Here is a 72,089-nt window from a genome sequence, read left to right as displayed (position 1 = left end):
TGAGTACTTGCTTTGGACGGGTTTCCTGAAGTGTTGTGGGACCTGTCGAGCCTGGGGTCGAGCGCGGTGTTGAGGTCGCCCCCCCACACCACAGTCGACGCGTCGGTCGTGGCTAGATGGGACATTATCCAGTTAAAGTTATCGTGTCCATCTGTGTTTGGAGCGTAAGAGTTGACCACCACCACTTCCTTTCCAGCGATTATTCCTTTCACCAGTAGGGCCCTTCCTTCGGTGTCCTTCTTTGACTCGATGAGGCTGAAATTGGTCCTCTTATCGATCAGGATCGCCACGCCTCTGGCGAACGATGAGTAGGACGAGAAGTACCGGTGGCATCCCCATGATCTGGCCCAGCGCTGTTCCGACGAGGGTAGTAGATGAGTCTCCTGGAGTATCGCTATGTTGATTTTGTGTCTCCGCAGATATTGAAGGATTCTCCTCATTTTCGTAGGCTGGTTGCCGCCGCGTATATTCCAGGTGGCGATTCTCAACGTTGTCGCTGCCATCTGAACGGATCAGTGTAATCCTGTCGGGCCGGGGCCCGCGGAGTTAGCTGGAGTCGCTTTCGGAGAAGGAGCCAGGAAGACTTGGCGATTTGTAGGTACATAGTTCCTCGCGTGGCTGTCGTGGATCGGGGGTATGTGGGTTGAGGCGGTATTACTGAATTAACTTCCCTCCCATGCACGGGCAACCCCCAACAGGCCCGTGGTAAACAGTCCCATAGTAACGAAACAACTTGCATTGCTGTGCTCGGGGCGCAAGTGGCCCTCCAAGAGAGGGCTAGCTCCCTTCCCCGGATACAATAGTGGTCTGCGGTGGTCTCTCCTTGTCAGCCATGCAGACACTAGCCCTCCCATTAGGTACCTTGTAGGCAAAATTTATGGTGGATTTCTTCTCGGTCTCTCTCCCCTTTGAGGCCTTCCGTTGGAGGAGGCGGGTCTGCAGCCCGAGCGGTCCAGATAATCGCTCGTCTCTTCCGGAGAGTTGAAAAACTGGGTCGTCCCCTCATGTTGGATTCGGAGTTTGGCAGGGTAGAGCATGGCGTATTGTATCTGGTTCTCTTGAAGCCTGCGCTTTACTGCCGTGTACGATCTTCTTTGCGCTTGGACCGCCTGGGAGAAATCCGGGAAAAATTGGATTTTATCACCGTCGTACTGAAGATCGCCTTTCTCCCTGGCCGCCCGTAGGATGGCGTCCCGGTCTTTGTAGTTGAGCACTCTCGCTATGATTGGGCGAGGATTAGCCCCCGGGATCGGTCTGGTGTTGGGAATTCGGTGGGCTCTCTCCACAACAAACAGTTTGGACAGGATGTCTGTGCCGAAAAGGTCTACGCATAACTTCTCAATGTAGTCCTCCATCTTTGTGTTGAGTTGTTGTTCCCTAGCTCCAACGATCCTGATGTTGTTGCGTCGGGAGCGGCCCTCCAAGTCTTCATTCTTTGCGTTTACCGCTTTCATTTGCCCTTCTAGGGAGGCCACTCTGGAAGTCAGGGCCGCTGCTCCGTCGTCGAGGTCCGACACCCTCTGCTCGACTGTGTCAAGTCTATCGGCGTGTTTGTCTAACCGGTGCTGGAGCAGATCAACCTTAGAGGAGAGGGTGTCGAGTTTGCTCCCAAGACCGCCAATTCCGGCTTTCAGTTCTAGGAGAATTTCCCTGATGTCGAACCCGTGGGCCTCCTCCTCGTCTTGGATGGGAGATAGCGCTCTGCCATTTGAGGTGGTTGGTTTGGTCACGGAGCTGCCCTCAAAGTTTAGCTTCTTTTGAGCTCTGTCCATTTTCTTTGAGGCCGCCATTGGCGCTTGTGTAGCGGGGGTCCTACAGGGCACCGGAGGTAGGTCCGGGGTCCCGGTTGATCCGCGCCTCCGTTGCGCTATCTCGGATGGGGTTTCTCTCCTGATGTTTCCCTTTGTGATAGGGTATAGTGGAAGCGGGAGTGACGCCGGGTCCAAGCGCTATCTACTGCTGGTTCTCGGCTGGCCCGTACGTTGGGGGTTCACGCGGACCCCGGCTTGCGGTTTCCCGCGCCCCGCGCCTTCACACAGGCTGAAATTCACCCCGGGGAGTATGGACGGGGGCGCACGGGGGCGCGCGTACCTGATCTTCGGGGTTCGTTCAGGACGGCTCCTCCGAGATTCTGCCGGATGTCCCACCGCTTTCGGCCGCTCAGGCCGTCCCCCTCCGGGCCCGCTCTGTCTCCGACTGCCTCGCGTCTAGCCCGCGCCGGCGCTCCACTCGGACCGGGGAGGGGGAGGGTTTCTCGTCGCTGAGGAATCTGGACCCAGCATCCGAATTACGACGAAAGAAGTACTTCGTTTTGTTCAGAATCGCTTTGGCTACAAACTGGGGGTGGCTGCATACACAATGCCCAGCGCAGATGCCTCGATTCGTCAGGATTTCTGAGGGAGCTCCGTGGAGCTCACAGGGAGGCCGCCATCTTGGACGGCTCTCTAGCGCCCTCTCGGAATGATACGTTTATTGCCAAAACATTGTTGCAAGTGACATCCTGCCTGCAACATGCGTCTCCGTCTGCCGCCTGTTCAGAGAACGAAACAATGCTCACACACACATTGTTATTTGCACTGACCTTTCGCTTTCTTTCATGTGCTTTTTCACTCTTTCGTTCGCTGTTTCATTCTTTATTTTTGGGCGTACTCTTTCTTTGCTGTTTCTTTAGATCCTGCTCCCTTTTTCTTTCACTTTCTAAGTCTGCCTATGTTTTACTTAATCCCCCTATCTCTTTAACTTATTACTTTGCTCTTTTACACTTTATTCCAGACTTTCATTATATTTTTCCTTGTATCGTTTTCATTGTTTTGGCCGTTCTCTGGACTGTTCATTCGTTCTTCCACTCGTTTACTTTCTTTTGATAATTTACTCTTTTGTTTAGTCTTTTTTTACTCATTTACTTTGTCCTTTTCTTCTATCTTTTATGTGGTCGTTCTTTCCCTCGATTTCATTGTTTTGCTCTTTATTATGATTTTATTCTGGTGCTTGTCTTGTTTATTTTTTTATCTCACTCTTTTATCACTCATCATACAGGGAAAGAGCAGAACACTGAAGGGAAGATAAATAAAGCAAAATAAAGGCAGGTACGAAGGAGAACGAATGAAAGGAAGAGTGCAAGAAACCAAGAAGGAGTAAACGAGAAGGTAAAAGAAAGACCAAATACACAAAAGGAAGAGTGAAACAGGGATGAGTGAAAGACCATCACAGAAAGAAAGAACACATTTTTTTTATTTTTTTTATTATTCTTGAATTTTAATCAAAAAGATTTTTTTGATTTTTACAAGGGTCTTTTTCTTCTCATGGAATTAGTATTCAGAGTTTATCTCCCTCTGTCGCTAAGTGGGTGATTGATTTCAAGGCTAATTCTATTAGCTTCACCGTTGTTAATGTCCATCTTGTTGTCTCTCCTGAAATTAGCCTGTTCCACACTGTCTCTTCATCTATCGTTACTGCCCCTTGTAAGCATGATTGAAGATATTTATCTCTGTTTTGCTGTGTCTTAGGAGATCTTAACACTAGATGTTTCAGTGTTTCCACTTGCTCTTTATCTTTGCATAGGCGACAGCTATTATCTGTCTTCAGGGCCCGGATCGCCAGAATTCCGTGCGTCGTCAGCAGGTTTAGTCTGGCTTTCAGAAATGTTACTCGCATGTTTTTGTTTGGGAATTTCATGCAGTAGTTCAAGGGTTTCTTGACTTTATTAAAAGTCGGTGGGAGATGAAGTAGTAATTTGTTTGCTCTGGCTGTATCTATCGTCCTGATCCAGTCCATGAGTTCCATTTTTCTTTTTACTCGGTCTGGATTGGTTTTCAGGTCTTCTTCCGAGCACGATATTTCTCTGAGAGTTTCTTGGAGAGTTGACGCCCACTTGCTGAGTGCCTTACACTTGCCACTCTTGAGCTCCTCCGCGATGATGGAGTAAATTGGGAGGGTGTACGCATCGTAATTTTCCTGTATAGTCTTATCTTACTCTACTAGGGATGACAAAGAGACTAGACCCAGTTCTCGTCTAATCGCTGGCATGGAGGTCGACTTTGGTAGGCCTAAAACCGATTTCCAAGCATGTCCTTCCAGCTTCTGCCATATCTCTCTCGGTATATTAAGTGAGGTTTCCATGCCATAGATGGTAGACGGTACGACTTTAGCTTTATAGAAATGAATCTCCAGAAGGATGGAAAATGTCCCAAATTTTTTATCTATTAATCTGGTTTGCGCTGTTAATCTTTTCACCTTCACCCATAGCTGATCTTGCATTGCCTTGTCTGTGGATGAGCCCTCAATGTGCACCCCTAGATAATTGAACTGGTCAATGACTTCAAGTTTGGTTCCCTCAAGAAACCATTTTGGATGTCTTAATGTCTTCTTCGTTGTTTTGTCTAGGACCAATATTTTTGTTTTCGCTATATTGATTTCCAAATTGTTTTCTTTCATATATCTTGCCAGATTTGCTAATTTCCTTTGCAGGCCAATTTGGGATTGATCAATAATAATGGCGTCGTCTGCATAGAGAAGTCGCGAAATCGGTGCATTCCCAATTTTTGGTGGAAATGCTCTTATTTTTTCCTCGTGAATTTGGTAGTCCCTGAGGAAGGCGATGAAGAGAGCTGGTGCTAAGGGACAACCTTGTTTGACTCCTTGCTTTACTGCAATCTCCTCAGACATGACTCCCTGTTTGCTTAATTTCACCCTGATCTTAGTGTCGGCATGGAGGGCTTTTATAGGACCTAGAATTGACTCTGGGCAATTCCAGCTGTGTAGTTTAGACCACAGTTTCTCCCGGTCTATTTTATCAAAGGCTTTCGATAAATCTACAAATACGAAGTACGCTTTTGGTGCGCCTTCTCTAACTTTGGCCTTTAAGATGTTTAGCATCAAGATGTTTATTGCAGTGCCTCAGTTTTTTTGGAACCCTGTTTGGAAGGTGTCTGTGCAGGGCGCGTTTTTTGCCCAAGTTCTGAAGTGGTACAACAGCTGTGTAGCGAAACTTTTTCCCACAATTTCCAAAAGCGCCATGGGCCTATACATTTCTGGATCTTCTCTTCCACCTTTTGTATAAACCGAACCAATTATGGCCTTTAGCCACGTTTCCGGAACCATTCTTGTTTGACTACAGTGGGTGAAGATTTTACTGAGGACCCCCACCCATGCTTTTGGCTACTGTTTCAAGTCCATGTTTGTCAGACCATCCGGTCCAGGTGCTCTCGATGTTTTCAGGTTATTGATTGCAATTCCGATGTCATCTGCGTTGGACACATCAACCCATGTTGTTGTAGCGTCTAGTTCTTCTTCTGACGGTTTGGGTTTAGGGAGTGCAAATTGGGCCGCTAAGAAAGAAAGAACAAATGAAAAAGAACAAGTGGAATAAAGAGCAAACAGAAAAGGAAGGAGCAAGAGACGGTATAAGAGAGAGCAAACAGAAAAGGAAAGAGCAAGAGACAGTGTAAGAAATAGCAAACAAGCTAAAGAAAGTATGCAACTGAAAGAATTAAAAGCAAATGAAACAGTGAGAGATAAAAAGCAAAGGAGTCAAAGAAGGAGTGAAAAAAGAGAACACAAGATAAAGAGCTAAGGAAATATAAAAGAGAGATATTGATGGAAACATCAGTGTATATGTGAATATGTGAGCATTTTAGGGTTCTGATTTTCAGACAGGATGTTCCTTGAAACAATCTTGCCTTCAGAACAGTAAATGCCTCCTACGCCCCGAGGTAGGTTTCAGGATAATGTAGGCAAAAGCAAGTGCATTGGACACAATGTATCTCTCATTTAGTCCATTTGCAAGCCTTCATTTCGAGGACAACACAGTTTTTTTTAAACATTTGCTGTTCTCAAAGGCGACACAGACGATTATTGTTTTATTAAAATAATATATGCATACGGGTTCTCCCATCTGGACTTCATTGCACAGTTTTAAACATGAATGTCCAGGACATGTAGTGGGTTGCCGAGGAGTAATGTGGTCATGCCAATGTCCTGCCCTTCCCTGTCATGGTCTGAATCCACTAGCACAGAGGAGGGTCGCTGGATCCAGTCTCTGAGCCTGGCATCCTGCATGCTATTTGATTCAGTGCCTTTATCATGAGTCCAAGTAGGTCTTGGGGGTCCAAGAGGTTTGGGGCCATTTAAAGAGCACCACCCACATGTGCCAACGTACCTCTTTTTCCTACGAGGAGCTCTGTCGTTTTGTGAAAGAATACTGTGCAATAGGACTTTGTGATCAATGCTCCCAGGCAGTAAAATGACCATCACTCATTCAATAGTATTTTGACAGCTGTGCTCTTCAATCACTACTAGTGCACAGGCCCGTGTACATGGCCAAAGTGCAGGGTTTCATTAACACAGTAGGACCACTATATATCCTAAGCCAACAGGTCCCTCTAGCGGTGGCAACAGGCGAAGCTATGCAAATTATCATTGTCTCTATAAATATCCTAAGGCAACAGCTCCCTCTAGCGGTGACAACAGGCGGAGCTATGCGCATTGCCATGTCTCTATATATATCCTAAGGCAACAGCTCCCTCTACCCGTGACAACAGGCGAAGCTATGCAAATTACTATTGTCTTTATATAAATCCTAAGGCAACAGCTCCCTCTAGCGGTGACAACTCGCGGAACTATGCACATTGAGATTGTATATATAGCCTAAGGCAACAGCTCCCTCTAGCTGTGACAGGCGATGCTATGTGAATTGACATATTGTCTCTATATATATATCCTAGGGCAACAGCTCCCTGTAACAACGGGCAAAGTTATAAAAATTTGCATTGTTTCTATATATATCCTATTGGAACAGCTCCCAATAGAGGTTACAACAGGCAAAGCTTTTTGCATTGTCTCTATATATCCTAAGGCAACAGCTTCCTCTAGCGGTGACAACAGGCACAACTATGCAAATTGAGATTGTCTCTAGATATAGCCTAAGGCAACAGCTCCCTCTAGCTGTGACAGGCAAAGCTATGCGCATTGGCAATGTATTGACAATGTCTCTCTATATATCCTAAGACAACAGCTCCCTCTGGTGGTGACAACAGGTGAAGCTACTGCATCGGACAAACATACAGGGACACACATACATCTGGCCTTTTAATATATTGTTAGATTCCTCCAGCCACGATTTCTCATTGGCACCCACAGTTGTCATTTACTTTTTTCCTGTTCTCCTTCCATTTGGTTAATGAATTAGGGCGGGCAATAAGACAGAGTATTCTTGCTGTGTGAGTGTCCTCTCTTTCCAGTGTTCTTATCGCGACAGGCCCTGAGCTGTTCCAAAAGCACACTCTTGCCAAGATCATTCAGTACCTCATTAGAGTCAACCATTATTTTCAAGGCTTCTTGTACCTTTGCAGCTCAATGACTTACTGGGCAGGAAGGAGGGACTGTAGCCATGTGCGTGATTAACTGCCAGGAAGGAGGGACCACAGCCATGTGCGTGATTAACTGCCAGGAAGGAGGGACAGCAGCCATGTGCGTGATTAACTGGCCAGGAAGGAAGGACCGCAGCCATGTGCGTGATTAACCGGCCAGGAAGGAGGGACCGCAGCCATGTGCGTGATTAACTGGCCAGGAAGGAGGGACCGCAGCCATGTGCGTGATTAACTGGCCAGGAAGGAGGGACCGCAGCCAAGTGCGTGATTAACTGACAGGAAGGAGGGACCGCAGCCATGTGAGTGATTAACTGGCCAGGAAGGAGGGACTGCAGCCATGTGCGTGATTAACTACAATCTCTCCCAGAATCAGCTAAGTCAGTCCCAGTACTAGAAGTCTGCAGGGGCCTGCTACCGTAGGCCCAACAGATGTGTTGAACTACAACCCCCTTCGATCCTACCGAGCACAGTCAAAGGGGAGGGATTATGGGAGATGAAGTTCAAACACCTTGGAGGTTGCAGAGCCCTCATGTAGAGAATACTGCCATAAAGTCATGTGCATAACACGTGTTTCCTCTCACCCGAAAATCAATGGTAAAGACCAGGGACATATCAAAAACTATAAAGGCCAGGAGGGGTTCTAAGTGGCAGGCGCACAACCTGCTGAGCTATGGCCACCATAATGTGACTCCGGAGCACTTCTTCATTGGTGACTGAGCCACTTGTATCCCCCAGTCCGTTCCTGCTTGCAGCATAGGAAGACCAGACCAGAGTTATAACCTGCTCCCCCACCCAACCCCCACTTCCTCCGCCTGTGAGCTGTAGATGAAGACAGCACTTTGAAAAAGAAAGTGGATAGGCCTGGGCACTAAGGGCCCGATTGATGGAATGTTTTGCACGGTTCAAAGTGGCTTTGCACTGCTGAAAAGTGACCTTGCACTGCCGACACAAACCCTGCTTCATGGAACTGTGCAAAGTGTATTTTTGCAGTGCAGCATCAGTGCAAAGTCAGTTTGTGCTGCAAAAAGGACCACTTGCACTGACTGCGCTACACAAATACACTTTGCACAGTTCCATGAATCAGGGTTTGTGTCGGCAGTGCAAAGTCACTTCGAACCGTGCAAACATTCCGTGAATCGGCCCTTAGATAACACAGAACTATATTTGGGGGCGGCTTAAGAAGTGTCCGTCGCGGCCTAAGGATTGCAAGTCGGAAACCTTTAAAGAGGTGTGGCCTCTGTCCTTAGAAGAGAGCCCCAATCCATTTGTTTAGGCTTTGAATTTTGCATGAAACGGAATAATCCATTGAAAAAATCTGTTTTAAAATGTATTAATAAAAAGTAAAAAAAAGTATTCAAATAAATGCATTAAACGAAATCAAAATCCAATCAAAATAGGTCAGCGTATAGGTTTGCATGTTCCAAACCCTGTAATGTTGCTCAGAGGGTTACAGTGCCTGCTGAAGAGATACAGGGTTCACTCCAGACCAAGATGCTTGGTTTCGCAAGGCCATCTATACCACTAGGTCCTGGGCTTGTTCCCAGACCGAATAGCAGATATTTTGAGCTATTTTACATGATACAACAGAGGTGTTGTGAGGCCGGGGGGCTGAGGGTGCTATAGCCCCGGGTCTTTTGGTTGTAGCCCGGATAGAAGCTCAGGGGTTGCAACCAAAAGGCTAGCTAGGCCCCAATCCTGACATTAATGTAGCCACGGATCTATTCCAGACCTAGCAACACCCCTGCAATGCACCAATCGAACTCTCGCTCTCTTTCTCGCTCTCTCCCTTTCCATTTCTCTCCTCTCTGTCTCTCGGCACTCTCTTTGGGGCTCACTCTCACTCTTAAGTCTCTGTGCAGACAGGAGTTCAGTTGTCAGCTGAATGTTAGCAAATCACTGCAGCCGTTGGTGACCGCCGTGTGGCTGGAGAAAAAACACAGATATCTTGAAAGGAGGGCGGTGCTCTTTTGCAAAAGCAGCTATTAAAAAATCGAAACTATTTCATTGTGCTTACATTGTATAGTGTCTCTTATGAAAATTGTACCATATTAATTTCAAGTGATCCCTTTGAATATATTGTATTCAGAATGAGAACGTTACACTAGTCTTACCGAGAATACCAAATTATTTCCTGAAAGAAGGTTATATTGAAAGATGGACAGTCCAGTACACTCTTTTTATATTTGTTCAAAATACCCCAGCATTGGAGGGGGGGGACAAATAGAAGCAATAATGGTTCCTGGCTGCTTTGCATAAAATCAAGACACATTTTGAGAACAAAAGAATGACCATAGATCTTTATATTAGACAACTATATCTATGATTATAAAGGTTGCTTACTTGAATCACTAAGTACAAACTGCACACTGGGCTTGGTGAACATGTAATTTTTCACAACACTCACCCTAACAATAAAATGTATATAACCATACATTCGGAAAGCTGAAGGTTTGTTGTTTGAGGTTAAATTGATTGCGGAAAAACGGTCCCTCCATTGACATCCCGGGACTGTCTTGCTTCTTGTTTCCGGAAGGAAGTTTCGGGGCTCAGTGTGAGCATGCCCAGTACCCCAAAAACACCAAAGCACAGATGTCCTTCTACATATGAAAAAAGGCCATTTACAGTATTCTAAAAATGCTGATAGCGCCCCATGCATCATAAAACCAAGGCATGAGCGGGTCTGTCGGACTGTTTGGTTTATTGAGGAATAAAATCCTGGTGGGCCCAGAGATGGTGTTTGCGGCAGCGTCCCACATCTGCCGGCCCACCTGTCGCTCTGCTTTCATTGGTTTGGCTCCGGAGAGAGGAAGCCGCTGAAACGACTGTGCCCAGGTGCTCAAATTGGTTGCGGGCAATTACAACAACAAAAAATAGCCCAGTGTTATGTGTTTCACATTGCCAATTTCTAAACTAATTAAGAGGTAATTGGTTTGGAAGGCAGCTGCCGGCCTTCCTTTGCATTCTGCCACCATGCAGCCTTTGGCAACCGGGGGAGGAGTGGGGAATCTAGTAGAAGTGGTCAGTCTGCTTTGAAAACAACCGATACGTGTTGCAGAGCCAGTGGCAATCTGATGCTACTGAACTGGGTGTAGAGCCGGGGAGGAGTCAGTCGCCGGCGTGGCTGTGCCCCAGTTTCAGCCTAGCGAAATGCCCCCATTCCGCTGCAGCCAAATCCACCACATCGACGCACTGCATGCGGTACGATGTTGTTACATCACCAGTATATTTTTCGATGAGTTTTTTGCCAAAAACCTTTCAATGAAAAAACATAAAAAAATATAGGAGGGTGGGTAAGGGGATATAAGGGATGGGGGAATAAGGAGTAAACAAAAGGAGGAAGAACCCCCTGAAATATAAAAAAAGAAAATGTGTTGCCCCTGAGCTATCCTCCTCTCTGGAGGATAGCTCAGGGGCAACGTGCTCGCCTTGGAAGCAAGACGACATGGAGCACCACCAGTTCGTTCCCCGGGTACGCACGTAGAAACCTCTGGGTATTAAGCGCCTTATAAATATCATATCATATCATTTTTTGAGAAAAAACATTTGGCAACAATCTCATAAAAAAATAACTGCTGATGTAAGAACATAGCACTCTCCATGTAACCTACTATGGGGCTCATTTTAGAAGTCTCCGGAGCGTGAATGGAGGCGCAAAAGGCACGCATAAAAGTGCACACCTGTCTTAATATCTCCTTTCAGGCCGCACAGCCTTCCCATTATGATGGCAGAGGGTGGGGGCCGAACAGAAGTTACGTTTCCGACTTCCTTTTACTCTCCTCCTTCAAAAACAATTTGGTTTCACGCCAGTATGAGATTTTCATGGCGGTGCTAAAACCAATGATTTTCCTACTCAATCCGCCTGCTTTTTACACCAGCAAAAAGCAGGCGGATCACTGAGGAAATCCTGCGTTCATGGCGTGCAGCGTTCGCTCATTTTGCATCGCAGCGTGCAAAAGAGACGCGTAAAGGCACTTTTGCCGTCTCTTTATAATTCTCTCGTGCACTCTGCTGTGCATGCCGAAAAAGACCCGGCCGGGACCTGTTTGCATCTAAGTGCAAATGTAAGCGTTCCCCTCTGGGCAATTTATGCTCATCATATCATAATCACTCGTGTTGGCAATGAACTAAAAGAAACGCATTGCAGACGCGTTCCGTTTCCCCATTATAAGTATGGGCCTACACGTCCCAGCATGCAATGTGCCTTAGGATCAACTAAATGTTAACAAATCACATTGAATCGACCGCTGGGAAACTATATTTTCCCAAAGTAGGCGTGCAGCTCGCCCGAGAACGAACAAGGCTGAATAACCCAGATACCCGTTTCTCCCTTATTGGGTGCCATTAATGTGGTGTGGTTTCTTTCTAAGCACAGAGAGTAAGGATTACACAGCTGGATTACCCTTCCTAACAAAGGGTGAAACCTTAAGCATTTCAACATTTCCTAGAAGTGAAATGAGGAGAACAACCAAGGCCAAATGACCTGCTATATGGGATTGTGCCAAGTCACCAGGGTGAGGGCCAAAATACAAATCAGAATATCAATTTGCATATCAGTCTGGCCCCGCCCACAAGGACAGTCTAGAAACAAAAGAGAGGCAGATGGGGCTTCACTCAAGGTTTATTCAGGAGAAACCCCGGCACCCTGCAGGTAACTCCAGCAACCACCAACTGGCCAGAATGTGGAACCTTGAACGTAGATAAACAGTCCAGTGCTACGTCCAAGGTTCCGTTGCATCGCAACAGACAGCCCGCCAGCGAAATGCCAGCAAACCCTCTGAACAAGAGTACCAGCAGAAACGCCAGTCATGTGTACCTGCCCGCCGCTGGAGAGTTGCCGCCGAGGGGCAGTCGCACTGTGTCTGCAATGCCAAAAGGGACACAAAAGAAAATAGAAACACAGCCTTTTTGGAGGTTTGTAGGTCAAAGAAAAAACAACCAAAAGGTGCCAAAGACTTCCATAAATTGCAAAATGAATAACATCTGGCTTCCAGGATGATGGCATTTGTGTTTTCCCAGATTCCCTCCCACAATTCCCCCTGGCCTGAGATAGACCTGTCCAAATCCATCTCCTACCCTGTCCTACAGAGGGAAAAACAGAGGGAAGGAGAAATCCACAAGTCTTTTTACCGGACAATTAACTTGCCTTTTTCTGCTCCCAAAATGCTAAGTCTGGAAGTATTTTCACTCTAACACAACATTGTAGGTTTGCAGTTTCTGACTTCCTCACCCAAATATAAATATAAACCGCTGCATTCACCCATGAACGTCTAAACTCCTCCCTTGAGGCCGATTTATAGTAAAAGAGCCCCTCATCCAGACCTCGGCCCCCAAAGACTCTTTTTGACAAGTCACCCAGCAGGGGCCAGAACATAGGAAGAGTCTGGTATGAAAGAGATTTGGCCTATGTAAATGGAGGAGTAGGTTAAAAAACAGTACATCTTTTTTACCTTTCATGAAAGAGGGAAAATGAGGGTTACCAGATTAAAAAAACAAAAAAAACGGGCCAGGCAATAGACATAGATGTAGGACTACAGTAAACACAAACAGGACTCAGATAAAACTGTAGTCCTACTAGCATGTCCCTGGCCTGTTACAGGGGTGTGTTCTCAGACACACTCCTCTCATTGGAGGAGAGCGGCCAGGGAGGGGAAGGGGAAGGAAACGGGGGCATGAAAAGCATTCAAGCAAGCAGGAAAAGAAGCGCTGGGCCTGAATTCAGGATTTCATAATCAGTTCCTGGCAAAAACCGGAACCGTAGTCACCTGTCTATCCAATACCTGGAAGGGGTTTTAAAACCGCCAAAACTCTTGGGACACGGGGAAGAAGGGCAAAATACCAGGACGGTCCCGGCAAAACCAGGACGTCTGCTCACCCTAGGGAAAATCCATTACAAATCTGTCATCTGTATAATTTTAATCAGCTTTCAGAAAATCTATTAGCATGAAAACATTCATATGTAAAAAAAAGACTTAGAAAACTGTGACTATGTACCATATCCACAAATACAAAATTAAAAAAATAAATCAAATCAAAAAATATCGATGCATGTTCGCACCCCTGTAAAGCAGCACAGGGTGTTAAAGCGCGTGCAGCAGAGATTGCCGTGTACCCCACGATTTACTGCTTAACATGATGCCAGTGAGATCCACCGTGGTGTTACGGGGCCTGATGAAGAGATCTGGATGCAACATGTTAGTAGAGATCCCCCCCCCCAAAACAGAAGAACTATGGTCCCACTCACACTATTCCATTCAACCGCTCCTCATTTATTCTCCAATTTACTGTTAATGAAGAAATAAATAAGGAAAACATCTTTTCTTGGTGGGGAGGTGCATGTCAACCAAACCAAGGGTTTGAATCTAGCAATCTAGCATCATTGTGCAGTGGTAAATCAGGCGGGAGTGTTTCCAGTCGGCCTGATATATGGTTAAATGCTTCCAGTTCCATGAAGGTTCATCCTCCCCGGAAGAGAAGCAGTGAATTTGGCCATGTTCCGGAAAGGAGACGGGTAATCTCCACTGATCCGGGGCCTGGCAGTTCCCTGTCTTGAGGCTGACTTTAAATCCTTGCCAGATCCTGGCTCTGGGTGGACCCGGCCCACTTAAAGCCCCGAACCATGGTCAAATTCAAACTACATATTAGAACATGATGATAAATACTCCTGTAATTAAATTACCAACACAATGTAGAGAACATGCTCATACATTAATTGGTCAGGTGTGAAGTTATACATTTAGATATATATTAAAGACAGGAGCGATTACGTTTTCCTTAAAATAGATTTTCGATTAGTTGCTAATTTACCTATAGTCATTTTTAGAGAGAGGTACCAGGACACACACACGCATGACCAAAACTCTTTCAGTGCCTTTGCCCGGACAGCAGCAAGACACCTACAAATACAGACATGCACAGACCCATAATTAGCACCCTCGGCGGGTGCGACAACCGATCACATGATCCATGCCTGGGTTCAGAGCAACCCGAGTGCTTGATGCACCCGACCGCCTTTTCCCTATCTGCCCCCCGCCAACCACCCTCATCTGGGCCCAACCCTCCTGGCCCTCCTTGGCCACTACTTACCTGCGGCTGCCAGGGTGCTGGCACGTCGGCGGCTCTCTGTGCCTCACCTCATGCTGCTGCCTGCTATGGAAATGGAGAAGGGTCTCTGTACGGAGCCCCGCCCGCCATTTCCCTGGGGGCCATGTTGTGGTGAAGTGAGGAAGTGTTTGTAAGAAACAACGGGCCTTAGGCCATCGCTAAGGCCTATAACCTGTGCCCTGGCCCGTTACCAGCTGATGAAGTCCATCAAACGGATGATTATCTATCTATCTATCTATCTATCTATCTATCTATCTATCTATCTATCTATCTATCTATCTATCTATCTATCTATCTATACTATTGCCTAAATAAACACTCTGGGTCCGATTCATGGAATTATTTGCATGCAAAATCAGGGATTCATGGAATCGACTGCGCAAGACTTTTCCTGGACTTGTGTGGAGTTTGCACAGGCTTGGCATGTCTCTGCGAGCCATCGAGCGCCTTGCACCATACACCATGCAGAACGTGGGCATGGCTTGCGCAGAGGGCTGGGAAGGGGGAAGAACCCAGAAAATGAGGAAGAACATGCAAAAAAGTGGGCGTTCTGAGGGACGGCTCGCATGCAGTCCCTCGCACACCCACAATTGCACCAAACAACACATATTCACGGAACCACCCGCCCAACCTCTTGGTATAGTAATGGGCACGCAAATCCCTCGATCTCTATGCCACCCGAAGGCAAGCGTAAGTACACTTGCACGTAGGAATAGCAGTGCCAAAGTGGGTTTGCATGTCGGATATAGGGGTGCATGTACACAACCAGGGTTCCGATCTAACTTAGGGGTGCACGTACGCAGTGTAGCGGGGTGCACAAATGCTTTACGGGTCTTTGTACGCAGATTTTCAGAGTCTTCACAGAGTTACAATTTTTCATACGCATGTTGTCGTGGTACTGGCAACAGTTCCGGAGTACTCTGCGCAGGGTCCCAGAGATGCAGGCCTGCTTGGGGGGTCCCACACACTGTTTGAAGGGTGCATGTATTCACGTCCGGGAGAGCACGCAAAGGTAGCTTTTCAGCTGTTTATTCTTTGCATGGGGGCATGTCGGGGGCGTTCTGTGCGTGACTTGTGAATACGGTTACTTTGCGCACTGAATTACATGAATACGTGGGGCATGCATTTTTTATTCTGCATGCAGGCTTGTGCAGTGTCCTTCTCTGCGCGCGGCCCTTGCAGGATTTCTGCGCACATTTCCTAGAATCGTGCGCTGCCTCTTTATGTTGTGCCCCTGAGAGCTCCTGTCAAAAGAGGGGGTCCTGCAATGTATTATGTATTTTTATTGTGTATATATCTATACAGCGCAAACCTTATCATTGACATTATTTACTGAGAGCTTTAACAGCCTGAACATTAGATAAATCCGAAATAAAAGCACATGAGCGCAACAATCCACAATAATAACAAATATTAAAACTAGCAGTTAGAAGACCTCTAGGCACACTTCGTATTCCGGTTAATTCGGTAAAGAACTTGGGCGAACACATTTCTGCCTCCCCAAATAAGTGCCAGAGGTAGTGTTGGTCACTTTAAATTGAAAATACTAAAAAAGATGCTCCCCTTTATCCTTCACAACTTGAGGGGGCCTGCGGTTGCTTCTTCTGTTCTAGGAGTTATGGATTACTGCAACGCGACTTCGCTAGCTCAGCCTGAACATCCGTTTAGTAGGCTGCACATTCTGCAGAATTCAGCGGCCCGGTAGGTATGCACATGGCTCTGCTATGCTACAGCGACTTCATTGGCTCCCTGTTGAGAGTAGGGTTACGTTCGAAGCTCTGTTTGGTCCATCGAGCTCTATATGGACAGGGTGCTTCTTGAGAAGATTACTCTTTATAGGCCAGCTTGGGACCTTCGCTCTTATAACCTTCCTCTCCTATCGGTTCCTCGGTTCGGGAATGTGAGTGGTAGTGTTTTTTCAGTGGTGGGCCTCGCCCTATGGAATAAATACTCTTCCCTTACCTTTGAGGCTAACGAAACATCATACTAAGTTTCAGAAAGCTCTTAAGACTTTCATTTTTCCAGGGTAGCTGGACCTTTGCTATTAGTGTTTAATGCTAGTTTCTTTCTTCTTTGTCTTGTTCAGGGTCTTTCCAGAATATAGCACCAGGATACCCTTGGGTGATAGCACGCCTACCAATTACCCTTAACATATTGATATTGATATTTTATATGTATCGCGCTCGTACACAAGTGTTTCAGAGCGCGACAAGGCAAGGGAGGGGGAAAAGGGGAGAACAAAACAGCAATCTTACTAGGCCCAGTGACATTGAGAACCCGCAAGCGCATGGGAGAGGGGAGGGGAAAAGTGCATGGAAGGGGGGAGAAGTGGAAAGTGCGAAGCAAAGGAGAAACATGTAAATAATAATAAATAAAGAATAAAGGCAACAAACAGTGGTAGTGCAGCCAGCAATTTGCAAGTGCTAGGTTTAAGGCAGCAGACAGGGTAGGTCTGATAAGTGCAGGAAGAAAAGGGGGGGGACTTTATGGGTACAGATACAGACCCCAGTGCAAGGGGTGGCCCGGAGGCAGTGTGGGAGGGTGGCACGGTGAGCAGGTACCTGGGCCCGGAGGACAGAGGGTGGTCAGGTGCACAGTGCCAAGAGAGAACAGACCAGCAGGGGAGAGAAGGAGCAAAAGCAGAAGCAAAGAGGAAGGTCTTGAAGTGCTTCTGGAACCGGAGATGGTTCTCCTCATGTCTTAGAGTGGCAGGGAGGCTGTTCCAGAGGGAGACCTTATTTCGAGAAAAGATATGCTTTGGGTGATTTCCTGAATTGCAGTAAGGTATCTGCAGTACGAATACGAGCGAGCAAACTATTCCAAAAAATAGCGTCCACAACAGAAAAAAGCTCCTCATGAACTCTGTGGGGCCGATTCATGGAAATGCGTGCAGAAAACCAGCAAGGGCTGCGTGCCGAGAAGAACACTGTGTGAGCCTGCGCGCAGCAACAGAAATGCGCGTCCCGTATATTCATGGAATTTACTGCGCAAAGTAACCGTATTCGTAAATCGCGCCCAGAATTCCCTCATCATGCCCACACACAGAGCATAAACCATAAACATCCATAACACCTACCTTTGCACCCTCCCCCGGGCGTGAATACACGCACCCTTCAAACAGTGCATTGGGTCCCCTGCAAGTAAGCCTGCATCTCGTGGACCCGGCGTAAGGTCACCCGTAACTGTTGCCAGCACTCCGACAACATGCGAGTGAAAAAACATAACTCGGTTTGAACTCTGAAAATCTGCGTGCCAACCCCCGTAAACCGTTCCTGCACCCTGTTACACTGCATATGCGCACCGCTAAGTTAGAGCGGAACCCCGGTTGCATGCACGCAACCCTAAATCCGACATGCAAACCCACCTCCGTGTTGCGAATCTTAATTTTAAGTATACTTACGTCTGCCTTCGGGTGGCATAGTGATCGAGGGATTTACGTGCCCATTCCTATACCGAGAGGTTGCGTGGGTGTTTCCATGAATACGTGTCGTTTGGAGCAAATGTGATTGTGCGAGGGACTGCCTGCAGGCCGTCCCTCATAACACCCATTTTTTGCATGTTCTTCCCCATTTTCTGAGTTCCGCCTCCCCAGCCCTCTGTGCAAGCCATGCCCACGTTCTGCGTGGTGTCTCGCGCAAGGCGCTTGACGGCTTGCACAGACATTCCGGGCCTGTGCGACTCCACGCAAGTCCCAAGAAAGTACCGTGCAGTCGGTTCCATGAATCATCAAATGCAGATTTGCTCTCAGTTTGGCACGCAAGTCCCCTAAATCCCACGCAAATAATTCCATGAATCAGGGCCTGTGACTTCTTCAATTTAGGAGCTGTCAACACCCGGTTTGTCTAGATTTCATGAATTTCCATTTCTCCCTGGCAAATCGGGTTTCTTTGCATGGTATGCAGGATGGCCTAACTCTAGTGCCTTAAAAATGAGCCAGCCTAGCCTACACTGAATGCACGAATGTAGGGTAAGCTAATGCAAAGAATTCTAAATAAGTGCAACAGAATCAAATTGCTTTGCACCTACAATTAATTTGGCAGCGGAACTAAATGCTATTTTAAAGGTTTCAGATCAATGTGTGGAATCCAATCAATACGTCATTGTCACTGTGTGACAGAACCAACGCTTGCACAAGATTACAAAATAAGTTAGACTGTAAGAAATCTTTGATTCTGTGAAGCAGAGATAATTGATAATAAATGACTCGCGCTTTCTCGCTGACAGGACGAATCAATGCCAGCGGGGAGCAGAGAAGACAGCCCAGACATTTAGAAGAAGGGCTGGACATGATATTGTATTGCCAACGCGTAATAAAGAATAGAAGTTTGCAAAGATGGAGATTTTTTTTAGAACCAAACCCTAAAACGTAACTGTTTGGAATTTAAAAATTTTAGATGGACGTATTCCGTCCATTCTTCAACATCCGATCAAGATTGCCCCAACCGATCGATGTCATCTGCTGGCTGCACAGATAGATATCATTGCGTGTCGTCGGCATGCTGATGGCTGAAGAGGTGGTCCCCGAGACTCAATTCTCCAGTGGTTTCATGTAAAGGTCAAAAAGAATGCGATGAAATTGAACATTGAGGAACACCACATGACACAGGAAGGGGGAGGAAAGAGTGGTCCCCGTCTAGACTATTTCATCTCCATTTCAAAGGAAAGATTGAAATAACCCAATACTGCACCCCCTGCACACATGCTGCATGACAAGACTTTAAGAAGAACTGAGTGGTCCACATTATCACAGGCCGCATTGGGATCTAGAAGTACCAGAAAGCAGTCCCCACCCCAACAGGGATGCATAGGATGTCCCCCGGCACCAGCATAGTGTTATGGATGGCTCGGACACACCCGATTGATGCAATTGAAGAAGATTCAAGCGGGCAATATCTTAATAAAGTTGTAGTAATTACAGTTTTTCGAAAATTGTGACCAGAAAGCGTAAACTCTGAAGTGGATGCTAATTCTTTATATCCTTTGTATTTAAATTATTTTTCTTTAAAACAGGGTGATAACACCCATTTTCAATTGATTGGGAAAGATACCTTTTTCCAAGAGAAGAAACTGTAATCTGAAAGGTATTGCAAACGAGGAAAGCTGACAAACTTGGATTACTGTGAAATGATCTAAAATAAAATACCTACTGCAAAATGACCGATTTATTTTGGTCGTTTTAAAAAATAAATTGTTGGGGAAACCCCCATACACTCCACTTCCCCCTATCTTAACCTATACCCTTACCCAACCCCCAATCTATTTTTTTAGTAATAATTTACAAAAATCCCTAACAAATTCGACCAAAAAAATTAGGCCATTTTGCAGTGGACATTTTCTAGTTCGATCATTTCTGCAGATACCGACACATTTCGGAATGATTTTCCCACTCAAGATTACACTGTTTGTTGCTGATAAACATGCATTATTGTGCACACCCTCTTCCCATCATTCAATGATGCTTAGTATTTGAATGCACAGTGACAGGATGAGCTAGTTAGAAACTCTTCTGTCAAATCCAGGTGAACTGGAGAACTTCCAGACCTTTAAGACGGGTCAACAATACATTTGAGAGGAATGGGGATGCAGAGTTTACTCAAACATCAATAAACGAAACGACTCAGGAAGTTGGCAAAAAGATAACCTTCATAATATCAACTATCTAAAACAGGGAGTACAGCGAACGTCATCGGACGTATCATAGCAAGGTCTCAATGAACTTCATAAAAAAGCACACTTTTATACTAAAATCTCATCATAGGTGACGTACAACCTGCGTATTACTAACGTCATCCTATGTGGCAAACTACAAAAACCTACTGAAGAGAGTGATAGGCTCTAGGGAAACATCTAAGTATATAATCCATACTCATCTAATGGGTGTGAGAAAGGTGATAGGTTTCTTGACATCAGGTGGGGCAACTAAGCCCTTCCCTTAAAACAGGTCACTACGAACTAAATACATGATGTCCTATTGGCTACTTAACTATAGGACCCCCAATCATGCAATCCTCTATCATTGGTTGGCTTCTAACCTCTGTCAGCATCCTTCAGCCCACGCTAGCCGCACGCAGGTCAAGCGTCCAGGTTCTGGTGAGTTAGTCTTAAACATCTGCTTCCCACCAATTAGAACATCATCCATCATCACCTCAGTGGTCGGTTGTCAATTAGGGCCTTTGAACTTGTCCTTGGGAGTGTTCTTTTGTTCTGGAAGATACAGATACAGGGGAGTAGAGGAGCGCTATGCCCTCATGCGTAGGTGTGACCATCATGCTCATCCAACCTCTTCTCCTCACATGACTGAAGAGCACAAATTTGAGCTTTCAGTGTATTAAAAATGCTATTTTCCTAATAGACCTCTGACATCTTCTTTGTTCTCTCCAAGCTTCTGAACAGGAGATTCATTCCTTCACAAGAGTGTAACTAATTTCTGCTCTTCTCAGCTGAACACGCCCTTGGCTTCTTGGCTCGTTCAACCTCGCCTTTCTGAACTTCGCTTGTAATCCATTTGTGTTCTAACTCCGCCATGCTGAAAAAAGTGGCCTTTCTCCTTTAGCTCAGCTCTGCTTATAGTTCATAACGGGACCATCCATTCTTTACTCATTCCTATGTATCCATACATTGGCACTTGCCGCAATCTATTCACTAAATACTAGCCTCATAAAAACATTGTCTGCTTGTGTTTCTTTGCGTTTGTACACGTGTGAACTGGATTAATATCTTCATCGTTTCCGTAGCATAATCCTCTTCATCTTGAGCCCATGGTGTTGCTTATCTTTGATACTTTCTTAATGCCTTATAGAATATCCGCATTCTCTCATCTCTGCATCTCTTCTATGCACGTCCGAGCGACTTTCGCATGACGTCACCAATCTGCTTCATCAGTCAGGCGTCCTGCTTCTTCTAGAATCTCATTTAAACAGCCATCATACTGTCTTGAATGCAGGTATGGTTTTCTCAGCGAGAACCTAGCCTCCAGGATTTCCTTTGGCATCTGTCGTTTCAATTGTTCTACATATGTCACATATTCTGGTTTCCATGTATAGGCATTCTGGGTAAAGTGGTTGAGTTGGATGGTACTTTGCTCCTTCTCTACACAGCTACCTCGAGCTGCTTGCACGGGACTTCTCCAAGACTATCGAGGGGGTTGTCTTGTACTCTGGATTTTCCTCCTCTACTGTAGGATGGCAGAGTGCTTTATCAATGTTTCATTGTAAGCCTTTCAGGAGAGACCGTTCAGCTCCAAGGATGGCCAACTGCGTCCATCCGGGTTCAGAGCAGGGCGAAAACAATTGCTACCAGATCCTGACAATGACCGAGCCTGCCGCTACTCTACATGCTTTTCATGTCCACTATCATCTTGTCAATTCGCAATTCTTATCACCTTTTTGGACTCCAAAGGATAAAAAGCCCCACCTGACTCATGATTGACTCTGTCCCAGATCTCCAGAGGGGCAAGTTTCCACGGCACTTGCATTATCCACTCCAGAAGGACGAAAGGCGGACTCATTCCTATTGATAGTCAAGCCCATGGAGAGCAGGTTCAACACATGTTGTGGGTGGGCCTATTAACCTATTGTGATCTCTTACTGCAGAGTTTAATTGGTTCTCTTCTCTGGATGACATCCCCCTATGTTCCCTTGCTAACCCCCCCCCCCTTACCTAGTCCCTCCCACCCACTTCCTATTAGTTAGAGCTGTATCTGCACACACCGTGGCATAGAGGTTAACGGAACCCCATCCATGACTGATACACCATTGTGCATCTTCTAGAAAAAATCAGATATAGGGGAACACATGTTAGGGTGGGCTAACCTGGCCTAGAGGTTGGAGCGTAGACCTAGAGTAGACGCTGGGGCTGTCCCCCCTCAACTCTCCCTCAAAAAGCCAGGGCAAAGTATGATTCTGCCATGTTGTTACTCTTGTCTCACTCCACCCTCAAACAAGATTCATACAATTATTTGGATTCCATTTTATGGACCGGGGCAGTCCTGGCACAATGGCTTTCTACACAACAACCCCACTCCCACCCCGTGGTTGGAGGAAACAAGGTATTTTGAAATACAAATGACTTTTATTGAAAATGAACTGTTAGGTGATTTGCACGCGATTAGTGGAAGGGAACGCTCTCACTAAAACCAAGCTGATAATCGACTTTGAGCAAAATAGCACAGTCTGTTTGGCTTCCTCTTTCCAGTGAACAAATTAAACAATACAGCATTAAAAGCATCTATCATTCAAAATGAAGACTTGCCTCAAAATCAATAGAGGAATGAGTCTTCGCAATGGGTTCACACGTGCCTTCATTGCAACAGTACTTACCTCAGTTTGCATTTGAAAACATTGGAAGTGAATATGACGTTTTGATATTGGAATGTCACAAAATCACGGTTTTAGGAAAATGAAAACAGCAAGAACATCTGCAAGTCAGTTATTAATAGACGCAGGTGTCAATTTATGGGGGACACCTGTTTCTGTGTTGCACGAAATTGCATGCAGGTGGAAAGGGAGTTTTTAGAATGACAACTGTCTTAATCTGGGAAAAATGAAAGGGAGAATGCGACTCAGTCACAAATGTCTATGGTTCAAATTGCCTGTGTCTTGACTCCCTTTTCAGGCCCTCCTTGGACTATGCAAAGGACTCAGGGCCTGATTGGCAGAAGCGTTTAATAATGGCCCAATCCCATAGTAAAACTCTCTGTGAATCGGGCGTTCCGGCTTTTAACAGAGGGACAAACCTTACCCTGAAATCTGTGATGTCAAAAGATTAATCTAAGAGCTGAAGTTCACTTCCTTTTTCACTTTCTTGTTTGGACGCAGTGCAGCAGGGTTCTACTTCCGACTGGTCAGTGTGCAGCTCGCACAGCAAATATCCCCTCACTGCAGGAAACCTCAAGGCAATCCATTTTTTTTCCCAGCAACAAAACCCAGTTCGGAGTGAATTGTTTGTTTCAATGTAAACAACATTTTTAAAAACTCTTCTTAGAAAGACCGCTCGGAGACCGCACTGAGCAGTGTTTCTACATCGAACTGTCATGCCACTGGACACACACGAGTGCGCGCAGGGGCTGATAGGCGCGGCAGAGGGAAATTGTGGACGGCTCAGGTAAGTGTCTGTCTGTCTGATTCTGTCTCTGTATGTGGGAGGAGAGGCAATGCCTGTGGTGGGGAGTGGAGGGGGCGGGGAGTGGGTCAATGTGAGGGTGTTTGCATTTCTGTGCGAGTGCGTATGTGGGTAGGGGGTTGAGTGGGAATGCTTATGGTGAGGGAGGAAAGGGGGCTCATGGGATAAAATCCCCCTAATTATAAGAACCCCTGACAGCGCGGGAGAGGGTAAGAGTGGGGGGCGTGACCACCCCCGAATGTGATCATTCATAAATTTGAAGGCCACATAAAATCGGCCAAAATAAATCAGTCTTTTTTGTGTTGAGCCTACAAAATGCAGAATTATCACATGGAACCCCAAACACACCTGTTGGCAATCTCGCTGTGCTTCCATGCACCGAATTCGCTCTGCTTTTCTTCCAAAGCGGATGGTGCCCCCTCTTCATCTTTTGGGTTCCCTTTCCAAGTCTTAATGTTTTTTCACTCCTGTTGGTATTGGTCTGTTTCCTTCTATTTGTCTCCCTAACTCCTAGGGGTCAGACTGCATGTATGTAACCCCCCTTAAGCACATCAGTTGTTACACATTGTGATGTGAGGCACTTTCTGTTGCTTTCTTAGTTGGATTGGCTCCTCCAACTTTCGAACTTATTAAGAATTCGCCCCTGGGACATGATTTGCTAAAAGTGTGGGAAATGTTTGTAGTCGGTGTATTTCTCTCAGATTCACCCTGATCACATGCCCAGCTCGTGCCCTAGCAGTGACAACATCATCACCATGAAGTCAACGTATCATGCTTTCTAAACACTGCGCAATCTGAAAACACGTAACATGGGATGGGATTCAGTGCACATGACAAATATAACAATATTGTTTTTAGGTTTAAGACATGTTTCTATACATGCTGCCTCATCACGAGTTTGGTGGTAACCCTTAAATGCAGCGGTAACGCTATTACCGTCGCATTTAAGGGTCCGCCAAATCATGGGCTTGGCAGAATTACCCCCAGCTCTGAGCTGGGATCAAATCCGCCCTGATTTTTCCAATTTTCGGCGTTACTGCTGGCGGCAATACCACCGGCAGTAATAGTGCCGAACATTCCCCATTGGGCCCAATGGAAAATCGGAAATTCCCAGTGGGGAATGGGGACTTACCGTTGCGCCAAACCTGTCATCCGGCACTAATGGCACCGGAGGGTTTGGCGGTAGGGCTAATAGCCCCGGCGGTAATACCGCCGGGGCTAGCGCCCAACTCGTGATGAGGCCCATAGAGTACAATGGTGGCAAACTTTGTTCTGTTCGGCCATGTAGATCTTTCCTTGTTCTTGAGCTTAAAGTAAGTCCAGTTTCAAGAAATGAATTCAATAGGTTTCTGCAAAGGCACATATTTTTAGTTGTCCAACATTCAGTTGCAGTGTTTGTATAAGGATGAAGCTACTGGTGCAGACAACACTTGAATTGAGGTTCAATTAGATTCCAACGTCTCTTAGCACAAGACAAACTCTCAGCAGCTTCAATGTTGACATAGTTCAAAGTTCATTCAGCTATGTTGCAGCTGAAAACCCAATTTACCATTTTAGGACAGAAAGCAGAAGCTAGAATCAAAATGGTGGATGGTTCTAACATGGCGGCGAAGTCAACTCTATTCAAGTCTGTATAAGCGTGGTTTTAGTACAAATGCGAATGCGCTTACGCCAATGTTCATAATCAGATGGTATTATGCGAATATAGTTTGACAACGAGCTTGCCGGTCCAGATACAACGGTACTAGTAACTAAGCTTGCCGGTACCGTTGTATCCGGACTGGCAAATTACGAGTTGTGCTCGCGGGTGCCTTACATTCCACAAGGTCTGACCTGGTGGAATGAAAGGATCCCGCGAGCACAGCATGTCGAATGCACAGGCACCATTATAAATGGTTTCTGTGCATCCAGCTTCCCCATTCCCATTGAGCCCTATGGAGCTCAAATGGGAATGGGGAAGAATGTTTTCTGGCGGCCAGGAATGGTCAAATACTGGGTCCAGAAAGGCCGTAGTACCCAGTAAATGCCTATTTCTGGGCACCGGAAAAAAATGAATACCGGTGGCAGTCGTGCCTGCATTACAGGCACGGCTACCGCCAGCCTCGTAAGGAGGCCCAGAGCTATTTGGTTTTTCATATGTCAAAACCTGCTGGAATCGTCAGAGATTGTCCATATTTTTGAAAGTACACATTGCAAGGAACTGCATTATCATTGCAGAATCTGCCTATGAAAAGTGACATGTGCTCCTCAGTGCTAATGGTAAAACTATGAGGTGTCCTGTCCTGACCTTTCCTGCACCGCAGATTCCAGCTAACATGTACTTACAGCATGCAAGGTGAGGCCTGGTAGTTTGGAGAGAATGCAATCAGTTCACAGCGTGGAACAAATGAGTGCTATTACAATAGTTCTCATAATCTCCGGGTCAGAGGTGAAGTCTGCATCTGGAAAGGCAATAATGCTGCATCTAGAAGTCTGCATCTGGAGAGGCAATAATGCTGCATCTGGAAGTCTGCATCTGGAGAGGCAATAATGCTGCATCTGGAATTCTGCATCTGGAAAGGCAATATTGCTGCATCTGTAAGTCTGCATCTGGAAAGGCAATAAAGCTGCATCTGGAAGTCTGCATCTGGAGAGGCAATAATGCTGCATCTGGAAGTCTGCATCTGGAAAGGCAATAATGCTGCATCTGGAAGTCTGCATCTGGAGAGGCAATGATGCTGCGTATGGAAGTCTGCATCTGGAAAGGCAATAATGCTGCATCTGGAAGTCTGCATCTGGAGAGGCAATAATGCTGCATCTGGAAGTCTGCATCTGGAAAGGCAATAATGCTGCATCTGGAAGTCTGCATCTGGAGAGGCAATAATGCTGCATCTGGAAGTCTGCATCTGGAGAGGCAATAATGCTCACTTGAATGGTTCTCCAGTGGCAATTGGCTATATATACAGAAGGGACATCATTTCACCAAAATGCCAGGGGTAGCGGAAGTGACATCACACGACCCTTGACTACTGATAACATCAAAGGAAGTGATGTCATTTGACCCCACCCTAAAGTGATATCACGGGAATCGATGGAACATGGCCTTTCACCCCTTGACAAAACAGGAAGTGGTATCACATAGCATTGTTCAGAAGTACACTACGAAAAATATGTTTACGATATCACTATAATGTGATATGCATTTCATGCACGAATGGATGTGAACATTTTTTTATTAATTTTTTGTATTTTAGGTTTAGCAATGGAAAGCACAGGGGTAGTAAGGCGGACCTCAGGGGTCGAAGTTGCGACCCCTAGCGGCCCCTAAATGACGTCCCTGATATACAGGATCGGCGTTCTGAGACCGCGAAGAGACTGAATTATCACTTTCCATCTGCCAGCACTTTTTAGTGAGTTCTCTTTTCAATCACTTCTTGTTTTTTTTACGTAAGCGACAATGTGCTACTGCACTATTCACCTCAAAACTCCGAACCTGCACCCCTCCTTTTGTTATGTTCTTAACAAAAACAACATGACCTGCAGTTATAGGTCCTTTTTGTTCATCTTTTCAAACAGGGCCATCCATCCGATACAAAGCATGTTACACCCTGTGACATCAGCTCGTACTGATATGATATGGCATTTGATATGATATGGTATTTATGGGAGAGTCATCTGTGCAAAGCGGAGGACGGCCTCCAATTATCTGTGAACCACATAACCATTGTTACAGCAACAGAGGGCGAGTTGGCAAAAGCCTCGCACTCACATTGCAATTCAGATCTATGCAGGGGATCCCCTTGTAACCCTCACTTACATGATATTTCACTTTTCTCTAGATGCCCCAAAAGCCTTGATCCATTATGAAAATGTATGTTTAAGCCAACGGAATAGAAACGCGTTGATGCACAGAACCCCCGATGCCTTCCTCCCGATGAGCCACTTCACTTCAGTGGTGAAACACGTGTAGAGGAGTTCATCACAATTCCAGAGGAATTTATCACAGGAATTTATTATCACTTGTGAATAATCCAGCAGAGCAGTGTATCACTATTTGAAGAACTCAGGGAATGTATCACTCCATTTGAGGAACCCTTGCATGAAGCTCACAAATAAATCAGCAAGTCACCGAACACCTGATCTGTGCGTTGTCAATTTAAGAAATTTGCCGCACCCCTAACCAGAAAAACTCTAGCTGGCGCAGCAACCGTGCTCCACATTTTGTGTAAGATGCTCAGAAAAGTTTCATTCTTGAATCACTATCACATACAAGTTTCAAATATTAAAATTCTCTTTTCATTCTTATGGTGCCAAAAGGATATTTGCTTTTATGTGAATCAGCACGACTCTGTGCTCCTGCAGGTGCCCTTGAGGAGATCTTGCCCTTCAGTCCCTCCCACATCTCTCTGGCCACGCCCCCACATCACTCTGACCACGCCCCCACACCTCTCTGACCACTCCCCCTGCCACTCACGAAGTTGAGGGAGGTCCAGCAGTAAATTGTATCTATTCCCAGAATTGCAAACACACAGTCAGGAGTGAAACATGGGGAAATGCATTCAATAGAATAGAAAAACCCAGTAAATGTTCATTGATTCCATTCATTCATTCATTCAATCATTCATATAAGAACTGGGATTTAATTTTGCATCATGAGAAGTGTAGAAGACACGGGTAATATGAGTAACGTTGTTTACAATGCGACTAGTTGAATAACAAATCCAAGACTGCAATTCAATTACAAAAACCAACCTACTAAAATTCCCACAATTATCACCCTTTTCTGAACATTACTGACAGCACTGGCAGTAATGTTCATGGGATTCCAGGCACTAATGACTGAAACACTTGTGTATAGGCTTGTTATAAACGCCATATCATATCATATCACAGTGCCCACAATTAGGCGTACCCTTTGCTGAGACCGAGCCGTCCTGAACATTCCCAGTGGCCTCCCACCTGCTTTGCGATGACTTCTCGCCCTCCACTTTTGCTGCATACATCCTCTGTCTGCTGTGGGCCTTCGCTCTGAGCAGTAGCCTCTGCCTCTCTCTGTGGGGTGTGATACAGCGAGAACTCTTCTGTGTCGATGCTGAGGCAGTGGATACACCACCGTGGGCCTGATATCACGCGCTTGCCTGCACGTGGCTCTCTCGCATCTCCTGGGCAATGCAGCGTGCCGAAGATGGTGGGTCCCCCTATTCCCCATCCTGCTCAGAGGAGGAATTGAGCCAGAACAAGAAGCGAAAACTGTCTTGCCGGAGTGCCGTTCCGTGTAGACACAATGCCCAAACCACCCGAAGTTGAGGAAGCTCTCTGCCCCTGACTGCTGTGAGTCTCGCCGATTACGAACTGCATCTGAAAGTCATCCTTTGCTCAACAGCCGAAACATAAACCGTGAAACTGTTCAAAGCTGTATATATGTCCCATACATTTTACTGTCTGGGTGACTAATCTGACAGGGAAAATGAGCACCATACCCAGTGTGCATTGCATGCTCAGAAGGAATGAACGTTTGAATTACTAGCACAGACATCTTTGATTCAGTGGTGGTCTTCGTTTTTATGCAAAGCAGCCAGCATCCTATATTCAGGGCACCCACATCATGTGACACTTTGATCTGCCCCCAGTGCTGCCCAGACCACTGAAAATCTGGCCCGAGTCCCGCCCACACCACTGACAGACACCCCCCCGCACATGTGAAGGGGAGGGTGGTGGTAGATCCCCCAGTAAATGTTATCCATTTCCAGCACTGATCATACCCCATTTTGTGGGTTGGATCTAGCGCCTTGACTGGTGATGGAAGCATGAGAGCGCCAAGTGTGGAGAAATTGAACCATTGGTGAACCTCTGACAGAATATTTGTGCTCATCTTTGTCAAAAATCGGTTTTATTTTCTCAAATAGATTGGTTTTGGCATGAAGATTTGTTCTTGTTCTGAATTGGTTTAGTTTTTCCCCAAAGAATAAATACACTTTTTGTAAAATATTTGGCTGATTGTTATTTGGCAACTCACGTGTGTGTTTTGCGGATCGGGAGAATCAGGAGTTATCGTAATGTGTCAGTTTCGCTTTTGGTTGCAAAATAATTCTGCCCGCCCCTACGTGCAGTGGCATGAGCGGTGATTCATGCATCAGTCTGCCTCTATCACTGAACTGCTATTACACTGCTTCTGCTATAACTCAGCCTAGTCGCTTGAGCTGTGTCCCTTTTACTACACAAACCAAGGTCGCGTCGCCCAATATCGGCATGCCTTCCTGATTTACGTTGATCACGCCATCCTCCTGGATTGAGTACTGTTAGGCCTTCAATTTATTTAAAGTCGTTACATGCGCACCAGGCAGGGACTTGACAGCTGCAATGTTTCAACAGAGTTTTAATCAGTGTTGCAGAAAGAAGCAAGAAGCAAAGTAAAGAGAAGGGACTAAAAAATAAGACAAATGTCAACATCTTATACGGTTGCAGGTTTGAATGGCTGGGGGAAAGTTTAACTCTCTACAGAAAATGCCTATATCCTGAAGCTCACCCCCATCCCTCCTGCTTCAATATATTTGATATTGATATATACATGAAATTAGGTCCTGAAGAAGTACTCCTAAAGGTTTGAAACACATGTCGACAATTTTCTTAATTGAGATACTTTGAATTGAAGTCTGTATATAACACTGAGTAATAGAGACATTGGACTATGTTTTTTAGTGACCACTGAGAACTGAAATCCTACAAATTAGAGCTTTAGTGACGTTAAAATACTAACATACATTTCATTGGAAACAAAGTTTTATAATCATTCCGTCGCATGATGGGAAAGGTATTGGCTTTTTTAATGTTGTTATTGTGTTTTGTTTCAACATGAAATGTTCACAAATGTATATCAATATATCAAAATATGTAATACAAAAAGAAACACACACATATAGCATAGTAAAAATACATATCAAGTATGATCAAAATTATTAGAAGGAAAAAGAAAAAATATACCAAAACAACAAAAAGTCTTACCTTCTCACAAAATCTGCCACCAAATAGATGTCACTGGGCAGACAACACAAGAAGCGGCATGGGAATTTGCTCTAGGAAGGCACAATGCTGGGTATTTTAGGATTAAGATGAAAATAATCCTTGCATCTCTAGGTGGTTATAGCAGACATGTGCCATCAGCTGGATACTCCAGGAGAAAGTACACTCCAACTACCATTGTGAAAGCCTAGCACAAGTGCACGGTTTCAATGATCTCACTGCAAGTGCTGTGGCCACACCACAATCCAACAACTTAAATAATTGTAAGACTGTTAAGACCGGTCACGTGCTCAGAGTCCTTGCTCGATGCTCACCAGAAGCAGGAGCAGCCCCCTGAGTGGCCAGGTCACAAGCAAGGATATCATAGAGTAGGGAAAATGAAAAGTCAGTTAGGCTTTACAAAATGCTGATAGGCTGATCACAGGGTTGCCACCTCTAAGAGAAGCCCCAGATAAATTCACAAGAGGTGATGATGACATTAGTGGGGCTCATGACGAAACCATTAGCATATAACATTTACACATGATGGCATGATTTGGGTATTTAACTCTACTTTTGGCATAGGATGGCACTACTTCCCCGGTACATTAAATAGGTTGTATAATTAGGCATATCAAGGCATTATTGAAGGATTTGAGACCACACAGTCTGCATATGGCAGAAGCAACTACAGGTGAAGATATATATATATATATATATATATATATATATATATAACATTATTGGGACATTTGAGGCTTCACTTGCCATATGATGGCAGCACCTGCACATGTGGGGTTATACCTTAGCACATTGTGACTGAACCTGGCATATGATGGCATTATTGGGACATTTGAGGCTTCACTTGCCATATGATGGCAGCACCTGCACATGTGGGGTTATACCTTAGCACATTGAGACTGAACCTGGCATATGATGGCATTATTGGGACATTTGAGGCTTCACTTGCCATATGATGGCAGCACCTGCACATGTGTGCTTATACCTTAGCACATTGTGACTGAACCTGGCATATGATGGCATTATTGGGACATTTGAGGCTTCACTTGCCATATGATGGCAGCACCTGCACATGTGTGCTTATACCTTAGCACATTGTGACTGAACCTGGCATATGATGGCATTATTGGGACATTTGAGGCTTCACTTGCCATATGATGGCAGCACCTGCACATGTGGGGTTATACCTTAGCACATTGTGACTGAACCTGGCATATGATGGCATTATTGGGACATTTGAGGCTTCACTTGCCATATGATGGCAGCACCTGCACATGTGGGGTTATACCTTAGCACATTGTGACTGAACCTGGCATATGATGGCATTATTGGGACATTTGAGGCTTCACTTGCCATATGATGGCAGCACCTGCACATGTGTGCTTATACCTTAGCACATTGTGACTGAACCTGGCATATGATGGCATTATTGGGACATTTGAGGCTTCACTTGCCATATGATGGCAGCACCTGCACATGTGGGGTTATACCTTAGCACATTGTGACTGAACCTGGCATATGATGGCATTATTGGGACATTTGAGGCTTCACTTGCCATATGATGGCAGCACCTGCACAAGTGTGCTTATACCTTGGCACATTGTGAATCATTATTGGGGCATTTGAGGCTTCGCTTGCCATATGATGGCAGCACCTGCACATGTGGGGTTATACCTTAGCACATTGTGACTGAACCTGGCATATGATGGCATTATTGGGACATTTGAGGCTTCACTTGCCATATGATGGCAGCACCTGCACAAGTGTGCTTATACCTTGGCACATTGTGAATCATTATTGGGGCATTTGAGGCTTCGCTTGCCATATGATGGCAGCACCTGCACATGTGGGGTTATACCTTAGCACATTGTGACTGAACCCGGCATATGATGGCATTATTGGGGCATTTGAGGCTTCACTTGCCATATGATGGCAGCACCTGCACATGTGGGGTTATACCTTAGCATATTGTGACTGAACCCGGCATATGATGGCATTATTGGGGCATTTGAGGCTTCACTTGCCATATGATGGCAGCACCTGCACATGTGGGTTTATTCCTTAGCACATTGTGACTGAACCCGGCATATGATGCCATTATTGGGGCATTCGAGGCTTCACTTGCCATATGATGGCAGCACCTGCACATGTGTGCTTATACCTTGGCACATTGTGAATCATTATTGGGGCATTTGAGGCTTCACTTGCCATATGATGGCAGCACCTGCACATGTGTGCTTATACCTTATATTGTGCGGAGGTCAAGCATACAATGGCATTATTTGGGCACTTGAGACTGCATTTCATGTATAACAACCAAAACTGATTGGCTTTGTCTCTCTGCTGGCACTGGTGATTATGTATTATTTGTCAATGTTTTGTGTTAAGTGTTATTCTTTGTCAATGTTTGTGTCAAGTGTAGTGATGTTCTCTCCGCTGGCAATGGTGATTATTTATTCTTGTCAATGTTTGTGTTAAGTCTAGTGATGTTCTCTCCGCTGGCACTGGTGATTATGTATTAATTGTCAATGTTTGTGTCAAGTGTAGTGATGTTCTCTCCGCTGGCAATGGTGATTATTTATTCTTGTCAATGTTTGTGTTAAGTGTAGTGCTGTTCTCTCTGCTGGCACTGGTGATTATTTATCCTTTGTCAATGTTTGTGTCAAGTGTAGTGATGTTCTCTCCGCTGGCAATGGTGATTATTTATTCTTGTCAATGTTTGTGTTAAGTCTAGTGATGTTCTCTCCGCTGGCACTGGTGATTATGTATTATTTGTCAATGTTTGTGTTAAGTGTAGTGCTGTTCTCTCTGCTGGCACTGGTGATTATTTATCCTTTGTCAATGTTTGTGTTAATTATAGTGCTGTTCTCTCTGCTGGCACTGGTGATTATTTATTCTTTGTCAATGTTTGTGTTAAGTCTAGTGCTGTTCTCTCTGCTGGCACTGGTGATTATTTATCCTTTGTCAATGTTTGTGTTAAGTGTAGTGCTGTTCTCTCTCCTGGCCTGCCAGTGTAAGACCACCACCGAGTGAACATTCGCTTCATGACTTTATTGTTTTCAGACCCCCTTTACGTGCACGCCTCAGACATCAGTATCCACATACATGACACAGGTTTGACTACCAGGAGGGCCTGACTAGTTAGAACGTCCAATTCCTCATTTACAAAAACGAATTACCATTGAATTGATCAATAACAGCATCTGCCATTACAGTGACTAGAAGCTTGAGGAGTCTCGCATTGAGGGCGACATACACACAGGATGCATGATTCCATAAGAGTGCTCACTGGAGTATAGTTGTAAAACAATTGTTCTGGTAATATCTCTGCCCCAAATCAATAATTTTCAATTGACCAGGTTAAATCCTGGTACCATGCAATCAAACCCTCTTCCATTTTGCCATCTGAAGCACCGGGCTGGCCAATGGCAATGTTTCACCACCAGCAAACAGAACAGTACAAAAAGCCCCCCGCCCCCTACAACATTTAACAACTCATGTCATTCAAAGGTATTGATATATCTTCCAATAGCACAAGGTCCACCTAAACAAGCTGACCCCACCATGCACTGATGTTTACAGCCAATGTGGGCCCCCAGGAGAATTCCCCCAAATGTGGGGGAAATTGTCAATAAGCCTGGGTCACCCGTTGTAAACGGCTAAGGATGGCTGGGCCCTTTAGTCTTCAGCTTTGTGAAATGACAAGTCCTTTCATGTATCAGCTGGACTCCTGATACTGTCACAGGGAACCTCGCCTCCTGGTCCCTTAAAGTAGATGCCGGAGGGAGAACCAGTCGCCGGCTCCTTTTCCTCCTTGTACATCATACCAGGCGGAGTCTTTATGGAAGGGGGGCACAAGCGAGATGAAGCTGGGGCACCAGGGGGCACTGATTTATTGAAGATACATTGGAATCCCACCAGGGGTGCCCACCAACAATACTTCCGGATCAAGTAGATCTCAGAATAGCCATACCAGGCTAGAGTCTTGAGAAGGATGGCGGTCTTCTATATTCATGTGTTAGAAGGTTTGAGGAAATGCAGATACAGAATTCAGATTGACTCCAGAATCTGACCAATTGCGATGGCAACTAGTCTAAATTTACATAGATTAGAATTGCAAAGCATTTGGACTATTCGAATTCTAAACAGCTGTGTCAAGTGTGCATTGCAAACCCCTCGTCCACAGGTATTTTTCTTTCCATAGGGGTCTTGAGAGAACATATCTCACCCGCGGAAAAACTGCCTCAGAGCAGTGAAGGAGCTCCTCAAACGATCTGCCCGGTAAGAACTGGTTGATCGTCCGGATATGGTTTCTTGTGCTATCAGTCAGGGGAGACCCAAGCAGCTTTCAGAACTTGCACTAAAACACACCAATCACATTGTATGCGTTGATTTAAAACATCGGACAGTAAATATATAGATATATTTCTTGATTTCATGTAAAGGTTGAGCTCATGGTTGGGTTGAGCTACTAACGGGGCGCGGCTACTTTTCGGCTAAGGATTGGCGAGGTCACGGGGTAAACATGTTCTCAGGACTCTGTGCTGGGCTGAGCTCCAGGTGGACTCGGCTTAGAGCTGGAATGGGCACCAGGAGGGGATGGAATTACCCGTGGGACGAAGCACTTACTGAGCTCTGAGCTTGGCTCAGTTCTGGGTTGGGTTGCGGGCAGGGCAGAAGATCCGGTTGGGATTCAGGCACGGCCGGGTTGTAAGCATGGATGACATCTGTACATTGACCATGGCTGCAATAGACTAGGCCGGGTGAGGCGCTGCTGCCTTGTGAGGACACCCCCAAGCACACTGGCGGGCAGAGTGCATCACTCAGTGCGGAACTGTCATGGGCGTATCGGCTAGATCTGAGCCTGACCTGCATGATAGGGGCCCTTGATGTGTATGACCAGGTCCAAGAAGCACAGATAGTGAAGCATGTGCTCCAAATCATATATGGGCGACCATGTAGGACCACCATGGATGAACTCCTGGAAAATGCAGCAACCCCTGTGCTCAATGCAGCCCCAGACATGTCAAGAACATTGTCATGTTCATCATTGGAACGTGCCTTCTTCTCGCCTCCCACTCCACCTGAGCCATTCCATGTGAACACTAGTGACAGGCTACTGCCCCTGTGGGGGGCTCTCCTCACTGAGTCGGGGACCTCAATGTGGATGGATCTACAAGGTCCGGCAGTGGATCCTTAGCAGCTGCAGCGGGGGGGGGGGTGCCTAATTATTTGAGGCATCACACATGGGTTGAGATGTTGATCCAATACAGGTCCAAAATCTGATAGATATGGCTGGCATCCCCGGTGAGAGTGGTATCCGGTCATTGCATCGAAAACAAAGCATCGACAAACCAGAAAAAAAAACATTGAAAAAAAACATTGAATGCATTTTGTTCAATGGTAAAGGGTTTAGTTTAGTAAAAATGTGTTTTAAACCATTACAAAGGGGTGCTGCAGGGGAACACTACCACAAAAAAGAAAATAAATAATAAAACAATGCATTTGACGTTTTATTTAGTTTGCTTTGTCGATGCTTTGACTGTCGATGCAATCACTAGGCACCGGTGAGAGTTAATGAGAGCAGCATGGAATCCATAACGTGTCCCCTGCTAGTGTACAGTATGAGCAAGTGTTCAGTTCTGCCGTTTCTAAGAACGGACCCAGACGAGCGTGTTGCCCCTGAGCTATCCCTGAGCTATCGGTTCTCCTTGGGACATGAGAACCCTAATGAGTGCAGTGTTTTGGGTTTCCCCTGCTGCAGGAGACCCAAGAACAGGAGGATGTTTTAGGCTCCCTTTTATAAACGAAAGCCATATATATCCAAATGATTTAGGTTCGCCCTGTTGCACAAGAGCTACACACATAAGAAGCTTTTGGGTTCTCCCTGCTGGCATGACCTGCAAACAAGAGTCTTTATAGGGTTCCTCCTTTTATAGCCGAGCCACAGGCAGGAATCTATTTGGGGTTTTGACTCCTACACAAGATCCACAGAGATCAATGTTTTCTGTAGTTCTCAATGCTACGCAAATGCTCAGACGCAAACATGTTTCAGGGTCCCCTTGGCTGCATCAGAGCCGAAGACATAAAATGTGTGTCTGTCTTTCCCGTGTGCAAAAGCTGCAACTAAAAATGATCTGAGGGTGTTTATGCCACGCCATAGTTACAATTGGAAATATGTCTCTGTGTCTCCACGCTTCATGAGTGCCGCAGAGTGCTGCATGAGTGCTACAGAGTGCTGCATGAGTGCCGCAGACATCACATATTCCTGGGGGTATCCCTGCTGTGCAGTCGCACCAACCACACATATTCTTTGGTTCTGGTCTAACCGCTGCAAGAAAGACGGAGACATGCATTATTGCTGCAGCTCTCACTGCTGTGCAACAGTTGCAACCACAAACATTGTTCTGCGGCTCCTTGCCTGCAAAGGCTGCAACTGCATACGCTTTTCTGGGTAGGCTATGCAATACATACAACAGCAATACATTTTATTGGGGTTACACACTCCTTCAGTTCAGTTTAGTGATAGAATTTGGGGTGATGGACACACAGATGAGCTTCCACAGTATCTTGGACTGCATTGTCCTCTAGATTCCCAGTGCTGACCATCACCCCCATAATTCAGGCACCCGGAACACACTGGCCGCACCGGAGGAACAGCCACCCCTTCCTTTGCAAAATCTTGAAAGCTGAAGCTGGTGCTCTTGGCTGTGGACTGGACTCTGTATTGAGATAGGAAGGACTGGCATCTGCAGACGAAAGTAGAAGTATACAAACTCATACGCAAGCTGAAGCTCAAAACATATTTCGCAGAAACAGCGAATGCGCCAGTGCCTGAGACTACAAGTCAATATTTAGAATTCAAACCTAAAAGTACATTTTGTGCCCCAATACATGTACCAGCGATAGATATCTTTGAAAAAAATGGTGATGAAAGATCTATCGCAAGTTCAATTTGGAAAACCAAAGAGGTATAACTTAAACAGAGGTGAACGCTCACAGATCAAAAATTTGTTCTTGGATGACTCTATTACTATCAGACCAGCTGATAAGGGCGGTGCTATTGTAATACAAGATACCGAAGATTACCAGAATGAATGCCTAAGACAATTAGCAGACACTAATACATATAAGGAATTACCACATAACCCTACTATGGAAATAAAAAATGAGTTATCAATACTTTTAGATAATGCAGTGGAAAATCAGTGGATTACAGAGAAAACGAAGTCATATCTCTTTACAGCATATCCTAAGATGCCACATCTATATATCCTTCCTAAAATACACAAAAGGATTGATAAACCACCAGGAAGACCAATAGTGGCAGCAACGGAGAGTATTCTACAACCTTTGGGCACATACATACATTATTTTTTGCAACCGTTAGTACAGAGGACCTCGACTTTTGTCAAAGACACTACCCACTTTTTGCAAATACTTAATCAGATCGAATTGGATGAACAAGACATTCTGTTTACTATAGACGTGGTAAGTCTATACACAAGCATACCACATGATCAGGGCCAAGAGGCAGTTCAGACTCTCTTACTTCAAAGTGAAGAGATTGGAGCTAACAAGGAATTCCTTATGATTTTACTGGAGTTTATAGCCACACATTCATGTTTCGAGTATAACCAAAAGTACTACAAACAAATATCAGGGACAGCTATGGGGGCAACCATGGCGCCAGCCTATGCTAATTCTTTTATGTACATATTTGAAAGCAAGTACATCTTAGAAGACCCCAGATGGAAACCACTCTTAAAAACTTGGGTCAGGTATATTGATGATATTTTTGGAGTATGGTCCGGAAAAAGGGAAGATTTGGACATTTTCCTGAGATACCTAAATGGCATTGATACACGTTTACAATTTACCCTAGAGGTCGGCGACCCTAATATACATTACTTGGATGTAAAAATGGTAATCAATGGGAACAGGATCAACACAACATTATACACTAAACAAACTGATCGAAATAACCTCCTTCATCGTATGAGCTTCCACCCACCCAATCTACTGCGGAATCTAACATTTGGACAAATGTTGAGAATAAAGCGGATCGTTAGTGACCCAGAAGACTGTGAGAGACAGCTACAACTACTTCACGAACGGCTGAAAGAAAGAGGTTATCCCGAGACAGATTAACAAATAGCACGCGAGAAGACTATAACACAGACAAGAGACCAACTTCTCACCAAAAGAACAGAACGAGAGAATCCTGAATTAGTGTTCATCACTACATATGCCATACAAAGCAATAAAATCAAGGATATCATTCGAGATAGATGGAACATACTTACAAGTGATGCACAAATTAAAGATCTCTTTCCACAACCGCCGATCTTTGCTTACAAAAGAAGCAATAACCTACGCAACATGTTGGTAAATACGAGAAGCAAGGATTCAAATAGGAAACCAGACAAACATCCCGGTACCTACCCTTGTATGAGTTGCAGTAATTGCAATAACGTAATGAAAGGCAATACCATAATGCACCCAAAAACTGGAGCTAAAATTAAACTAATTATCATGCGACATGCTTGTCAGAAAATGTTGTTTATGCCATCAAGTGTCCATGCGGGATATACTATGTGGGAGAAACAGCTCGAAAGATATGAGTCAGAATAAATGAACACAAGTCGTGTATTCGCAATCAAAACATGACCTCAGCAGTAGCTAGACATTTTATGACAAAGGGACATTCTATTGCACAACTCAGATTTGCAGTACTAGAGGTGCAACCCACCAAAATGGCTACTAAAGATATGAAGAAATGGAGGGCACAACAGGAAGCGTTTTGGATTGATAAACTTGACTCTTTATCACCTGATGGAATTAATGAAGAGTTCGATCTAAGTTGTTTCTTATGATATGCATGTTGGCTATGTTCATTGATGTTTTGGATGTTCTTATGATTTTTCTCTAATTGCAGCGTATGGAATGTAGAGTTACATTTTGTCACACTTTTTCTTTGCTATCTATATTTTTCATTTAGCAATCAGAGAAGTAATTTAGAAAACATTGAACATTTTGACCTTGTAATGGTCACTTCCAAGTAGTGGTTCTGCTTTATTTCTTACTATGACTAATGGCATTACGAAAGCTTTCAATTTCCTTTTTTCCCCTTTTTTCTTTCTTCTTTCTTTTTTCCTTCTTTCTTTCCGTTACCACCACCTGATGCATTTACATCATAACTAACATAGTGTTTTGCTACACATTGAAATCAAGAGCGAAACGTTATAGTAGATCGTAATAAGTTATAAGCTTACTGTGAGTCTTTAATATCAGGACACAAATACTGATCCCTTGCAACCTTTCCTTACTACTTTTGAGCACTTTGAGATCCATCCGACCCCCCCGTCCTACAGTCGGCATTTTTTCAAGCACCCCTTTTCCGTGCGTTAATGGTAGATTCCACTTTCACCGACAAGCTCGCTCTGCTGTAAGCCATGGGATTTGCCACATAGTAGCATAACAACGACTCTCTTTTTTCATTTTTTTATAATATTTAGTGAAGTCAGCCAAAAGGGAGGTCCATGCATCTCTGACGGTTTGAGGTTCTCATTGTTATAGGACTTAATTTTTACAGGAGAATATTGCACTTAACGAGAGAGAGTTTATTTTCATTTATTTTTTGCAATTGGTTTGCGGCAATGTTGATGGAAATTACTATTCCTTCAATATATATTATATGTTTCACTGGTATTCTAAAGAAGTCGGTTTCATTACAAAATGGCTGCCACCTTTATTCACTATTCTCCTCCTGTTCTCACGTAACCATAGCAACTTGAAACAACTTAGCTGCTTGCAAAGTAACGCGCGTCCTCGCGGTCTCACTCAGTCTTGTGATCGTTCCGAAGAGGAAAGGTATGAATGAGCATTCGTGTCAAGTTCTTTTGTTTAGCCCGAATATTCTATAGGCTAACAGCTGTCATACACATATATTGAGTGCTAGTTTTATGCACGTACACAAGACATCACGCAGGGAGATTCTCCAGTCAGCTCTTTTCATGCACCGTTTCAATAAAAGGGAAACCAGGTCAGTTTTTATTGCAATAAGCTTGTAACGATCATGGAAACGTTCTTTTTTAGAGTAATGATTCATTTCCGTTCATATTGCTTTTTTCTTCTTTCTTTTTTCCAATGGTGATTCACAACTTGTAATTGCTGCGTTTTCCTGCAATTTATCCGTATGTATATATCTCTTACCTTATACACAATGCATGATTATGTATGGCTGTTTTCTCTGCTCTGTGACATACACTTATGTAATGGACAAAAAATGGTGTAAATAATGCTGGAATCCATGTGACATACTAATATTATGCGCGAAATTGATATATACAATGCGGGTCAATACTGTTTGATCTCAATGTTGTTTTACAATGGTGATGTCATTATGCTGTATTTGTGTTATGATGACCCTTACTAGGCCCTGATGAAGGAAGTAGTATTCCGAAATGCATTGGCCACCCCTATAGGCACCTGCATGAACAGAGTTTTATTTACCTCACTATATTTTGAATTAAAGCTAACTACATGAAAAAGAATTGTAGTGCATATAATTCTTAAATTTTTGGGACTCAAATCCATTACTAACTAAAGGAATCCACTATTTAGTGGGCATAGGAGTGCAGCCCACACCGCTGGCTTCACGGCCAAGGTCTTCGAACATGGCAGCTGCATCCTTCCCACCATGCACATCTCTGTCTCCTCCAGTTCCCTCTCCTGCTGCATCATATCCCATTGCTGCCCATCTATCTATGCCTCCTTATGATCCCTCTGCTGTCCCTCTGTCATTTCCGTTTCCTGTCCTAGATCTGCTTTGTTGTGGTACTTCCTTGGCTGCCTCCTCCTGCAACAGCTCCTCAGTTCCAGCCACCCTCACCACATCCCGCAGAAGATGGCCACCCTCTATCATTACCTTCTCCCACACACTGCGGGAGCGCTCCCTCAATGACTCCATGCTGCGGTGTGCCTGCACCCTCTCCACCTCCTCCGTGCGCTGCTGCTTGTGCATTGCATGGAGGCTCTCCACCTTCAACATCCGGCAGGCAACCACATCTGCACCCTCAGACGAGGCGTCAGCCTCAATGTCAATGGACTGCGTGTGTGCCAACCACGTCTGCATCTCGGGAGGATAGCTCAGGGGCAACGTGCTCGTCTTGGAAACAAGAGTAGTAACTTGTAAAGGGTCTAACGGAGAGTGTCTCACCATTAAATTATGTTTTCTTTTTTGTTGCTTTTCAATCGCAGGAGAATGGTTAAGGAAATATATTTCAAACATGAAAAGGGTTCTCCAAAGGTTTCCACAGGGGGTTATGTTATTTTTGTTTTTGTGTGTTTTCAGTGGGTGGAGGGAGATTGAGGGAAAGGCTCACAGGCTGTCACATGGCCTAGATTCTCCGAAGTTCCTTTGGTGCAAGTGAGCAAGTGCCCCTCCTCCCTCACGCCAACAGGAGGAGCCAGAGGGCTCTAATGCGCTCTTCAGGATACCCTCTGTCCTCCCTTTGTGCAATTGCGCAAGTGAGGGGCGCTTTTGGGCCTTTAAAAGTGCATCCTGAATTCACAAATTCACAAACGGGACGTGCTTTAGACTGTGCAGAAATGAAGGTCATTCCCTGGGCATGTTTGGGAGCAGGTGCAGTAGGAGGCCCAACGCATGGCAGGGTCATTTCAGACACTGTCATTGTTGTGTGCTTACAGCATGAAAGGTGCAGTTTAAACCATGGTCGCCATCCCCAAACAGCATCTCAAAGAAGCCTGCCCTTTAAAGACCTGCCCCGGAGGTTGCTGGGAGCCTGTCATGGACAGCACACCATTGCGCTATTGTCCATCCCCATCTGAAATGTGCAGGTCACCTTGATAAGGGACCTGCACATTTCAGCAATCAGCACACATGAAACAAGGATTGGCAATGCCAACAGTTTTGGCTTTGCGTAGGGATGAGAAAGGCACTTTCCAGGCACAGCCCTAGTGATATTAACTGGACATTAATAGTAGCATAGCAACTGCAAAAGGGTGCGAGTACCTGGGCATCTAATAGCAGTGGCTGGCAAATGCGTAATACGCATACACACGTCAAAATTGTTGAAGGGCACGCATTCGGTAGGCCTGGTTAAGATATTTTGATTACACTAGTAGCTTGTTAACAGCTCACGTACGTCACTAACTCTCAAAAGACTGTGAAAATGTGATGGTAAGGCTTGATACAATCTAGCTAAAACAGATCGCAGGAGGATGTGTTTTGGGTGGGGAGGGTCATAGGGTTTAGCATGGCCATGAACAGTCAATGGGCGGGTAAATCAAGCTGTATGTCCATCCTCATAAGTTATTTCTCCCTAGCTGTTCTATAATGCAATAACTGCAGCTTATAGGTGACACCTCACCTTTCACAAAACCACACAATCCACAGATTTAGCCGTAAAGAATACTTAGATAGTAAATGTGGGGTCATGGAATGCACCCCCTTCTATAGCTTCTGCCTGTAGGCAATGGCTAAACTCCCTGTATAGCCTACGGGCTCTCTCTTAGTGTTGCCATTATGGTTACAGAATAGGCCCTGGACCCGCATCCAGTGACTTTATCAACAAAATATGCCCGGAACATGATGGTCAGACAGTGAACAATGGACAGCAAAACTAAATAAGAAACAGATGTGTGTTGGCGGAAAGGGGTTGTGGAGTTAAGAGAGATGGTAGGAGGGGATGGGAAGAGCAACGAGGGAACTGCAGAACGTGTCCCCCACATTTTTCAGTAAAAACGCAGCCCAAAATGTGCTGTAATACACGTGCAATAAAGCAGATAGAAGCACAAAACATTCTAAGCCTGAGGAAGCCACACCCAGGGTGGGTTAGCAGTTTACACATATTTACATTAAATAAGATAACATATTGACCCGACCTTTCCTGGGCGTTGGGTTGGAAAGGGTTAAGGATGTGACTTCAATTGTGTTGAAATGGTGTGTCAAATGCTTCATGGGTGAATGAGTTTTTGAATCTGAGTTTTCAGAAGTTTTGTCAATAACAAGAGTTTCTCTCTCTTTCTCCCTCTCTTTCTCGCTCTTTCTCTTTTCTCTTTCTCTATCTACACCACACCCTCTCTACATTGCTTCTCCATCTCACTCTCTCTGTTTCCCAGTCTCTCTCTTTCTCTCTCTCTCTACAGCTCTCTCATCCCTCCCCCTCTTCCTCTGTTTCTCAGTCTCTCTCTCTCTATCCCCCCTTCTCTCTCTCCAGCTCTCTCGCTCTCTCTCCCCCCTCTCTCGTCCCCTTCTCTCCCTATCTAACTATCCGTTTCCTTTTCTCTACCCACTCTCTCTCTTTCTGTTTCTCAGTCTCTCTCTCCCCGTCTCTCTTCCGTCTTTCTCTTCAGCTCTCTCACTCACTCTCCCTCTCTTACACCCTCTCTCCTTCTCTCTCTACCCCTCTCTTTCGGTTTCTCAGTCTCACTCTTTCGCTCTCTATCCCTCTCTCTCCCTCTGTATCTGTCCTTCTCCTTCTCCCTCCCTCTGCCTCTATTTCTGTTTCCCAGTCTCTCTCTTTATTTCGCCCTCTTTCTCTCCAGCTCCTTCGCTATCTCTCCCTCTCTCGTCCCCCTCTCCCTTTCTAACTCCCCCTCTCCTCCCTCACCCTCTTACTCTCTTTATGCCTCGTGTCTCTCTCTCCAGCACTCTTGCTCTCTCTCCTTCTCTCGTCCCCTTTGCTCCATCTCTAACTCTCCCACTCATTTTCCCTCCCTCTCCCTCTCTCTCTGTTTCCCAGTCACTTTCTCTCTCTCTATCTCTCTCTTCCGTTTCTATCCCATTCCTCTCTCTCCCTCTCTAACTCTCTGTGTCCCTCTCTCTCTGTTTCTCAGTCTCTCTCTCTTTCGCTCTCCCGTCTCTCTCCAGCTCTCACTTTCTCCTTCTCTGAAACTCCCTCTCCTTCTCTCTCTCCCTATGATTCTCAGTCTCTCTCTCTCTCCAGCTCTCTCCCTCTTTCCAGCTCTCTCCCTCTTTCCCCCTCTTTCTCCCTATTTAACTATCCTCTCTGTTTCTCAGTTTCTTTCTCTCTCTCGTTCCCTATTTTTCACTCGCCACCTCCACCCCCCTCCCACAACTGTTGTCACTTTCTTGCAGATGCCACCTTTGCAGAAAAGAAGAATTAAACTTTATTGCACATAATTTATTCATCTCCAGATGCACCTCGGCAGCAGAGGGGGTAAGGCTGGCACTGGCTCTCCATGTGCTAGCATGGGGAGCTGTGCAGATGGCACCAATGCCACCATCTACAGGAAAATACTTAATCTCCCGTCCACTTCCTGCGCTTGCCCTCCCTCCCTCGATGCGTTCTCCGCCCCCACCCATAGCTCAGTCTTCTTTCATTACCCTTCCCTTTATTTCATCTTCTACACTTCCTTGTTCATCAAATTCAGTAAAAAGGTGAGAGGAAGATTACGCGAGAGAGATAAAGAACAAATGACGAAGAGATGAGGGCACCAAGGAGACAAAAAGCAAACAGACAAGTAAAAGAAAAGGAGAGACAGACTTTAAAAATGATAGGAGAAGGAAGTAAGGAGGAAAAGGATACTATTTCAGTGTGTGACAAAAATTGCATGTTTAGTATTCGGCCGAATACTGAATAGTTCACCAAGTATTTGACCGAAGCTGAATCGTTGTTTTATATAAAAAATCATGTCCTAAACCTAAAATAAATAAATGAAGTGCAGAGGAGGAGCAGCATGCATCTGCAGGAAATCCCAACCCCTACCTCCTATATGTTGGTAGCCTGAGATTGAGCCATGCTTAACACCAGCATTTGTGACCATAACACGTCGAGTATTCAAAAGAAGATAGCCACTGAGAAAACGCTAGCAAATGTATTCCCGAAGAGACGATAATCTGAGGGAGGAACACCCCGAAGGAATATGAAAAGGAGCAAAAAGAGGAGCTGCTGACGTCACGAGAGATGAGCGTGACGCCCTGAGAATACTGGTTGAAGAGAAGGCATGGACCTTATAGAAACTGATGATGAAGTTAAGAATCGAGTAAACGTTCATATGCGAAGAGAAGATTGCATGTGTGTGACACACTTCAGAAAACGCAAGCCGTTCAATAACTGTACAGACGCAGCAACACAAGCAGACTAAGTAATCTTAGAAGATGGCTATACATAGTGAATAGACTGCAGGTGAAGCTGCCATAGTATAGAAGCTGGACATCGTGTCATGAATTTAGTAAGCCTGGACCCATGGAGAAGAAAGGCTGAGAACTGTGTTGCAGCATGAATAAGCTGAGATCATGGATACGAATGGTGGGCTGTTTAGCCTGTTATCAAAGCTGAGGCAGCCAAGGCCAGTTATCTATTCTCAAAGGTGGTGAACGTGAGAAGCAGAATCATCCCTTGTTAAGGTGCAAAGAAAGAACACCAAGCGTGCACAGTTTTATTCACTTAAGACATTTAAATGCTGCAAAATAGACCAAATCGTGGTCTCCTGTCACGTGAGCTGAGGGTGGAAATAGGGTTGAGTTTGGTGTACTAGAACAACGATAGTGCATGCTATTACTCCCTTATATTCCCAGAGACAAGAATACACTACAAGGCCAAGTTAAAAGACAATCTTCATGGCAGAAGGCATGGGTGATGAGAGACGTTGGGCTAATTGGATGGGGAGGTAAAGTCAAGTCCACCTCCTGGCACCTGGGTTTGAGCTTACATGCTGCTAAGTGAACCAAATGCACCAGACATGGCACAACCACACCAATCAATTGTAGAAGGATGTATAACAAAAGGCCTTATAGTTTTAGAGACAATGATATACCATGTACTTAACAGTGTTGAAGATGACATGTTTTAGAGATAGGCATAAATTGTCCACCTGACAGTAGATATACAATCACAATCCCACCCCTTGAGCTTATCAGAACACCTCATAGGATTTTACAATTTGCCACGTAGTATGATGTCACGTATGACGAATATTTAGTATATAAATGTGTTTTTATGTGAAAGGTACTGACAGCTCACGGGAACATCTGTTGATGTCCTTTGTAGTTCCCTGTTTTAGATAAGCGATATCAAAACAGTAACCTTTGCCATCTTCCTAAGTTGGTTTGATTATTTGGTGTCAGAGTTATTCTGCAACCCCATCCATGAACAATACCCAAAGGGCTCTACGCTTACGTGGTAGCGGTGCAGATCATTAAAAAATCTAATCTAGTTGTCCCCTGTCTTTCGGACGATCGAGTATCCATCCACCATTAGCCGGAAGGTCACAGGGTTTCCTGTGGAGAGCGGCTGATAGAAATAAACTTGCAAGAAGAACCGAGACGGTGGCCAGGTCCCCCTTTGACGAAATCCCTGCCCGGTTTCCACGGGCACTCTGCGGATGGAAGGCAAAGTTGTCGGATTGGAGGAGGGGGCGATACCGAAGGCCTCAAGTCCATTAACGAATGAATGGTGAGTAGACTAAGGGGAATGGCAAATGAAGGGGATGGGGTTGTGATATTTTTTTAAGTAACAGGAAATATTGTGTGAAGAATAGATAGCGCCTAGAGTCCTAGATCAAGGGAGCTCAGATCCCAAATCCCAATGGGGTAGAACAGAAATATATAACGCATGAACAGGTTCATGTAAGGTGATGTTTCAAACCCTGTACAGGGTATAAAGTAAAGGCGCAAGAGAAAACGGGGATCACAGTGTTTATTAATGTGTAAAGTCGACAAGTATCTGTGTTGTTTGTTGAGTAAAAATATCAAAGAGTGATAGAAGTTGTGAAATAATTGGAAAAAGTTGAGGCGCTATAGTGACTACCCTAGCAAAGTGGTTGGTACCCATCGAAAGGTAGAGATAGGTAATTAAGAAATAAGAGGCTTGAGAGGCGATTGATGGTGTGCACTCATATTTGTTGTTTTTAAGGGTGCTGAAAAGTGGCGGTTTACGCAAAGTATAAAAGATATTTTACAAGTCTGGTAAGTGGTCATTATTGACAGTCAATTGAGACTTGTCATTATGGGAGACACTCCTCTCATGCACCTATGCAAGACATTGCCAAAGCACATGCCCAAGCTCAAATGGCATAGTGTGGAATGGGTGAAAGGTACGGCAGATAAAGGGGTCAATTCATGGAATAAATGAGTGCTGAAAAAGGGAGCACAAGCGTGAAAATAGCAATGCAAGCGTGAAAATCGCAGCGCATGCGTGCCAAAGCCACGCACATCGATTCATGGAATTCAGTGCGCGTGTAAATCCTGGGATGTGCGCTAAAATCGTGGGTGGCGCACGCGGGCACACACGTCATTAAACGGCGTGCGCTAAGCGCACAGGGAAAGTGCACATAGCACAGCGCACACAAGAAAAGTGGGCGGAACACGGGGCATAACATGCGGAATGGGGAACAACGCGTGAAAATGTGGGCGTTACGGGGGAAGTACAGGAGGTAAATGCTTGCAACGCCCACAGGCGCGCCAACAACATGTATTCATGGAATCAAACAGGGGAAAGGCGTGCGCCAAAAAAGACGCACTAATCTGGAAACACGTACGCCAGCAGGAAGCAGGCGTAAGCGGCCCCGCACAGCATAAAAGTGCGCGCAAACAACAAACAAGCTCAGACGCTACGATGAATATACCGTTCCTCGCAGCATTGGTCGTGGGACACCAAAGGAGTAATAGGATAGCCAGTCCCTGCATTTTTTTACCTAGGACCAGCCTTTTTGGGATGCCTGATGACCAGGTGAATGGGAGGTACAGGTTTCCACCACACATAATCCCAGACCTGGTGAGTGAGTGGGAGGATGACCTCACATCACCCACCCTGTGCTCGCAAGCACTGAGTCCTTTGGAAAAGGTGCACAATGTACTGCACTTCTTGGCTACTGGTTCATTTCAGCGGACAAGTGCCATAGTGGGGGGTGTGTCACAGGCCACGCAGCCACGCTGCCTACACCAGGTGTTGGCCATCATGACTGCACGCCCCTTAGTCCGCAGGCACATATACATGCCCAGAACACCTGCAGAAAGGCAGGCCGTGGTCCAGGACCTTTACAGGGTGGCACACTTCCCCAAAGTGCTAGCTGCCATTGATTGCACCCATCTGGCTCTATGTCCTCCCAGGGCCACTGAGCACATATATCGAAACCGCAAGCACTGTCATTCAATCAACGTGCAGGTAGTATGTGATGCCAAGGGAATCATCACTTCAGTATATGCCAACTATCCAGGGTCAAGACCTGATAGTTTCATTTTCAGAATGTCACCCCTAAACCGGGACCTGGAAGCTGGGCGGCATGGCGACACATGGCTGATTGGTGAGTATAAATGCCTCTGCACATGCATGCGTGTCAGATGCTGAGTAATGTGAAAACCCCACTAATGATAGCCATCATCACCTCCCCAGGGGACAGTGCCTACCCTCTGAGCACCTACATGATGACGCCAATTCGGAACCCCACCACACCACCCGAGGTAAGATACAATGCAGCCCATATGGCAACCCGGGGCATAGTGGAGCGCACTTTCGCAGTGCTCAAGTCACGCTTTCGCTCCCTTGACCGCTCTGGTGGGCAGCTGCTATATGCGCCCCCAGTAGTGTGCAGGATCATAGTGGCAGCATGTGTCCTGCACAAGGTTTGAACCCGCCGGGGGCGTGCCGGTGGACATGGTGGTTCCCCCACATCCCCAACCACATGTGCGGCTGCTGCGCATGGGAGGTGAAAGGGCACGTGGTGAGGCAGCCGGTACCCAGTTGGTGGCAAGTTACTTCACCTAAAATCCCACCCCTGCGGAGTACACACAGCCCTGGCACATACCAGCTGACAATCAATGATTATGACAAAAGGGACAGTCAACTGTCACAACCATACCAGCCTGAGATTGTTCACCTGGAAGTGTTACATTGTGTGCATCCCTAGCTACTTAAAGACACCCAATGCTGTGTCAGAAAAAGACACACATTCATGCAGCATGAATGACTACCCCTTGCAAAATACCACATCAAAATAGTGCTATGTCACCCAACCCCTCCCAATCTCAGCTACCCAACACACCATGGCATGGCATGAAATGTGAAAGCAACCAAATGAATGCACAACACATGACACAAGTGTCACAAAGTGCATTGTACCTAATGTAAACAGGGCACAGACAATGTGCTCTCAGCAATCAATAAGAAACAGCACACATGAACAAATACATACCAGCAACACAAAACATCAGTACAGGATGAAACAGTGGCAATATATGACAGTAAAAAATTAAAGTACTGCAAGTGTCACAACCTGACTAAGGCAGCACATCGACCCCTTCCAACTGCAGAGTGTTGCTGTCAGGCAAATGTGTCAGTGTACTGCATACAACATAAACTGCATCTGCAAAGGAGATGGGCTTGTTAAGACATGAAAAAGCTACATGCATCTAAGGATAAAGACATGGTTGCACAAGCAAATATAAATCCACCATGCAGTGGAGAATCGAACAACAATCCCCACTAGGGATGTACACACAGTTTTGACTACAGACTGGCCACACACTCATGGGAGCCCAATGTCACTATGTAAGTTACTGTCACTTGGTCACACCCTTTGCAAGCCCATGGAAAGGGGAAGCAGGAGGGGTGTGTGTGTCAGGAACCCAAGCATCTAACCCAATGACAGGAAAAGCCTGCATGTGCCCAGCTGGAATACACAGTGGATGCCTACGGGAGCCACACAAAGCAACACACTGTAAAAAAATAATATATATATATATCAAAAATGGCCATGTGTGGACCGGGGGGGGAGAGGCCACCCAGGAGTGATGAGGTACAGGGTGCACCCCAACACCTACATGCGTGGATGTTGAGAGAAACAAAAAAAAAACCTCCATGGGCTCATGGCCTGCACGGATACGCTAAAGTGGGAGTGTGAAAACAAAATCAAAATATAGAGGCTGAGTACCCCAAAAGGAAATACACCGAACACGGGTTACAAAGGAACATACAGAGTACTTTATTTTATACTGAATCCAGTTGCGAAGAACAGAGCAAAATCAGATAGCTATCGGCCCTCAGTGCAACACAATGAACTCCAGCATGGTTCAGTGAGAGACGCTGTACATTAGAATACATTGGTCTTTTATACTCTTCGTGAGCATGATGTCCAGCCCTACTTCGGGTTAATATTCCGCTAATGCATCACCAATCTAGGGTTCATGCCGAGTTTTGCACATCCACATGAAACTGGTTTGCTTTTAATACATATATCAACAAGCCTATATGGCAACTGTGTATTCTGGGATTTTCCATGCAGGTCTTCTCAAACATAAATACAACGTAGTTAAACAAGTATCAGTATTTGAATACATTGTTCTTAACATATGCTTGCGGATTAGTTTCATTGCACAAGTAATCCTTTATACACAGGTCAACGAACGACATGGTCTCAGTTCACGACCTCAACAAGTGGCCTGCAGGCAAGTTACATATTAGCTACATACAGAGGTCAAGACAGCCATGTTGAATTTCGGAATGACATCGTCCACCATTTTAACTCACAGGGTGACTTTACAAAGCGGAACTAAAATGGCGGAATCACCTAAAATGGCGGCTTACATTGATTTTAAGGTCAGGACCTTGCAACACGGATTTCTTCGCAAGCGACTTGTAAGCAGCTTGGTGTAGGCCAATATACATATATTTATTGCGATAGGAGGCACGATATAATTTCTCATTTGACAAACCCTCAATTTGGCCTATGCCAAGTGCTAAAACTACTTTGGATCTCCTTGCAAATAACTCCATGCATCATCGTCCATGCACCCTGAATCGCTGTCAGAAATATCTATTGCCATTATGTCATTATCTAAAATTTCTTTCAACACATATTCTTTGGAAGTTTTATCTGGGGTGTACACTTTATGTCCTATCGTACCTATCGCTTGTGCGCAACATCCCTCTAGCATCGAACATATACTAGGTAGACACTGAATACAGCAACAAAGAAACAACAGGATTCCCAAAATAATAGCAAGGCCGAAAGTACTTTCCAACCGCAAGATCGCAAGAAGTCCCAGAAACAAGCGCTAAGATCCCAGTTTCCCTCAGGAACATGCACTTCTGAACTAAGGACGTGGAGATTCTGTATTGCCTTGAAGATGGCTGGGGAGGAATCTGGTACGAAAACACAGCAAGCGGACAACACTAATTTACACACTCCACCACGTTCAGCCAGAATGACATCTAGTGCCATTCGGTTTTGAAGTGCTACTAGTCTTATCGCCTTCTGTTCTAATGTCATATTATAGAGTATGTCCGTGGTCCGGTTGATGGTTCTCTCCAGTACTCTCGCTAGTCTTCTGATATCTTCGGAATTCGCTATCTGCCCCCAAAATGGCACAACTAATTTTGCTATATCTCCCAAGATTTGTGCTGGGGTGTCACCATTCTCGTCCCGCTGTGGACGAGCCTTTGAAACTTCTTTTGTACTAGCTATAAACACCCCAGGTAACAGGATCCCTAAATAACAGGTTCCCTGCCAATCCCTGGGCAACCATGGGGATGCTACATTACCGCAGACAAAGTAGACAGATTCGCCTACATACAAAGGTCTGTTTTCACCAGTCAAATTTGCAACGTTGGCACAACCTAGAAAATCTCCCATTGACTGAGTTCCATTCCTCTGTATGCAAAAAGAAACTGAATTGGGGCTATGGTTAACAGTGTAAGAAGGAGGCATGGCATCTTTATTGCCTATCGGAGCTATCTTAAAGGAAATCAAAGATTGAAAAGGACGAGACAGTCTATCAGAAGGCCTAATAGAAGCAACATTAGGTTTACTCCTGTTTGCGAAAAGCGAGCATCCCAGTGGAGTCAAAACACGTTTCTCAAAACTATACAAATTAGTGCCGTCAAAGTTCCCTGAGATGCTATCAATCCAAAGGCCAAAGATGTGTGCTCTAAGAGAAGCATAACAAGCAGTTGTCAAAGGTAAAGGATGAATATACCAACCTAGCCCCTTATCCCCGTGTTGCGGTAAATGTGAGCAGACCCAACAGTTAGACTTATTAAAAATGTCATACGTATCATTCATGATAAGTAGCAGAGTATTATTGTTGTACCTTTGTCTATGCTGAGAGTCGCTAGGGGACAGAGTATGCAAATGTACAAAGGGAGTAGGAACAGCAGGTACATTTTCAGTGGGCAACAAGGATTCTAAAGGATGCATTTCCTCAAGGTACCACAACCCTAAAACAGTGACTATTGAAAACCCAAATATCATTATAAAAACACAGCAATACGTTTTCGGGGCCCAGGCATATTGTTCATTGTCCTGGTTGGTCACCCCCTCATTTACAAGTCCCATACGAGCAGTAGCGGTGGCAGGCATTGTAGTCTTCAAACGGAAACCCCCAATGTTCGTTGCTGGAGACTTCCCGGCTGCGCGACTTCTTAGTCCTTCCATAACCCTAGCCAACAGAATCCCCTTTCTCAAATTTGGGCAACAACAAGCCCTCGATGATCCTTTTCTTCTTCGAATGCACAGCCGAACCGTGCCTTAAGTCTATCAGATGCACAGCAAAACTATGCCGTAAGTCTATTTTCTTGGACGCAGATTGTACCTTGCTTTTCCTGGTACTGATTGATCCGGAAACAATGTGCTGTCACTTCCCGTTGGAAGCAACGTATCAGAGACAAGTGAAGATGCCGAATTTGGAACCGCAGTTTCCGGATGCAAAACTTTTGGAGAGTGTGGAGACAAAATGGTGGCTTCCCCAAGCCTCACGGGCTCAGAAAGATTCTCCGACACACTCTCGGCAGTATTTGCTGCTCTGGGATCATTGGTTGCAGCATTAGCAAGGGGTTCTGTTTCTTCTGTAACATGTGGCACTGGGTGAGGAAGTTTCTTGACGTGTGGCAAGTGGATCCAGTTCTTTCTTCCAGAGACCCGCACCGCTGTTTGGGTGACCAACAGGACCTGGAACGGGCCACACCAGTGAGGCGCAAGGCAGGAAGAGCGCTCAAATGCCTTGATGAGCACCCAACTTCCAGGCCGTATACTGTGGCCCGGGCCCTCGTATCGCACAGGTAAAGCTTCTCGTACCTGGTGATAAATCAAATACAGGTTTTTAGTCAACTGGCGACAATAATCGGAAAGTAATACATTTTCAACTTTTCTCAATGAATTGCATTTAGGAAGGTTTCACATATTGGCGGGTCTCCCCATTACCACCTCAAATGGGGAGAGCCCAGTCTTAGTTTGAGGGGTTGTACGCATGGATAATAACACGATCGGTAAGGCGTCCGGCTATTTTAATTTAGTGCCGGCACACGTCTTAGCAAGCTTGTTCTTGATGATACCGTTGTGTCTTTCTACTAGTCCGGTGCCCTGAGCATGCCTGGCCGAATGGAACGGTTTGTCGATCTGTAATGCCGCACATATCTGCAGAATTACAGTAGTAACAAAATGTGGACCATTATCCGACCAGATAACTCTTGGTAGCCCGAACCGCGGGAAGTACTCCTTTAACATGGTTTTCGCAGTAGTCATGGCTGTAGCATCTTTAACGGGGAAAGCCTCAACCCATTTACTAAAAGCACAGATAACCATCAGCACATACTTTTTATTGTCACATCGTTCCATTTCAATAAAGTCAAAGTGGATAACTTCAAAGGGGACAGAGGGTGGCCCAAAACGTCCCCTTGGAGTTGCTGTCCCCTTTCCCACATTGTGTTGTAGGCAAATCAAACAATCCTGGACATAGCGCTGGGCAATTTGTGAAATTTTGTCATTTGCCCAAACTTTTTCTAACATCTTTGTCATTTTCTGGGCACATACATGCGTAGGACCATGGGCCATGATGACCTTCATCATTATATACGTGTCAGGGAGTAGCCATTTCCCTTCAACTATGTCCACCCAACAACCGTCATCATCAAGTTTCCCCAAGCCTTCAGCCCACCTCTTGGATTCTTCTAAGGTAGCATCAGCTTGGATATCCCGTACAGACCCAACACCCTCATCCATTGCATAAGCATTTACAGTCTCCCTTGAAACATACATCTCCGTAGGGGGATCGGTAGCAGTTTGTCTTGCTATCTGATCAGCGAAAGCATTCCCTTTCCCTATGTCATCTGTAATCTTTCGATGTGCTGCACATTTCAAAACACCTAACTGAGTGGGGAGCACAAGCGCTGAGAGTAGTTGTACTATTAGGGAGCCATGTTGGATTTTAGTGCCATGTGAAGTTAGGAACCCTCTCTCTGACCAAAGTCTCCCAAAGTTGTGAACAACCCCAAAGGCATACTGACTATCAGTATATATGTTTACTGCAAGCCCTTCGGAAAGTTCACAAGCTCGGGTCAATGCTATAATCTCTGTGGCCTGCGCAGAGTTATGCGTGATTCTCTTGTTTTCCACGACCATGCTTACTGTGGTGATTGCATAAGCAGCTGTGGATGTACTATCCGGATGTTTGAAGCAGGAGCCATTACAGAACAGCTCTCCTTGTGCATTATCCAAAGGAATGTCTTTCAAATCAATTCTACCCTTTGTTTCTAGTTCGATAGTATACAAGCAATCATGCGACTCTTCATCGCAGCAAGTAGTATCTTGCGGGAAAGGTAGGAGTTCAGCCGAATTAAGAACACAACACCTCTTAATTTGAATGTGAGGAGCAAACAAGATCAATTAATATCTTGTCAACCGTGCAGAAGTGAGGTGTTGCGTTTGGATTCGGTTCAGTAGAACATCTACAGAGTGAGGCACCATCAGGGTTAGATCATGGCCTAGGACCATTCCCTCACTCTGTTTTACAGACGCAGCAGCATCAGCGACAGCTCACAAACATCTTGGCAAAGCGCATGCTACAGGATCAAGGGGGGAAGAAAAGTAACCGCACAGCCTATTCTTCCCTCCATGTTCCTGTGTTAATACAGCCAAAGCACATATATCATATTCATGCACAAACAACACAAAGGCCTTTTCATAGTTTGGTGTGCCCAAAACTGGTGCAGAGCATAATGCAGTCTTAAGCAAGTCAAACGATTGCTGGCTTTCTGCGTTCCATGGCAATGGCGAAGAAATGTGCTTCTTTGTCAAAGCCAACACTGGTTTGATCACTAGTGAAAAATGTGGGATCCACAACCTACAGTAAGAAGCCATACTTATCAAGGCTCTAACTTCCTTCTGTGTATTTGGGACAGACATGCCAGAAATGTGTTTTATTCTTTCAGGTGTCAATCTTCATCCCTCCTTTGACAGGAGATAGCCTAAATAGGCGACCTCCTGGCAACAATATTGAAACTTTTTAAGCAAAGCTTTGTGACCATGTTTAGCTAGATGTATAAACAACGACACAGTGCGCTCCTTACAGGCGCTGTCAGAGTCAGCAGCTAAAAGAAAGTCATCAACGAACTGAAGCAATGTACAAGTAGAGGGCAATTCAAGGGTATCAAGTTGTTCTTTCAAAGCCCTACTATAGATGCTAGGACACTCGGTGTACCCTTGAGGTGCACGAGTAAATGTGAACGAGCGTCCCCCTAAGGTGAATGCGAACAATTATCTACTATCCTTGTGTATAGGAATACTAAAGAAAGCATTCTTTAGATCCACAACACTAAAGTAAGTAGCTGTAGCTGGAATCATGGTTCATATTGTCGTCACATCAGGCACAATTGGAAATTGCGGAGCGACAACCTTATTAATGGCACGTAAATCAATTATGAAACGGAATGGAATTGCATTATCGCCTTTTTTGTACACAGGCAAAATCGGACTATTGCACAAACTTCCTGAAATTTCTTCAATCACCCCGCGATGCACAAAATCGGAAACAATTCATTTCAAAGCTTGCTCGCCCTCAACTGAAATCTTATATTGGGGAATGCGTGGCAGATCAATTCCGTGTTTCAAAACTATCTTAACAGGTTCAACCTGTAAAACACCAACATCATTGTCGTCAACAGCCCATAAGCTCTCTGGTACATTAATGAATTCTGGCAGCAAAGGTCTAGCCAAGAATTGCGAGACACAAAATTTCTGTGGTGAAATCGTCAAGCACATTCCATCAGAAGAACAATAAATCACTGCATTTAATTCTTTTAACAGATTCAACCCCAGCAAGTTCTCTCCACAATGTGAAGTCAACAGAAATGGACAGTGGTCCATAAAGGGACCCAAAGAAATGGGTACCAGTGAAGAAATCGGACAAACAATGGTGTGCTGGAAAACCCTACAGAAACATTGGTTTGCCCTGACAGTGGAATGTTTTGAACCCGTGAATGATCAATGGAACACTTCTGTGCTCCTGTATCTATCAAAAACTGATGTTTCCTATTTCCCACCACCATTTCAACATAGGGACCTTTCTGATTGACGGGAATAGGTGTAGGTTCCAAACCCTGCTTCGGGCAATCCTAACGAAACAGAATATCATCTAAAGGAAGCTCTTCAGATAAATATGCAGCAGAAGGATGATCAAATATGTTCCTTGTATCCACACTCGGAGTCTGATTGTCCTGTGAAAAAGGTTGCTGAGGATCCTGTGTAAACCGACTTCTACCAGGGCCCCCTACACCCGGGTGACCTCTGGATCTTCTACCCATATTCCCAAATGTGTTATTCGACCTTTGTCGAAGGACGGGGCATTGTGCACGCCAATGACCCTCTGACGACAATAGGCGCACTGGTTAATGTTCACAGGACCCAACAGCACATTCCCTTGTGGGACATACTGGCCTCTAATCTGAGAACTACCCCCTCTGGGGCTTCCAACAATTTGCTGTAATAGCACTTTACTCTTCAAATCACCTTTTCATTTTTCAACTCTATCTTTTTCATTATTGACACGATTCTCGTACTACTGAGCCATGTGCAGTACTTCTGATTGTGACTTCGCCTGCCAAGTGCTCTCAGAAGACATAATTTGTGACTGGATGTCAGGCAGCAATCCACGCACATATTTGTCCACAAATAACCTTTTCCAAGACTCTGTGCCTAGGTCTTGTCCACTGAAATCCGAGAATACCTGTTCGAACCGATTAAAGAACTCGGTAGCACCCTCAGACTTTCCTTGGACACAGGCTGTTAGTTTGTCCCAAATAATTATTTTCTCTGGAATTATGGTTTTTAATTTTGCAATAATTCTATTAGGCAACGTTAGTATCACCTGAGGCGGTCTTTCACCAGCTGGCCTTTCTCCATCGAGTCTAGTTATATTCACCCATTTGCTTCCCAACCCTGGCACGTCGTATATAGTTCTAACTTGTTTCCACAAATCTACGGGCAGGAGTATAGGGAATAACAAATCGATATCGCCTAAGGCGAACACTGAGGATTGCAAGATGGACTCTATTTCTTTAAAGAATCCTGTCGCATTTTTCCTAATATCAGGAATAGTTTGTCTTATAGTATTCACTTCCTGTCTTGAGAACGGGACGTGGACAAACTGTGATACATAATGTGCAGGAGTGCTCACAGCGACTATACACTGTGCAGCATCGGCCGCAACCTCAACCTTCGGGACAAATGTCGGAGGAACCTCTCTCATAGGCAACTGAGAGGTAGGTGACTATGAACGCTTACTAAGCAACAGAGCTAAATCGAGCGCTAAAGCAGTCGAAGAAGTGACAAGTGAAAAAGCTCTCTTATAAATACTCAATAACTCTGTGGGACAACTAATCTTTCTTTTTACACAATAATCCTGTAGGTACTCTACCATTACCTGTATCACTTTCCTCTGCATTTCTTGCGTATACTGACTATATGTGTCATATACTTCAACTGGAGTTATCGACATATCTGAAATCCATCTAAGCGCGTCCTTCATACAAATTTGTGCTTCCTCAGATATCGATTTACGACAAGGAAGGAACCCTTTCTGCACATACATATTTTCCCCCTCGTCATCCTCATTCTGCAACTTTTCTAACTCCTTTCTATACCCAAATTACCTCTTGACATGCTCATTTACTTTCTCCACAGTGTCTCTAGAAATCGCTAAATTATTTAGATCCCTTAACCCTTGCAGGAGATCTGTATTATTTAACTTCCCCCACATTACACATAAATGAATCCCTAAACCTTCAATAAAAACATTTTTCTCAGAAAATTATCCATATTATAGAGTGTGGCAAAAACATTAGCTTGATCATCCCTCTCCATACAATGCTTAGCCCATGCAATCAAATCACATTTCTTCACTGGTGGTACAGTATTGCGATTGACAATCTTCGACCCTGAACCTCGATCGACTACAAGCAGCTCAGGACAACTTGGAAGAGAGGGAGCAGGCAAATTCAATGGAGGTACTGTAACTGGTGCGATAAGAAGAGGTGGAGGAGCTGGAGGAAGGGGAACATTAGGAGGAGCAGGAACAACGGGAACAACAGCAGGTAGAGCAGGAATAACAGGAGGAAGAGGCAAAACAGCAGGAAGAGGAACATGCAGAGGTGGTGCAGAAGCACCAGGCCTTCGTTCATTTAACAATTTGTCTATGAATTCATCGGAAGCATGGAGGTCTTTGGAAGGATAGATTTTCTGAATTTCAAGTGAGAAAGCCATATCCATATTCCTAGTCGATTCAGAATGTTTATCTTGGTCATACAATAATGCTTTTTCGGTGTTCGTCTTATGATGGCGTGCATATTTTTCTCTAATTTTAAGTTGCTGCAACGCTTCTTTTTTCCAGTTCTGCAAAACATCAAATGCTGCAGGTCTAGCCTTTTTCTTTAATAGAATTGACTCTTAATACTCAATACGAGGGATTTCAAAACTACCATTGATTGGCCACTGAAGTTCAGAGGCATGTCTGGTTTGTCTGTGCCAAATGTCATTAAATACTATACTTCCAATGCCATGCTTACAGTACATAGTACAAGCCAGCGACCCCTCCTGTGGAGTGGGATGGCTACATTCCAAAGATTGTCTATCGCTGTGGAACAACGCCCTGAAGCAGGTAGACAATTTCCCAGGCATATCACATTATTGGTGTTAGCTGGTCAATAATTGTGTCTGCAGATACAATGCACCAAATTCAAATTATTAGGGTTGAATTAAGAGTCGAGTCACAACTCACCTGAACAACCTGAGGAGGTCCGATCGGATTTCAAAGAATCTTACCTAACTAATCTTACCTCGTGTATGGTGATTTCAGCAAATCTGCCTGCCTCGATAAGTGGACCCTCGTCAAGATGCTGTCTTGGACCTCAAGCTAATCGTCCAGGGATCGGGTCGTGCAGCGCTGCTGAGGTGTCGCGTCTCGTTCAGTGGGGCCCCTTTTTGTCACACCGTCCGATCCCGGTCCTTTAGCCTGCGTCAACCGTCAACAATCTGGTATCAATCTTGAGGGTCCCTATTCGGGCACCAACTGTGAAAACAAAATCAAAATATCGAGGCCGAGTACCCCAAAAGGCAATACACCCAACACGGGTTACAAAGGAACATACAAAGTACTTTATTTTATACTGAATCCAGTTACGAAGAACAGAGCAAAATCAGATAGCTATCGGCCCTCAGTGCAACACAACTAACTCCAGCGTGGTTCAGTGTGTTCAGTGAGAGACGCTGTACATTAGAATACATTGGTCTTTTATACTCTTCATGAGCACGATGTCCAGCCCTACTTCGGGTTAATATTCCGCTAATACATCACCGATCTAGGGTTCATGCCGAGTTTTGCACATCCACATGAAACTGGTTTGCTTTTAATACATATATCAACAAGCCTTTAGAGCAACTGTGTATTCTGGGATTTTCCGTGCAGGTCTTCTCAAACATAAATACAATGTAGTTAAACAAGTGTTCTACGTTCAGAATTTGAATACGTTGTTCTTAACATATGCTCGCGGATTAGTTTCATTGCACGAGTAATCCTTTATACACAGGTCAACGAAGGACAAGATCTTAGTTCACGACCTCAACAAGTGGCCTGCAGGCAAGTTACATATTAGCTACATACAGGGGTCAAGACAGCCATGTTGTATTTCGGAATTACATCGTCCACCATTTTAACCCACAGGGTGACTTTACAAAGCAAACTTAAAATGGCAGATTGATCTAAAATGGCGGCTTACATTGATTTTAGGGTCAGGACCTTGCAAGACGGATTTCTTTGCAAGCGACTTGTAAGCAGCTTGGCGTAGGCCAATATACATATATTTATTGCGATAGGAGGCACAATATCATTTCTCATTTGACAGGAGAACTGTTGTCGCTGTCATCACCCTCCGCTGCTACATCAGGAGGTGGCCGTGATATGGGAGGCAGACCACACAAAGCCCTGGTATGGTCCTCCATGGCAGCAAGCATGCGGGTGTGGAAGGTTTGGTTCTGGAGGATAATGGTACTGAGATCCCCATGCAGCACCTCACGGGTAGCACACATTTCTGCCTGCATGGCCTCGCGTGATGCCCAGATCTCCTGACGGGTTGCTTGGAGCTCAGCTGACAGTGTACGTGTCAGCTGCTCCAGCTGCTGTTCAGTCCTTGTACTCCGGGACACCTCAAGTTCACCCAGAGTCTCTCTGAGGGAGCTCTGTTTTAACCTGAGGGCTGCCCTGTGTGCCTGAGACTCTACAGATATGGCTGTGCGCAGAGTCTCCAGTCCAGCCTGTTGGTCCCTGTTGGACGCCAACATGTCCTCCCTGTGTGAGTGGCAAATGGAGTCTGTTGCCTGCTGCTGGAGCTCCATCTGCCTTTCAGGGGGGAGAATGGAAGTGGCCACCCTATCCATTGGCGAAGCCATCATTTCACACGATGCCCCCTGTTGTGCTGCTATACTGTACATGGAGTTCTCCCACACAGTATTGCCTGGTGGCGCATGGCCACCGCATTGGCCGGCACCACACGTGTTTGGGGCAAGGCGATGTGCACCTTGCTGTGCTGGCACTGCCTGAGGCTGCAGGACTTCATTCCTCCTTTGCTCTGCTGGCCCAGGAACAGGAGCAAATATTGTGGAGTGTGACCCTGCATCCGTAACCGCCACAGGCAGACTTTCCAACACTGAAATCCCCATAGAGGGGTCTACCGCCTGTGCAGGTGGGTTGGACAGAACAGCATCCCTGCCAGAAACACTCACCTGCGATGGCACATATGTCTCAATGTCCGATTCAGCACCTGATTCACAGAGGTCTCCGGGGGTGTACCCAGAGACACTCGTGGACAGCATGGTCTGTAGGACAAATGGGTTTTTACCCACCACCACGCCACGTCCTCCAGTGGTGCCCGGTTGTGGCTGTGATTCCTCCTGGGTCTGCACCATCTCCTCCTCCTCAACAGCATCAAGTTCCTCATCACCTGCAAAAACATGAAAGATAACAAATGAAAACAGGCATGAGCACCATAGCACACGCACATAGGCCTGATGAGGCAAAGATCCAGTACATAAATTACACATGTCCCACATGACAATAACCCTGGCATGCATGCACTGTCAATGAGTTGGAAGGGGAGGCAAAAAGCAGACACTGAGGACTCCAAGATGGAAAAGCAAAACATGTGCTGCATGCTGGATAGCACTGGCATCACACATTAGCCTGTAAGTGGCATGCCCAATACACATACATGACACATGCCAGCACACAGATGGCACGTAGCATAGCCATGGTACATTTAACAAGCACAGCCATATGGTAGGAAATAAGTACTGTCACCCATCCATGTGAGATGGACATCATGGGATAAAACATGCAAAATAGTGTGACAAAACACGCATGTGCCACACGCTGCAACAAATCCAGTGTTCATTGATGCAGGGATGGCAGGCAGATGGATACATCAATGGTTGGTCACTTCAACATGACAGAAGACAACAGTCATGTTCAACTTTCAAACAGGGCCCAAAAATGATTGTGTGCAGGCCATTACTCAATCAGCCTGAATGGTTAAATCATTCCCATAACAAGGTAATAAATGTGGGCCATTGTGGGGTGTAATCTATGACAGAAGTATGTTACATTCATGGCAGTACGGTAAAAGAATGTGTGGTAAAAATGGCAAGGATTAAAACAATCAGGCTGAATGAACAGGAAAACATTTTGAACAATGTTGTTGCAAGAGGTTTACGCGCACCCCTGAAATACACGTACCCCGCTCCCCAAGGCCTATCGCGTGTGATTCTCCTTGCGCACCCCTCGGAATACACGTACCCCGCTCCCCAAGGCCTATCGCGTGTGATTCTCCCCATGCACCCCTCGGAAATACACGTACCCCGCTTCCCAAGGCCTATCGCGTGTGATTCTCCCTGCGCACCCCTCGGAATACACGTACCCCGCTCCCCAAGGCCTATCGCGTGTGATTCTCCCCGCGCACCCCTCGGAATACACGTACCCCCCTAGCCTAAGCCCTATCGCGTGTGTCACTTCATGCACACCCCCGAAATGCACATACCCCGCTCCCCAAGGCCTATCGCGTGTGATTCTCCCCGCGCACCCCTCTGAATACACATACCCCTCTCCCCAAGTCCTATCGCGTGTGATTCTCCCTATGCACCCCTCGGAATACACGTACCCCGCTCCCCAAGGCATATCGGCTGCGATTCTCCCCGCGCACCCCTCGGAATACACGTACCCCACTAGCCCAAGCCCTATCGCATGTGTTACTTCACGCGCACCCCCGAAATACATGTACCCACTCCCCAAGGCCTATCGCGTGTGATTCTCCCTGCGCACACCTCGGAATATACGTACCCCGCTCCCCAAGGCCTATCGCGTGTGATTCTCCCCACGCACCCCTCGGAATACACGTACCCCGCTAGCCCAAACCCTATTGCATGTGTTACTTCACGCACACCCCCGAAATTCACGTACCCCACTAGCACAAGGCCTATCATGTGTGATTATCCCCACGCATCCCTCGGAATACACGTACCCCTCTCCCCAAGGCCTATCGCGTGTGATTCTCCTTGTGCACCTCTCGGAATACACGTACCCCGCTAGCCCAAGCCCTATCACGTGTGTTACTTCATGCGCATCCCCCAAAATACACGTACCCCACCCCCCAAGGCCTATCGCGTGTGATTCTCCCCACGCACCCCTCGGAATACACATACCCTGCTCCCCAAGGCCTATCGCGTGTGATTCTCCCTGCACACACCTCGGAATACACGTACCCCACTAGCCCCAGCCCTATCGCGTGTGTTACTTCACGCACACCCCCGAAATACACCTACCCCGCTCCCCAAGGCCTATCGCATGTGATTCTCCCCGCGCACCCCTCGGAATACACGTGCTGCGCTCCCCAAGGCCTATCACATGTGATTCTCCCCGCGCACCCCTCGGAATACACGTACCCCACTAGCCCAAGCCCTATCACGTGTGTTACTTCACGTGCACCCCCGAAATACACATACCCCGCCCCCCAAGGCCTATCACGTGTGATTCTCCCTGCGCACCCCTCGGAATACACGTACCCCGCTCCCCAAGGCCTATCGCATGTGATTCTCCCCACGCACCCCTCGGAATACACGTACCCCGCTAGCCCAAGCCCTATCACGTGTGTTACTTCACGCACACCCCCAAAATACATATACCCCGCTAGCATAAGGCCTATCGTGTGTGATTCTCCCCGCGCACCACTCGGAATACATGTACCCCACTCGCACAAGGCCTTTCGCGTGTGATTCTCCCCGCGCACCCCTCAGAATACACGTACCCTGCTAACCCAAGCCCTATCGCGTGTGATACTTCACGCGCACCCCCGAAATACACATACCCCGCTAGCACAAGGCCTATCACGTGTGGTTCTCCCCACGCACCCCTTGGAACACACGTACCCCGCTCCCCCAACGCCTATCGCGTATGAAACTTCCCACGCACCCCCCAAATGCACTGTCCCAGCCCTGTGAAGTGGTGCAGGGTTAGTACGGCCCTTTGCGCTGCATTGGGGATTTCAATGCCTTATCCTTGCGCAAGGGGCGTAACTGGTGCTGCGGGATGTTCTCTGCGCCAGCGCTCAAAATGGCTTTGATATTCCATGAATACGCGGTGCGCCAGAATGCTGTTTAGCGCACGCTGGCGCACACTAGCTCTATGCGCTGCTCGCGTGCGCTGCCTCTGCGCTGAAATCTATGAATTACCCTGAAAATGTTCATGCCATGGCCACAAGGGGGATCGCTGTCAAAGTGGCATTGCAACACATGACCACATACTTGCACGCTGCATACACATGGAAGAAATTAGAGAAAAGATTAGCGATTCTAGAGCTCTGGAAAATGTATCAGGAAGAGAGGGAAGATCTGCCACTTGAGGAGTGGATGCTTAGTCAGAGTAAGGAGGAATGTGACGAGCCTTCAGCTCCCCTTACCTCACATGAAGTAAAAGGCTCTAGAACAGAAGAAATACGGTTGTACCTTTTACAGGAATTGAAAGAGGCAATGGGTATAGTAATCCCATATACGAACCCCCGGTTTAGAATAGCGATGATAATCCAGGGGAGAGTAAGTGAAAAAAGAACTCTATAAGATTAAACAAGACAAAGAAGAAAAGAGTGAGCATTTGAATCTGTCGACAGAAATAGGGAAATTAAGAGATGGAAAGGTCAGAAGGATAAAACTGATGAGGTAACGTTCGTTCAGAACAAATGGATGGCAGGACAAATATTACTCAAGTTAGATGGCAAAAGCATTGAGGAAGTTAGGCAAAGAGAAGATAAGGACAAACAAGAAAGAAAGGATAAAGAACGAGAGAAGAGATTGAAAGAAGATGAGCAGAAAAGGAAGAGCAGGGAGCGACAAGAATAGTTATATCAGGAGGAGCAAGAGAAAAATGAAAAACAGGCAGAAGAAAAAAGAAAGTATGACAATAGAAAGAGAGTGATGGAAGATAGGGATAGAAGAGAAAGGAAGAGAGAATAGGAGGAAGTGCAAAGATTAAGGGACAAAAGAATACAAAGATGAAGGGAAGAAGAGGAAAGAAGGGAAGGAGCAAGGAGAGCAGAACAAAGGCAAGAGGAAGAAAGAATTAGAATGGAGGCGAGAAAGTGAGATAATTAGGTGGGGAAATAGAATGAAGAAGAAAACAGCAGGCTCTTGATACCAGTTTTGTTCATAACGAACCAGTGGGGCCAAGCACAGCAATACAATGGGACAGAATAGAAGAGATTCCTCCGATGAAGGAAGCAATGCCAACGGCATCTAGAGTAGTATTGGAAGAAGGAAACTTTGATGTGGTATGCCTCATAGACAGGATCGATAAAGCCTATGCAGAATTGAAAGAAGGTAGCAAGTATGGAAGTTGAGGTAAGAGGGATCAATACATAGCATTTCAATCACGAAGTGAAGAAGAAATTCTGTTCAGTCATGGACGCAGAGCATTGTCCTTACGTAGGCTGAACCTTGCCAAAGGTGAAGGGGATGACAGCCATACTAGCTGGGGACAAGACATATCAGACGAGGAAAGAGATTCCAGTTTTGGGATAGAAGGAGGGAGCGATTGCGCCCCCGAGGGAAGCTTGCTAATGGACAAAGAAGTAAGATGGTCGGATCTAGAACAACCTATGGACAGGATGCCAGGTCCCAAACCATATCCAGAGCGTCGCAGAGGACGATTGTATAGTGAGAAGGGAGAATTACCACCATCTGTGAGCAGGTTAAGGTTGCTACTGAGAAGGAGACACGCAGGGAGGATTGTCCCTGCCATGGACAGACTAATGGAAGGATCCAACTCTGGATTTGGGTTTACGCAGTTTCCCTTATTGGAAAAAGGGGAGAAAGACCACAGTATATCCCATGGCCACACATGGGCAAGTATCATTTAAGGTGTAAACTCCCGAGTTTGGTTTCAGGCGCTGGGAATTGGATATATGAATTAGAAAAAATGACAGGTGGAAATACACTGGCCATAGGGGACATAAAAGGTCTCCTGGCAGCTATTCTTGGGGAAAGGGCTTTTGACATATGGAGGAGAGCAGGATATTTAAGTGTGACAGCACAAAACACAGCACACGATGGAGCGCCATTTAATCATTGTAGAGCAGATGTGTGGAAGGCTCTCAGGGTATAATACCCTGATTCATCAGATATGGATATAACTATGACACGTAAGATGAAGGAAGATGAAGACTCTTTTGCTTACATTCAGGATATTCAGGAGAAATTGCAACTTGAAAGTCGCAAGCCATGGGAAATGACATTGGCATTATTTTACCACATTTTATGCCAGCGGTTGCCTGAACCAGTACAGAGGCAGATAAAAAAAACAAGTAGGGATGGAAATGAAACCATGGGCTGAGATACAGCTGACGATAGTACACCATTGTTGGTTGTTACAAGAGAATCACTGCCATATGTGAGCAGGTTAAGGTTGTTGCCAACAAGGAGACAGACTGGTATGATTGTCTCTGCCATGGATAGACAAACGATGGGAACCGACTGCGGGTTCTGGTTTACCCTGTTTCCCTTATTGGAAAAAGGGGGAGCAAGGCCACAGTATATTCCATAGCTGCAAATTGATAAGGATGACTTAATGTGTAATCTCCCAAGTTTAACTTCTGGCGCTGGGAAATAGATATACAAATGAGAACAAATGACAGGAAATACACTGGCCATAGGGAACATAAAAGGTCTCCAGGCAGCTATTCTTGAGGAAAGAGGTGATAACATATGGAGTAGAGCAGGGTATTCAAGTGTGACAGCACAAAACACAATGCATGATGGAGCACCCTTTAATAATTGTAGAGCAGATGTGTTGAGGGCTCTCACGGTATAGTATTCAGACACATCTGATATGGGTACATTTATGACACATAAGATGAAGGAAGATGAAGACCCTATTGCTTACATTCAGGACATTCAGGAGAAATGGCAACTTGAAACTCACGAGCCATGGGAAAAACAGTGGCATTATTTATGCCAGGGTTGCCTGAGCCAGTACAGAGACAGATGAAGGTACAAGTGGGAATGGAAGCAAAACCATGGACTGAGATATAGCTGACAATAGTGCATCACTGTCGGTTGTTGCAAGAGAAAGGATGGATGGACCGAGGTGGATATTGGCTCGTGCCAGGAGGCAGAGGTATTGGTTATATAGGATTAGGAGGTGGATTCCAAAATAATCAAGGTGGGTTTCAGAAAACACAGAATGAAAATCTGAGTACCCAGGGAGGATTTAACCAAGGGGGACTTGTCAGATAGGCACCCCCAGTATGTTGGACTTGTGGGATGACAGGGCACATTGCACGCATATGTTGGAGCCAAGGGAATGTACAGAATTGTCAATTTTCAAGAGCGGGGACAGCTTACCCTCCACCATATAGTACACAAACTAGGGATGGGTCTGCCCAAGATCACACAGTTTATCACACACAAGCGCTGCAAGTGCAATAAGTCAACAGCAAGAGTGTATGCAAATTAATCCACTGCAAGGGCAGTCACAACAAGCCCCCATGCAGACACAGCAGAATGCAAACACAGGACAAGTGCTGACACCCAGAGTAGGAGGTGTCACTGTGGTGGGAGGAAATGTTTTCACAGGGACAGGGATGAGCCTGTACCCACAATAGGAAAGCTCACATGGTGACTTGATGTGTTCAGTACTATCTGTGACACCAGACCCCCAAGAAGAACTGAAGGTCAATGTGACGATAGGAAGCAAATCTTTGTCTTTTCTAGTTGACACTGGAGCAACTCATTCATGTATACGAGAGGGAAAATATCCAATGTTGGGAATTGCCATGAGTGCTCAAAAGTTCTCTGGGGCTACAAGTCTAGTTCCTTTACTAATGAATTACCCGTCTCTATAGGAGAGTTTGACATGTCTGTTCCTTTGTTATATTCACGGCAGACATTGGTTAACATTTTGGGAAGAGATTTGATGACGTAACTTAACATGACGATTTCATTCCCTGATCAAGGTATAGTGTGCTCCAATCCAGGAATACACTATTTAAACATGGGTGAATTTATACTGGCATTCACAGGGCAAGTGGCTCTTCGAGGCGTTCCGGTAGATCCAGAGGTTTTTCCATATGGAGTGTGCATTCTACTGACATGGCTACCTGGCTTGGTGGGAACAATTGTAAGGATACCTGATGAGTTTTTGTTTAGACCACGAATACCTTTGGACAAAGAGGGGGGACAGCCCATCCCTATAGAATTAGAAGCAGCCATAGTACAAAGGGAAAAGGCAATGCTCGAAGGAGTAGACAATGAGGGTAGACCATGGTGGACAGGAATAGATCTCAAGGAAGTTTATAGATTGACATCACTGATGACAACATGTTTAGGGAAGAACAAACAGACAATGAAGTGGTGTTCTTTATGAGCATCACATACTGGATCAGGATAGAAAAGAGGGAAGTCCCACAGAGAATGTCGATAATGAGGCAACGTCCAGCATTTTTTCAGGAAGACTTGGAGAAGGTGCCAAGCGTCCATTGGACCACAGACCCTTATGATGTAGGTTTATTAAAGGGAATAGGGGAAGTCAAAATAAAGCTGAAGCCAGGAGCAATTGTACCTTGAGCAAAGCAGTACCCCATGTCTCGAGAGGCTCATGAAGGTATAATCTCAGCACTGATGAAACAAAGAATTCTGGTGCCATCGAATCGTTGTGTAACACTCTGGTGTATCCGATTAATACATCTAAAGGAGGGTTGTGGAGATTCATCCAAGATATGACACCAATTAACCAGATTGTAGAGGCAGAGTTTCCCTTAGTTCCTAATCCAGCGACAATACTCTGTAGTATCCCAGCAGAAGCTCGAAATTTCACGGTGATCAATTTGAAAAATGCATTTTTCTTGATCCTGTTACACAGACTCCCAAGATTTGACATCCTTACGTTCCGCCAAACTCGACTGAAACATACTTGTTTGCCCCAGTGGTACTGTGAGTACCCATCAATCTTTAATAGAGTCCAACAGATGTATTTGGGCAGAATCGATCTTAAGAGTGCAGTGATACAATACGTCAATGACATTTTAATTTGTAGCACCACAGAAAATGAGTGCAGACAAGATTCCATTCAGTTAATGACTATTCCAGCAGAATAGGGATATCAAGTAGACAAAGAGAAGTTACATCACTGCCAAGAAGCGGTGTTATACATAGGGACGCTGATTTCACATGAGGGAAAGAAGGTGACACCTGAAAGAGCTGAGGCGATTATGAAAACTTCGTTTTTGGGGTTATGCAACTATGTTAGAGCATGGGTGTTTGATTACAGTTCATACACAAAACCCCTTTTGCAGGTTTTAAAGAAAGCACTAGTGGATAAAGTAAAACTAGAATGGACTGAAGAAATGGAGGAAGGGTTTGAGGAACTGAAAAAAGGTATTTGTATAGCCCTTGTTTTAGGAATTCCCAATAATGTTGAGGAATTCTATTTTTTTTCACTCTCAAATGGGACAGTCATGACAGTGGTGCCTACACAGAGAACCACACTGGTGTACAATCCATTAGCATAGTACAGTGGTATTTTAGATCCAGTTATGAAAGGACACTTTCCTTGCGAGGAGTCATTGGCAGCTGCCACGTTCACAATTGAGAAGTCTTCAAGTATTGTGATGGGCTGCTCTATGACCCTCTTCGTGGAGCATGCTCTGTTTGCCATTTTATATAAACCCATGGCATATTGACATCCCAAAGAGCTTCAATTTATGAGGTAATGATTTCTAATCCAACAATTAAGATTGTAAGATGTAAAATAGTGAATCCTGCCACGTTTATAGCTGGGCTAGTAGAAGAAGGTGATCGTGTGCATGACTGTGCTAATCATGTTGAATTTTATGATGGTTTACCGTGAGTAAAGGAGAATGCTTTGGCAGGAGGGGAAATTCTATTTATTGATGGTTCTTCGAAAATCTATCAGACTAGTGGGGAAAGGCATTCAGGTGCAGCAGTACTGAGGCACAGATTAAATGGAGAATTTGAAGTTGTAGCAAGTACAAGACTACTGTCTCACTTTTCAGCACAAGCAGCAGAATTATTGGCGCTTGTTGTCGCACTCAAGAAACACGAAGGCAGAAAGTGAAGGAGTACAGTGACTCTGCCTACATCACATCAACCATACATGTAGGGATAGCACGTTGGAAAAAGAGGGACTACCTCTGTGCGGACAGCAATCCAGTGCAGCACGCATACATATTGGACAGGCTTATTAAGGCACTACAACTCCCAGTTGCCATAGCTGTTGTTAAATGCTCAGCTCACACTAAGCAAACAGATTGTATCTCTTGCAGGAATGAAGCCGCAGAAGCAGAAGCCAAAAGGGTTGCATATTCCCCAGATATTTCAAATTTAGATACTGAGAATGTTAAGGAAAAAGTTGTCACAACCATGTTAGTGCAAGAAGGGTTTAATAAATTGTCGATAACCCAAATAATGGAGATTCAAGGGAGTGGGCCACAGGACGAGCAGGAATTGTGGAAACGATGGGGGTGTTTTTTTATCCCCCACAGAAGCATTATGGTGACAAGAGAGCACTGAAAAGCCGGTGATGCAGTAGCATTATTAAAGGTCACGCTTGCATGTTGCTGGTAAAAAGCCTCAAAACATACCTCTGTCCCAAAACCTAATCCGGCCACACCATGACCCCCGTCACCCTGTCTTTCCTAATCTTCCCATCCTGCCCTGAAAAATGTTGTTACTTCTGTTTCACCTCCCAACTTTTGAACTTTGAATGTTGTGTGGCCCTCCAATTCCCTCTGGGGTGGGACAGCGCTGGACACAAATTCAAATAAAAATAACATGAATTTGTAATCCGTAGGGGTGCTTCACAAATGGCCATTAGAAAAATAAACATGTGCCCATCACCTGCTGGATGAGGATTTGTTGGAAGTGGTCGAAGTGGGCGGGAGCGGTTGGGTGCCGTGCTCCTCTAATTTAAAAAAAAAATGTTTTACTGTTCCTATGCTTTTATTTTAAAAAGAAACTGTTCCGGAATGGTTAACTTTAAAAATAAAAGTGTAGGAAGAAGTTAAAACTTGCACTTTAGTGCACTGCACTGTATGTTCCCCTAAACAGCTGGTGTGTTTGGGGGTCTAGCTTGCGCCTGGGAGGGGGCATGGCGATGGGGTTTGTGAGGAGCAGGCCTGCAGGGAACTTAATTCCACTACTTCTTTTCGTACACTTCGACCACTATATTCAAGGGTATAATAGGAACTACATGAATGCCAGTTGCTACTGTGATGGCCTTTCGGGGACTAGAGTATTGTCTGCTGAGGGCATGTGCTGATCTGTAGACGGGGGAGCAATGTCAGGGGGTCTCTTGGGGTTATGTGGGTATTTGCAGGTGGAAGTGTGAGAAAGTGATGAGGAGTTGCCTTACATCTTATAGTTGCTATGGAAACTGAACTGTATGTGGGTTCATCCATCAAGGGAGACCCTGTTGAAGTGCAGCGATGATGGAAGAAAAAGGTATTGGGGAAATCCCGGCATTTTGTCTGATGGAGGGGCCTCCCCTAAAAAAGGGGGAGCTGGAAGTAAAGGTAGAGTTGCAGAGCCTCAGCCCTTTATCGCCTTGCACAATCTTCTCATAGGGCACAATTCATGCAATTGTTTGCGCGGAAAATAGGGAACTTGCACGCCAAACTGCGTGCGTACTCCCGT

The sequence above is a fragment of the Ambystoma mexicanum genome, chromosome 14 (genome assembly GCF_040938575.1).
Source record: "Ambystoma mexicanum isolate Mex_15411 chromosome 14, UKY_AmexF1_1, whole genome shotgun sequence".
Lineage (NCBI taxonomy): Eukaryota > Metazoa > Chordata > Amphibia > Caudata > Ambystomatidae > Ambystoma > Ambystoma mexicanum.
The sequence above is the reverse complement of the archived record's forward strand: the minus strand, read 5'-3'. Positions refer to the sequence as shown.